General features: G+C 38.8%; 3 protein-coding genes and 3 long non-coding RNA genes across 6 annotated transcripts in view; all 6 read left to right on the top strand.

Annotated features, from left to right (window-relative positions):
* Positions 1-32,637: 32,637 nt before the first annotated feature.
* Positions 32,638-33,410, top strand: LOC119797153. Its single transcript, XR_005282556.1, has 3 exons — positions 32,638-32,785; positions 32,875-32,910; positions 33,273-33,410. It is a non-coding gene; the product is annotated as an uncharacterized LOC119797153 (long non-coding RNA).
* Positions 33,411-33,509: 99 nt separating this feature from the next.
* On the top strand, positions 33,510-34,586 carry LOC119797161 (adhesion G protein-coupled receptor F5-like). Its single transcript, XM_038306119.1, has 5 exons — positions 33,510-33,657; positions 33,747-33,782; positions 34,145-34,282; positions 34,365-34,529; positions 34,582-34,586. The coding sequence occupies exons 1-5, from the start codon at positions 33,558-33,560 to the stop codon at positions 34,584-34,586; spliced, it is 444 nt and encodes a 147-aa protein (XP_038162047.1). The 5' UTR covers positions 33,510-33,557.
* Positions 34,587-38,793: 4,207 nt separating this feature from the next.
* LOC119797160 (adhesion G protein-coupled receptor F5-like) lies at positions 38,794-41,185 on the top strand. The gene is made up of 7 exons (XM_038306117.1): positions 38,794-38,918; positions 39,010-39,045; positions 39,408-39,545; positions 39,628-39,792; positions 39,890-39,925; positions 40,987-41,124; positions 41,172-41,185. The coding sequence occupies exons 1-7, from the start codon at positions 38,819-38,821 to the stop codon at positions 41,183-41,185; spliced, it is 627 nt and encodes a 208-aa protein (XP_038162045.1). The 5' UTR covers positions 38,794-38,818.
* A 55-nt stretch (positions 41,186-41,240) lies between these two features.
* LOC119797152 lies at positions 41,241-43,275 on the top strand. The gene is made up of 3 exons (XR_005282555.1): positions 41,241-41,371; positions 41,464-41,499; positions 43,210-43,275. It is a non-coding gene; the product is annotated as an uncharacterized LOC119797152 (long non-coding RNA).
* Positions 43,276-43,463: 188 nt separating this feature from the next.
* LOC119797151 lies at positions 43,464-45,503 on the top strand. The gene is made up of 3 exons (XR_005282554.1): positions 43,464-43,594; positions 43,691-43,726; positions 45,438-45,503. It is a non-coding gene; the product is annotated as an uncharacterized LOC119797151 (long non-coding RNA).
* A 24,555-nt stretch (positions 45,504-70,058) lies between these two features.
* Positions 70,059-70,861, top strand: part of LOC119797150 (adhesion G protein-coupled receptor F5-like) — a 6,777-nt gene continuing 5,974 nt past the window's right edge. Inside the window, exons 1-2 of the mRNA XM_038306107.1 lie at positions 70,059-70,166; positions 70,850-70,861. The exon at positions 70,850-70,861 is cut by the window's right edge and continues 198 nt beyond it. The gene's annotated coding sequence lies outside the window, so the exon portion shown is untranslated. The remainder of the gene's footprint in view (positions 70,167-70,849) is intronic.

Raw genomic sequence — 70,861 nt, 5'->3', positions numbered from 1 at the left:
TTTCACTGGAACTAAGGGGCCAAGCCCAGCTCCTGAAAAACAACCCCACACCATAATCCCCCCTCCACCAAACTTTACACTTGGCACAATGCAGTCAGACAAGTACCGTTCTCCTGGCAACCGCCAAACCCAGACCCGTCCATCAGATTGCCAGATGGAGAAGCGCGATTCGTCACTCCAGAGAACGCGTCTCCACTGCTCTAGAGTCCAGTGGCGGCGTGCTTTACACCACCGCATCCGACGCTTTGCATTGCACTTGGTGATGTATGGCTTGGATGCAGCTGCTCGACCATGGAAACCCATTCCATGAAGCTCTCTGCGCACTGTTCTTGAGCTAATCTGAAGGCCACATGAAGTTTGGAGGTCTGTAGTGATTGACTCTGCAGAAAGTTGGCGACCTCTTCGCACTATGCGCGTCAGCATCCGCTGACCCCGCTCCGTCAGTTTACGTGGCCTACCACTTCGTGGCTGAGTTGCTGTCGTTCCCAAACACTTCCATTTTCTTATAATACAGCTGACAGTTGACTGTGGAATATTTAGGAGCGAGGAAATTTTACGACTGGATTTGTTGCACAGGTGGCATCCTATCACAGTTCCACGCTGGAATTCACTGAGCTCCTGAGAGCGACCCATTCTTTCACAAATGTTTGTAAAAACAGTCTGCATGCCTAGGTGCTTGAATTTATACACCTGTGGCCATGGAAGTGATTGGAACACCTGATTCCAATAATTTGGATGGGTGAGCAAATACTTTTGGCAATATAGTGTATGTCTTTACGCAGAACCATAAAGAAGCAACAGGGAAACAATCAAATGGTTTCACCCTTGCATCCATAAAATCTACAAATGTTACCCACAATAGGAACAAATATAAAGATATCTGCTTTTAACAGAACCTCTTTTACTTTGTCCACAATTATATTTTAATTAGGGAAGGAGGAATATGGTTTCTAATAAAAGCATTGCAACATAACCTATATGTAATTGGGACGCATGCAATAGTAGTATAACCAAGTGTTACAGTTAGAGAAGTAACTGTTACTATGCTATGTGCTAAAGAGACAGCTTAGATATAGATTTGTTCACCATGTCAAACTCCTCTAGAGGAGAACCAGCACTACATTAGATTTTCTATAACTCCTGCTACAGTGTTCAGTTGGATGGAGGTTTGACAGTGCCCAAAAGCAGACGCTGAACCTGAAGGTGGTTACTTGCAGATTTAATAACAAAAAGTGTAACAGAAGCAAAAATCCAAAAACATAAATCCACAAAATACTGAACACCAGGAATACTCACAACGAGGGGGAAAGGAAATGACAACAAACCAGCAACAGTGACTAAGCAGCAGGTGCAAATATGTGAGACGGACACAAAGACCAGGGTAATCAGCAGATTGGGAGCAGGCGTGAACAGAGGAGTCTAGAAAGGAGCTAGGGAAGAGGAGAGTGACACAAGAGGGCAACAGTGGGCAAACAAAAAATACCTAAGAACTCAAAGACAGTCAAAAATAACTAGAATAACACAAAATTGAAATAAAATAAAACAGAACCACAACCATGACATACAGAGTCATGTGATATTGTGAAATAATCCCATATATTTTCATACATATTTCTCGAAGGTAAACCTTAATTTATTATACTTTTTGTTTGCTTAAATATTTTCTGAATGACTGCCATGATAGTGAAACCTTTCTTTGACAACACATTCAACACCAAAGACTGTAAACTGCTGTCTTTCACTTTTCCCACATAGGTATGCTTATTTAAAAAATAAATAAATAAAAGAAAATATGAAAGGTTTGAGTTTGCAGCCACAAGTCAAGACCAGTAAACTAAAAACCAGCCAAGTTTGATAACCAAAAAAATATCAGTAAATCTTGGGAAAGACGGGGACTGCAAAGATATAGCAAAACAGCATTACTTAACAAATGCATATTCTGATGATCTACAGGTTGTGCATGCATTAAATACATTGGTGCATGCTTTCATCTAACCTTTATCAAAATTTTCTTTATCCACTTTTTTTTAGGTTTCCAATCTGACATCAGAAACATGATATTTTCTAAAACAATACCCTACTCAGCAAAACTGGATTTACTGGAAAAGCAACCACTGCTGTGTAGAAGTTTGCTAAATTAATTTTTGAGGACAATTCACTGAAGGTTTGTATATTTCATAAACACTATGAGGCAGACATATTATTGACATCTAAATATGTTATTTGTTTACAATTGTATTTCTTTTTTGATATGTGTTGTTTTTTCCCCTTTACTTCATTATGTCTTTTCTTTCTTCAAATTTTTGATTTGTGTTTACTGCTGACATACTTGAATACTCCCACTGTTGAAAAATAAAAGCTAATTCTATTCTCTTCTATTCCATTCTATGTGGTAAATGCCTTTGGGATTTTCACAATACACTTGAAGCTGCTCTTTTACATCAATACAGAGGAAATGTAGTTTGAAAACAAATTTAAAAAATCATAAATTGAAACCTTGTGATTGCTCAGTTTTAATATTTGTTTTTCAGTATGCTATCCTGATGTTTAAATACAGGTGTTAATTCATACGGAAACTTCCCAATATTCTCTTGGGGCCCTTTCATCCCTTGCAGATTTAGCCAGCGTATGTCTGACGTCACATAGTCTTCTAAAAGGCTTGCATACGCTGAACTTTCTATGTGTTTTTTCAATACATAGTGAATTCATTCAAGTCCAGAACTTATGTCCAACAACAGCCTAACTTATTCATAATGCACAGCAGCATAATGCCCAAGCATCATTTCATTGGCATTACAAGGCATTATTTAAAGCTGTTCCCCTCAGGGGGCCCCTGGTCCTCATAAAAAGATGTTTTTGATAACGTTAGTAACCTACCTGCTGATTACTGCCAACCCTCCAAAAAAAAGGATAACTAAAAAGAGAAAGAAAGAAGATTTGCAGTTGGTCGTTGTTGGTCGTGGCCAAGCTCACCCTTTGGTGGGGATGAACTCTGGAGGAGAACTGACAGTTTCCTCCTGTGAACCCACTTTTATACCAAAACGCTGCCAATACACAATTATACAGTAGCTGTAAATTAGGAACACGTTCAGTGGTTGTCTGGAACACGTCGAATATGTTGATATGCATTTACGATAAGTTCTTGATAACTTCTGCACAACTTACTCATAGGTTTTAGATAAGCTAGATACCACGACTTATGAGTAACTTTCACTTAACGTATGTCACCCATCAGATGTCTTACCTGTAACTTATGCCCTATGTATGGCATACACTGGCATAGGTCTGGAAATTTTAAGCATGCTCAGAATTTCTCGACGTACTTGCCATATATTGACCTGTGCCAGTGGGTTTCAGCGTGCTCAAAACTTATACAAATCATACCCTTAACTTATCCAACATTTTTGACAGATCTTTTATATGTCGAGTATACATTAGTCTAAATCATCAAGGTGGTGCTTTAAAGGCCTGTTCTAACTTTCCAAATATATCTTTGAAATGAAACATCCTATTTAAAGTAGGCAGCATACTTCAAGAGTCAATATATTGCATGTTCTCTGTCACCACACTTCCAAATAAAGTGCTGTTATGTCTTCATTCCACCTCTATATTTTGCAAGAACCCGTAAGAATTAGACTTTTAGACTTAGACCTTTGTTGTCATTTCATATACACAGTGTATACAAAATGAAACTTAATTTTGTACAGCTTTCAGACAGTAAATGAGCGGCAGCTTAGCAGTGAAGTGAATATTTCCATTTCATAAAGTGCAGCAGTGATCGAATGTAAACTGCATGGTAGAAAAACATGGTACAAAATGCCTTGATATGTATATTCCAAGCATTGTAAAGAAAAAAAATATGTATGGTGCAAAAATGCAGTAGAAAAAAATGTTTTGAGTTGCAATCTGATGGCATTGGGGAAAAAAGCTGTTGCAGAATCTGCTCGCCCTGCAGCGGATGCTTAGAAGCTCTTTTCTGAGGGCAGCAGGGAGAACAGTCCATGGTGGGGGTGTGAGGGGTCATTGATGATGTTACCGGCTGTGGACATGCACCGCTGGGATAAAATGTCTTTAATGGAGGGAAAAGGAGCCCCGATAATCCCCACTGCTGGTCTTACCACTCTTCTCATGTGCTTCCAGTCTGATGCGCTGAAGCCTTTACAACACACAGTGAGACAGCTGGTCAGAATGCTCTATATCAAGCTTCTGTAAAAGGTTGTGAGCATTTGACCAGTGAAGTGGTGTGCATAGTCCAGGTGAGGTTGTCTGCGAGGTGCACCCCGAAGAATTTGGTGCAAGTGACCACCTCTACAGTAGAACTGTTGATGAGCAGTGGGCCGTGGTTAGGCCATCTTTTCGTGAAGTCGACGATGATCTCCTTCATCTTCTCCACATTCAGGGTCAGGCTGTTATCTCTGCACCAGCCCACCAGCTGCTCCACCTCCTCTCTGTAGTCGTGGTCGTTGTTGTCTCTGATGATGCTGAAAACCATGGTGTCGTCTGCAAACTTGACAATGTGATTGGTGGAGAACCTAGGCATGCAGGCATGTGGCATTAGAGAGAACAGCAGGGGGGTTAGAATGCAGCCCTGAGAGGAGCCTGTGCTTAGGGTGATGATATCAGAGGTGTCCGACCCGGACTGGCTGAGGTCTGTCTGTGACGAAGTCTAGCATCAAGTTACTGTGTGTTGAAGCCCAGCTGTTCCAGTTTACCTATCAGATGTTGTGGGATGATGGTGTTGAAAGCTGAACTAAAGTCCAGGAGGTGTTGTAGTCTGCGGGGGTTTGCTCTGAATGCATCTTTAATTTTAGACTAGGCCAAGTCCAGATTTTTCTGTCCTCAAGTAGCAAAGTACTCATGTTGGTAAAATAAGGGAGCACATTCTATAATTTAGCCTGGTTAAAATCCCCATCAATGATGAAAATGCCCCGTGTGTGTGCAGATTGAAGCTCAGAGCTAGGCTGGTATAGAATCTTAATGGCCTCTTTTGTATCTGTAACCCACTTATTGAAATCAGTTGAATATCAGCATGAAACATCATGAACATGCTAGATAGTGGCCATCATAGCTTAGGTCTGTCCACTCCTGAAATAAAGACAGCTCTCAAAAAGTATGCATTCTCATTTCCATACAGTTTTTTCTTTTTTTGATAACTGTTAACTTTGATGCATTTTAATCGGACCTTTACGCAAAAAAAATCAACAAGAAACAGAGTATGTTAATAAAATGTGTGGGGTAAGTTACTTTCAGGATTCCTTACAAATAAAAAAAACTTAAAAAATATTGTTTACTTTTGGATTCAAACCCTCTTGAACACCTATACCTCTTTAACACTTAATAGAAAAGTGTGTAATTTTGATATTAATACAGCTGTCAGTTTGCTAGAGAGCATTGGTGAACAAGCGTAATGAAGACCAAAAAGCACAGCAGAAAGGTTAGGATAAAGTTAAGGGGAATCTGTGATGGCTGCAGAGTTACTCTGGAGGAGCAGGATGGATTGCAATTTAGGTGTTCATGAAACATAGTAAAAAGTCTTGAAAGGTGTGATAGCATCCTTCCTTTTTGTCCTAAATGATCACGTAAATTCACACACAATCCTAATGAATTGAAGGAAAGTATGTTCAATTCATCGCACAAATTAGTATCCTGGATTGCAATGGATCACATTAGTTTACAGTTGTAAAATGTATTCAAACAATCTAAACAGTAATACTTTTTTCCCCATAGTCCTTCCCTAATTTCCTCAAAGGAATGGCATCATCTATGAACACCTTGGTCATCTTTGTCCTTCTAGTGACAGTCCTTATTTTGAAAACTAAGAACATCAACTTTAAGTTTCACTTCCCTGCCCTGGATTATGGTCCGGTAAGGCCATTTTATCTAATTTCTTCACTAAGCATAAAATATGCTATTTGAATCTTATCACATACAGTATACTTCCTATTTCTGTTTATAATTATTCATGCTCTTTTTTTGTCTTAGTTACAGCTTGAAGAAAACATTCCTCACATACGGGAGAAGAGAAATGGTTGGTTTACAGTTGAGAAATGACTGAAATAAATTTTTTCATGTTTTAGGTATTGGGTATGCTGATTCTACATTGCAATTTTTCCCATATATCTCTTTTTCAAATTACAAAATGACAGCATTTCTATTTTTAACTCCATCTTTGCAGTGGTATTAGATACTTGGATTTACAGTGCAGACATTTTCTTGACTGTATCAAATGAGGAAACCTATGAGCAAGTTCTGTCGACCCTGAATGATACTGGTTATCCTTTCCAACTTGATAACAACACAGAGATCGAAGATTTTGTGTTCACGACAGGTGAGGAACATCTTCACCACAGATGCCAGTCACATTAATATACTAACCCTATTAATGTATTTTCTACAACAGTTTGTGTCTCTACTGACACTGGCTTCCAGTGTGAGTGTGAAGAGGAGTTTGCTTGGCCATACAGCACCTGTATCACACATGGAGCTTGTGACTCCATATCAGGTGGCATCTGTACATGCATCACAGGAATCCCAGCCGATGGCTCCTCCTGTCAGCTTATATCAGGTAAAACTGGCTCAAATCTGCACAAAAAAAAAATGCATTGGCACACCGATTATATCTGCAGCATGCAAAAAAAAAAGTAACAGGCAAGTTTGAATTAATTTATTGTAACCTTATTGCAATTATTATTATATATATATATTTTTATCACTAAGCTTTATAAAGCTTATTGGATTTTAGTTTAGCAGGTAATGGATGAGCCTGTTTACAATCATTACTGATTTAACTGACTTTGAAAAGTCAGTTAAATCAAAACCTGTTCAGGAGTCTTTGTCAATTCTGTCTACTCGCATCAGAACAATTTATAGTTGAAGCCTTGATGTATTTCAGCAGAATGGAGATCCATCCACCTAATCGCATTCCAAGTTAGATGCAAATCAAATAGCAACCACTCGTTCTTTTGGATTACGCAAGTCTTTAATTGTGTATGGCCTGTGTTTTAGCCATTTGAATCATGATGTGTCTGCTTTTATAATTATATAATTTATAATTTTTTTGGAATGCTCAGAAGCCGAAACTACAATTGTCCCACTTAGCTAAGTGATGGTTGTTCTCTTTTCACAAAGCCTTTTCTGTACCCATCTTTCAAACCGTCAATCCTCTCAGTCCAAAATCTGCACATTTTTGTCTTCAAAGGTGTGTCCTTTGTTCTTGAGTGTAAAGCTGAATTGTGCAAAGAGATACTTGCTCTTGCACACTAGTAAATTTGGACAATGGCTTTGCCACATGTTTGTGTAGTTGTTGCTTTGTTTCTCCATTATAGGTCCGCACTGCACTCGATCGTATCAACTTTGATTTAGGTATTCTGTCTTGTAGAGCGGCTGGGATTAGAATGAGCTCTTCAAACTCAATGGTCATGGTTCTTCACCAGAAAAGGTGGTCTGTTCCCTTTAGGTTGGAGGAGAGTTCCTGCCTCAAGTGGAAGAGTTCAAGTATCTTGAGGTCCTGGTTCAAGAATGTGGGGGAGAATAGAGCGGGAGATTGGGAGATGGATGGATACAACTGCTGCTATAATGCGGACACTGGACCTGTCTATTATGGTGTAGAGAGAGCTGAGCAAAAAGGCAAAACTCTTGATTTACCGGTTGATCTAGGTTCCTACCCTCTCTTATGGTTTTGAAATTCAATCAAGATGGGGAAAAAAAAGATCTCAGATACAAGAGGCTGAAATAAGCTTTCTCTGCAGGGTGTCTGGCTTCTCCCTTAGTGATAGGGTAATGAGGGATGTCATAAGGGGGACGGTTGGAGTAGAGCTGCCTGTCTTCCACATTGAGAGAGGTCACCTGAGGTGGCTCAAACATCTTTTTATGACCCCCCCCCTGGACGCCTTCTTTAGAAGGTGTTCCAGGCATATCCCACCACCAGAAGGCCCAGGGGATAAACCCAGAAATGCATGAGGAAATATGTCTCTCAGCTGGCCTGGGAGTCTCTACTGAGACTGCTGTCCCTATGATCCAGTCCCAGATGAAGCGAGAGACGATGAGTAACGGCATAAGTTAACTCATATTTGAACATCATTTAGGGGTTGCTGCACTTTAAAATATTTGATACAATTTTTTCCATTAGCATACCTTATTCAGGATTTTTATCTTGATCAAAAAAAAAATGTAATATGGGCAGGCCTGTGGTCCTATTGGCCAGTCTCAGCCAATTTGGCAGCTGTGTCATAATATTAAGTGTGTTCCAGATGAGCAGCGCATCACCTGGAATGTGGACGAGAGCTTACGGCTCTAAGAACATTTACGGCTGTTTCTACGTGTCTTAATGTGTATTTTCCACCAGTGAGTAAACATAAGAAAAAGGCGATACCAGCCAACTCATTCAGCTGCAGACACCTCTGTTGAGCTTTATAACAGAATTTAATCCCGCCCATGAACATAGCTGTAAGCTCTTCTTCAAATTCCACGCTCCATAGTCTAGCAGGGTTAATAAGGAATGTAAAAAAAAAAAAAAAATGAAAAAAACAAAAAGGCCAGAAAAAAAAAGCTCAGGTTGACATTCATTGTACAGATAAGCCTCATGCAGATAACACAAGCATGGGGAAGTTTTAATCAAGAGATATTGGACATATTCACTAACACCCTGCAACACAACACTAAACCCTGTAATTTATTGTGTTTTATTACATTTATAATTTTTACAATTTAAAAAAAAGCAAATGATCATTAAAAAGTTTACTGAATGCTACTGATTATAGTGTATAAGAAATACAAGCTATACACAAGTCTTCATAGGGGGTTTGTTTATGCATGAATGCAATGATTGTGAACAAAGATTTGAAATTTTTCTGGATAACATCATGTTTTCATCATCAGGAGTTAATGGCTTTGCTAATTGTAGGTTAACATCCTATTTTGGACTTGCAGATACCTTTGATTTAGTCAGATCAAATGTCTATTATAATTTGATGCTGCATACATAAAACCTAAAACCCCAAACCAAGCAACTACCCTGCTTTCAACATCTTACTTACAGAGCTTCTGGCTGAGATTGAATATGAAGTCGAAATTGAGCTGAATCTAACAGACATCACAAAACTGGACTTCCTTAGAAGCCTCCTAAATGATGATGAGTATATTTTAGCCTGGAATCCCCCAGTGAACGTCACACAGATCAACCTCACTACAGGTAAGAAAGGAGCATAACTGGAAGCCCAGCTTTTAGCATCTTTATCATAAAGTCTTTTTTCCCTCCAGTTTGCTCTCCAAACAGTGGTGATTACCAGTGCCGATGTGAGGAAGAGTACCGTTGGTCATGTGACCAGTGTCTAACCTATGAATTGTGTGATAATATTACCGATGACCCATGTGGATGCATCAATGGCATTCCTCCTAATGGACAGTATTGCCAGTCTCTGGATCAATATAGTGAGTTTGTAAAATACTTCCCAAATGTCCCAAAACCAATTTCCAGCTTAGTTTGACTGATTGTTATATAATTTGGCAAACCTTAAAAGTTCCTTTCATGCTTTATTTAGAATATCTCTAAGCAATTCAGCTATTCTTTTATTCACAGACTTTCCATCATGTCTGGCTCCACCCACACCAAGTAAGACCTCAATGCATATAACCAAAAAACAAACAAACATGAATAGTGTTTTTTGAATCATGTTTCTCTCTCAGCAGGTGGTCCAGTTCTTTATGAATATCTGGTATCTATTGAGCTGAAAGTGGAAGATGCTACAGCTATTAAGGAGCTAAGAGATGTCAGCTATCCTGTCAACATAAATAGCAAAGCACAAATATCTGGAATTAACATCTCTACAGGTAGGAACGTTTTTGTTTTTTTTAATTATTATTTCACATGCTAGCCATATAAAAAAAAAAAAAACAAATATATATATATATATATATATATATATATATATATATATATATATATATATATATATATATATATATATATATATATATATATATATATATATATACATATATATAATAATTAAACAAAAATAAAAAATTAGAGCATTGATATTGATACATTTAAGCGTGAAAGTATGTGGTTAAATAGCAAAAATGTAAAAAGTTATCATTAAGACATTAAACATCTCTATTTTTTCTGGAAAGAGCCACCTTTGGATAGAGTTAACTATTACATTTCCTAAAATAGAAATAATTTATAAATTAGTGTTTCAATGTTCTTTTAGTTTGTCTGCTTGTGTCTCCTTGAAAACTCAAACTGGGTCTCACTTAGCTGGAAGTTTCTTCTTGTTATAAGGGAGTTTTTCTCCCTACGCTCACTGCAAACATCCTTTATATTAGGCATTGCTGTAGAGTCAACGACACAATGCAAAACTAATATCTTGTGTCTCAAAAGGTTTATCCAGGAGAACAGAATCCTACAAAGTCAATGAGTGATTGTAATCATCTAGCTTTACTTGATAGAAAACTTTTAACCAATCTGACTGAATGATCTGATTGCAATGTCTGAGATGACATATGTAGTGAATTAAGACTTTTTAAATAAACTGAATGCAATCTATTGAAATTTCTGGGTTAAATGAGAGCAGGGACTGTTTCATCAGAAATAATATCCTAAAGGTTATTCATAAATACTTGAATAGCAAATGACTTTAGGGATTTTGTAAACCTATGTCAGTTCTACATAAGGTTTTGATATGTCTCCAGTTTGCTCTCCAATCAGCGGTGGTTACCAGTGCAGATGTGAGGATCAGTATCGTTGGTCATGTGACCAGTGTCAAACATATGGATCATGTGACAACATAACTGGAGACACTTGTGGATGCATCAGTGGCATTCCTGCTGATGGACAGTACTGCCAGTCTCTGCATCAACACAGTGAGTTTGTAATATTTGTACACACTTCGAAAACTGATTTATACGGTTTTGTTATTAACTCTGTAAACCTTAAAAATAGAAAATTCCCTTCTTTATTACCATTTACTCCATCAATGCTTTCTTTCATGCTCTATTTGGAATAGTTTTTAATACAGCAATTCTTTTCTATGCAGATTTTACATCATGTCCGGTTCCACCCACCACAAGTAAGACCTCAATATAGATTTACCATAAACACAACAGGAATATATCATAGAGAGGAAATGTTCAGTGTGGATCTTTTCTTTCTCAGCAGGTCTTCTGTTTCTTTATGAATATCTGGTATCTGTTGAGCTGAAAACTGAAGATGCTACAACTGTTAAAGAGCTAACAGATGTCAGCTATCCTGTCACCATAAATGGAAATGCACAAATCACTGGGATTAACATTTCTACTGGTAGGAGTTTATTTTGCATATATTAATTCACATGCTAGCAAACATCATAAGCACTGCTTTAGCATAGGTTAATCGTGCACAACATATTTAACAGCTCCAGAAATTCTCATTTCAGCGTAAATATCTTTCCTAAACAGAGCCACCGGTTGAGTAACTTTACCATTAGCTTTTCCAACATAGAAAGTGTTAATTGTCCAGTGCTTCTAGGCTCCTTTTGTTTGTTTGCTTCTGTCTCATTAAATCCCCAGTCAGCGTCGGCAGAAGGTCGCACACACTAAACCTGGTTCTGCTGGAGGTTTCTTCCTGTTAACAGGGACTTTTTCCTTGCTACTGTGTCTGTATGCATGCTTGATGGGAGGGATTGCTGTAGAGTGAATAAAATATTGCAAGCGAACATCTTCTATAGCCATATGATCATCCCAGAGGATGGAACCCTGCAAATTCTATAGCTGGTTGCAATTAGTTGGTCTTCTTTGGATAGAAAATTTTGAACCAATACGAATGAATGATCAGTTTAATTATCTCAGTAGAATATCTTGTGATTCTATCCATGTCAAGGGGGGATATATGAATAAATAATGTTTTATGCAATTTACATTTCTGAGCTTGAAAAAAGCAGTGACTGTTTTACCTGAAACTACTACATACGGTACATCAATGAATAGGTCGAATAGCAAATTACTAAAAAGATTTTGTGAACCTATGTCAGTTCTACATAAGGTCTTGATATGTCTCCAGTTTGCTCTCCAATCAGCGGTGGTTACCAGTGCAGATGTGAGGATCAGTATCGTTGGTCATGTGACCAGTGTCAAACATATGGATCATGTGACAACATCACTGGACACACATGTGGATGCATCAGTGGCATTCCTGCTGATGGACAGTACTGCCAGTCTCTGCATCAATACAGTGAGTTTATTTGGATACTTTATGTTAAAAAAATTCAGTTAAAAATATAATCTTATTAAAAGGCTAATTAGTCATTTCAATTTCATGATGATTTACTAAAAACTACCAAAATCAGTGTCGGTTAATGTATGCCATCTACTTGCCTTTGAATCAGCATGGCACATCTGATAGAAATAGGACCTTAAAATGGGAAAGAAAACGTAACAGTAGATGTAATGGTTAATTTGTTACTCTTTCCTAAGACCACATACAGTAACATTTTTGTTTTTTTTTAGAAATAATTCTTGTATAATCGTATCAGGGAATAGTCTGACTAGAATGAGAGCTTACGCCAGAATTGATGAAGGATAACTCAGAGCTTTAAATAGGCTGTGTGAGCGATCTATTACATTTTTGTTCTATTAGTATACATGTAATCGATTCAAGGGATTCCTTCTGTCCTCATGTTTTCAGATTTTACATCTTGTCAAATTACCTCAACTCCTTCAACACCAACATGTAAGACTAATAGCATGGTCCACTTCCATGTATAAGGATAAGTTATTTTATAAGTATTAATCATAATTGTCTCATATTCCAACATCTACAGCTCCATCAGTCATCATTATATTCCTGCTGTCTGTTGAGCTAAACTTCACAGATGTTACGGCTATAGAAGAGCTAAGGAGCATCAGCTACCCTGTCAGCATCAACAGCAACGCACATGTCTCTGATGTCAACATCTCTACAGGTAAAGCAGGGAAAAATGGTTTTAAAATTAGAGTCTAATTTCCGTTGATATTCAGGTTTTAAACTCAAATATGTTAAATATTCAAAATCATGTGAATGACTTGCTGAAATACGCTAGATTTTAAAAAAAAAAGTATCTGGTTTGTTATCTGAAATACTTTTAAATGGCTTTTGATGGTTAACAGATTTAAAGAATCTTAGAACAAGGTTCTGTGATTTTTGAATAAAATTTTAAATTATTATGAGGCTTTAGCAAAAACATAATTTAGATAAAATAGTGAGGTATGTCCCACAAATTGTACAGATGTATTTTTTTGTTTTGTTTGTGAAAATATTTTAACTCATATGTAAAAAGGTGGGTGGCTTATGTTCTGAAACTTTGTCAGTAATCTTCATTTTTTGACCAAGGTTAAGATTCTTTGAACAGTTCAAATGTATATTTAAGATTTAAATACTTATTTTTGTAATTTATTATTTTTTTTCCCAACAGTTTGCTCTAAAATCAGTGGTGGTTACCAGTGCAGATGTCAGGATCAGTATCGTTGGTCATGTGACCAGTGTCAAACATATGGATCATGTGACAACATAACTGGAGACACTTGTGGATGCATCAGTGGCATTCCTGCTGATGGACAGTACTGCCAGTCTCTGGATCAATACAGTGAGTTTTTTTTTTAATTTATACTAAGCTTTTCATTCAAAGTTAACAAAAAGTACACATTATAATACCAAATACCTTTAGTTTATATCAACATTATGTTAATTCTTCTATTCAATCCCATTTATAATTTATGATTGTGTATAGCAAAGAGAGAGATACTTAATGTTTGGTGTTGATAAAATCTGCTTTTTTTGTTTAATTAGTATCCGGTTCACCAGCTTTTACAGTTTCTGTGGATAGCTGAAATTATCAAATATGAAAACAAAGAGTTAACCCTGATTAAACTTTGTTTTCTAGAATGCTAACCTGATAACTAGACTAGGTTGTTTTTTCTGACCTTTAGACATGATAAATCTACACTCACCAGCCACTTTATTAGGTACACCTGTCCAACTGCTTGTTAACACTTAATTTCTAAGCAGCCAATCACATGGCGGCAACTCAGTGCATTTAGGCATGTAGACATGGTCAAGACAATCTCCTGCAGTTCAAACCAAGCATCAGTATGGGGAAATAAGGTGATTTGAGTGACTTTGAACGTGGCATAATTGTTGGTGCCAGAAGGGCTGGTCTGAGTATTTCAGAAACTGCTGATCTACTGGGATTTTCACGCACAACCATCTCTAGGGTTTACAGAGAATGGTCCGAAAAAGAAAAAACATCCAGTGAGCGGCAGTTCTGTGGGCGGAAATGCCTTGTTGATGCCAGAGGTCAGAGGAGAATGGCCAGACTGGTTCGAGCTGATAGAAGGGCAACAGTGATTCAAATAACCACCCGTTACAACCAAGGTGGGCAGAAGAGCATCTCTGAATGCACAGTACATCGAACTTTGAGGCTGATGGGCTACAGCAGCAGAAGACCACACCGGGTGCCACTCCTTTCAGCTAAGAACAGAAAACTGAGGCTACAATTTGCACAAGCTCATTGAAATTGGACAATAGAAGATTGGAAAAATGTTGCCTGGTCTGATGAGTCTCGATTTCTGCAGCGACATTCGGATGGTAGGGTCAGAATTTGGCATCTACAACATGAAAGCATGGATCCATCCTGCCTTGTATCAACGGTTCAGGCTGGTGGTGGTGGTGTCATGGTGTGGGGAATATTTTCTTGGCACTCTTTGGGCCCCTTGGTACCAATTGAGCATCGTTGTAATGCCACAGCCTACCTGAGTATTGTTGCTGACCATGTCCATCCCTTTATGACCACAATGTACCCAACTTCTGATGGCTACTTTCAGCAGGATAATGCGCCATGTCATAAAGCTGGAATCATCTCAGACTGGTTTCTTGAACATGACAATGAGTTCACTGTACTCAAATGGCCTCCACAGTCACCAGATCTCAATCCAATAGAGCATCTTTGGAATGTGGTGGAACGGGAGATTCGCATCATGGATGTGCAGCCGACAAATCTGCGGCAACTGTGTGATGCCATCATGTCAATATGGACCAAACTCCCTGAGGAATGCTTCCAGCACCTTGTTGAATCTATGCCACGAAGAATTGAGGCAGTTCTGAAGGCAAAAGCATGGGGTACCTAACAAAGTTGCCGGTGGGTGTAAATAGAAGCCCCTGGAACCTGAAACATCTCAGAAAGTAACACATCCTACAAAATAATTCAAGAATAGAAGAAAAGAAATACCTGAAAAAGATTAATCTAGAAAGAGTATTACAACATCATTTTTAGAATCCGAGACACAATTAAATCTAAGTGAGAGTCATGATTCATACCTGGTGAAAATGTGTGTCATAACAAACCTTCCCATTAAAGGCCAATTAAGACATTGACTCCAATAGCTTAAAAGCGATTCAACTCAAAGGTCACAAAATAACATGGAACAACATATAAAACACTGAAGATGCTTTTCTCCTCAGTTAAGGCCAGAGTCCAATATCATAAAAGAAAGAGACTAGGCAAACACAACCTCTTAGGGAGATTTAAAGCCAAAGTAATTGGAAGTCATAAGTAGAGCAAAAGCTCATCTCACAATTGCCAAAATACACTCTGATGAACTCCAAGACTTTGGTAAAATATGATGCTAACTTGCATAATGACTGCTAAGCCTCATTAACGCTGATTCGGTCATCTGTGTATTTTGCTTTTGGGCTTAAATATAAGCCTTTCTAGTCAATGTGTTAATTTTCACTAGTTTTATGGCACTATGGCACAACATAACCCTCTTCTTTGTCTGTCAGATAGACTGATCATGTGTGTTTTCGGGAGATGATGATGGAAACCACAGGAACACAGGAAGAGTAAATCGGATGAGATACATTTCAAAATAAACAGGAGGCTGACTGGATATATGTCTATTGATTATTCACTTAGCCAGTGTGGATGGCTGCAACACACACTTTGCAATTGATGCCTCAAATATAGTGAGGGTGGAGGACTGTGTATGTCGTTCCTTAAAATATGGATTATTTGCCACAAATATGAAGCGGTTTCCATCAGAAAGTCCTGCTGGATATTACCCAATCATACTCAGGAGTCCCACAAGCCAACAATACTTGATAGGACTCTTTATTCAGCTTGACAGCATTCCTTACTGCTGGTGTCCACCACCAAATTTGGGGAGTGCTGCCTTGACAGACAACGCGGACCCGACACCCACAGCTAAGGGCAGCCGCATCAACAATAAAGGCAGAAAACCTGGCCAACTCCTTGTCTCTAGGCTCCCCCCTAATCTGGGATAAGTTCTGCTGGAGGTGGGACTTGAACATGTCCCTGACCAAGGGCTCTACCAGACGTTCCTAGCAGACTCTCACTACTTATTTGGGCCTGCCGAGTCTGTCTGGCTTCCTCCTCTTCCAGTGCATGCAGCTACCCACCAGGTGGTGGTCGGTGGACAGCTCCACCCCTCTCTTCACCTGAGTTTCTAAGTCATGCGGCCCAAAGTCAGAAGTTACAGCTACAAAGTAGATCATTCAACTCCAGCCAGGTGGACATCATTATGCTTGAAAATGGTGTTCATTGTGGACAATCTGTGATTTGCACAGAAGTCCAGCAATGAAACACCACTCAGGTTCAGAGCTGGGGTCTGTTCCTCCCGATCTCACCCCTCCAGTTGTCACTGTCATTTCCCGCATGAGCGTTGAAGTCCTCAAGCAGAATAATGGAATCCCCTACCGTACTCGGCAGAAGAGAGTACCCCAAGCCCAGACAGAAGGGATGCAACCCTCTAGTTTATCAGAGTAAACTTCCACATGAGACAGTTATGCTGGCAGGTAAAAACAGTAAGTCAAATCCCACCCTTCGCCTCTCCCGCTGGGCTACTCCACAACAGATGAGAGTCCAGCCTTTCATAAGGAGCTGGGTTCCAGAGCCCACACTATGCTTGGAGGAGAGCCCGCCTATTTCTAGGTGGTATCGTTCAACCTCCCACACAAGCTCAGGCTCCTTCCTGCCCAGCGAGGTGATATTCCATGCCCCAAGAGCAAAGTCAAAGCACCCGTGGATTGGATTGCCTCTGCCTCTGACAGCCGCACAATCCTCTTTGCACTGGCCCCTCATTGCTCCCCCAGCAGGGGGCGAGACCACTGGGGATGGCCTTGTGTCAGTCTTTTTGGTCAGACATGGCTGGGTCTAAGAAGAACCTGGCAACCAGCTTCTGGTCTATGAACCCTAATCCCAGACGGGCCTAAATGTTTTGGTCATCATGGCGGTTTTGTGAAACACTTTTTTCTGATCTGTCACCCAGAAGCTGTTTGCCTTGGAAGACCCTAGGTGGGTTACTTGTGCCCAAAAACATAGCCTCTGGGATCATCCAGGAACTGAAGCCTATCCACCACATTAAGGTGGTGGTTCAAGGAGGGGCCCCAAGGTGTACTCACTTACTGTATGATGGAGCCCAGAGGGTACTCGGTTATTAAGAAAGCTACCCATTCCTTATGCCAGGGATATACTGTACTTATGCTGATTTTGAAGGATAGCAAGGCAAGTCCACCATCAATTTCCAGGGCTTTTCCAGCATTATCCCTCCGGTTGGGATCCACTGAAGTATCCTACATAGCGAGGCCCCTAACAGATGGCTGATCAGATGCCTAATATTCTTCTTCTGACTACTGTTAAAGGGAAATGTAGGGATATATCAAATAGCTTTTCAATCCCAATGAGAGCTTTTTTGACTGAAAATGTGTTGATTTTCTTTTTTAGTCATGACTGTTTCCCTCCATTGCTGGTACATTGTAACGCAAGTGCTAAAAAAATATAAAAATCTTTGTTCTGGAGAATAACCCTTTATGACTTTAAAACCTGGAGTCTGAATGATTTGCCATTGATTTATTTTAAAATATGAATGAAAAAAGAGACTTTATTCATATTGAAATATCACAGCACTGAGATCAAAACGACTAGAAATCAAAAGACAACTAGAAATATATCCTCAAAAACCACAAATAAAAAACAAAGGGAATAATTAATCATTATCATAAGTATAAATAATGCTCTAATAAATAACAAGATCAAAACTGTTTGATAAAATAGTTACGTTTCCTTAAAGTCATTTACGAGCAACCAGGGAATTGTTCTGAAATAGTTTTCTTCCTTGTCAACGCTTGCACTTCTTCAAAAACCAAAACAGGGGCTAGTGCTGCTAAGTAAATATGATTCTTATTTTCCTTCATATTAAACTACTTCTCTTAAAGTAGAAACAAAGAGTCCAATGTTTACCTTATGAAAAAATAAACACCTTTTTATTATTTAATGATTTGCTTTATAGGCTGTTGTGTTAAGATTTTATTTCTTAAATATAGGTAACTCATATATAAGAATATGCTGCAGTATTGAAAGTGAGCAAGCTAACACCAAAATAATGGTCTGCTGATCTGCTGATGTCACTTAGTCACAAAACATTCAACAAAATGATCGAAATTCTTATCTGTCTATTTATTCAGATTTTACAGCATGTTCTCAACTATCAACCACAGGACCCAAAGGTGAGGTTTCAAAGCATATTTATAAGGTTAAAATATAGGACTATGTCTATTTGAGTCAGAGAATAAACCTATTGTATGCTAATTTATGTATCTTTTTGTTTACATCCTCTACTTCTCCTCCAGTCTTCTATCAGCACTTTCTTTCTATAGAGTTGAAAACCACAGATGTTGCAGTTGTGGCAAAGCTGAGAAACATCAGCTACCCCATCAGCAGCAGCAATCTACAGATCTATGATGTTAACATCTCTACAGGTAAGAACAATAGATGTAAACATTTCCCATTTAACTTTGAAGTTTTTAGTCAATCAGGAATTAATTTAAGCATAAAAACAAAGAAATATATGTACAAAAACCTTTGTGATTTATGTAATTTCTCCTGAAGCTCTATGGAAGATCTCAGTTTGAAATTGAACTTTCCTACTATCTAATCAGACCTGCTGTAACTCTGAACTGTTTTTCCTCCAGTTTGCTCTCCAATCAGCGGTGATTACCAGTGCAGATGTGAGGATCAGTATCGTTGGTCATGTGACCAGTGTCAAACATATGGATCATGTGACAACATAACTGGAGACACTTGTGGATGCATTAATGGCATTCCTGCTGATGGACAGTACTGCCAGTCTCTGGATCAATATAGTGAGTTTATTTAGATACTTTATGTAAAACAAAAGTATGTTTTCTCCTAAAAATATAACTTCACAATGACTTACATTAAACTAAAAGAATGTTTTTTTTTACCTCAGTGTTGGTTAGTGTATGCCCTCTGCCTTTGAATCAGCATGACACATCTGATAGAAATAGGACCATATAATAAGAAAGAATATTGTAAAAGTGGATGTTTTATGGATAATCGTTACTCTTCGTTAAGACAACATAACAGTTTTGTTTTTTTATAAGGAAAGCCATTATAACATGCTAGTTGTTGTATAATGGCAGAGGCTGGCTAGAATAAAAGCTTAAGCCAGAATTGATGAAGAAAAACGCAAAGCTTTAAATAGGCTGTGTGAGCGATCTATTACATTTTTGTTCTATTAGTATACATGTAATTGATTTAAGGGATTCCTTCTGAATACACACTACTGCCGTTTCGACTGTCCCAGAGCCGTTAGCACCTCTCTGGACTCTCCAGCCACCCCCCCTCCCCCAACACAATTCAGGCCACTCCATCAAAGGCCCCCTCAATCCCCCCCTTGTCCCCCCCTGCCCTCTGCATCCTGGAGCAGGATGTGCACAGACAGTTTCTGAAGCTGAACACCCGTAAAGCTGCTGGCCCTGACGGCGTTTCTCCCTCCACCCTGAAACACTGTGCCAGCGAACTGTCTCCTGTCTTCACAGACATTTATAACATCTCCTTGGAGTCATGCCATGTGCCGGGCTGCTTCAAATCCTCCACCATTGTTCCTGTCCCGAAGAAACCAAGGATCATAGGACTAAATGACTACAGGCCGGTGGCGCTGACGTCTGTGGTCATGAAGTCCTTTGAGCGATTGGTTCTGCAACACCTAAAAACCATCACCAGCCCCCTCCTGGACCCGCTGCAGTTCGCCTACAGAGCCAACAGGTCCGTAGACGACATAGTCAACCTGGCCCTCTACTTCATCCTGCAGCATCTGGACTCCCCAGGAACCTACATCAGGATCCTGTTCGTGGACTTCAGGTCTGCTTTCAACTCCATCCTCCCAGGTCTGCTCCAGGGAAAGCTGTACCAGCTCAACGTGCCCAGCTCCCTCCTCAGGTGGATCACTGACTTCCTGACGGACCGAGACAGCACGTGCGGCTGGGAACAACTGTCTCGGACACACGGACCATCAACACCGGATCCTCCCAGGGCTGTTTCCTTTCCCCCTGGCTTTTCTCCCTATACACCAACAGCTGCACCTCCAGCCATCAGTCAGTTGAACTAATCAAGTTTGCGGATGACACCACCCTCGTCGGGCTCATCTCGGACGGTGATGAGTCTGCCTACAGGAGGGAGGTGGACCGGCTGGTGTCCTGGTGCAGCAGCAACAACCTAAGTCTGAACGGCCAAAAGACAGTGGAGATGATCGTGGACTTCAGAAAGGTCACAGCCCAACCGTCCCCCCTTGCCCTCACAGACAGCCCTACACCCATCTCCAACGTGGAGTCCTTCCGCTTCCTGGGCACCACCATCACCCAGGACCTCAAGTGGGAGCCGACCTTCAGCTCCCTCATCAAGAAGGCCCAGCAGAGGATGTTCTTTCTGCGGCAGTTGAGGAAACCTAAGCTGCCAACCCGGATGTTGGTGCAGTTTTACACCTCCATCATTGAGTCCATCCTCACCTCCTCCATCACCGTGTGGTACGCTGGCTCCACTGCCAGGGACAGATACCAACTGCAGCGCATTGTGCGCTCTGCAGAGAAGGTGATCGGCTGTAAGCTGCCATCTCTCCAGGACCTGTATGTCTCCAGGACGAGGAGGCATGCAGGTCGCATCACAGCCGACTCTTCTCACCCTGGACACAGACTGTTTGAACCTCTCCCCTCAGGGAGGAGGCTACGGTCCATACGGACCAGAACCTCCCGCCATAAAAACAGCTTCTTCCCGTCTGCCATAAGACTCATGAACATCTAACTATATGTCAGACTCTATAACCTGCCCATGCCATTTACACTGCTCTATTTGCACACTGCTCTATTTGCACTCCTTGTAAGATGCTTTTTACTTTTTATATTTTTATCCATGTTTTTATCCTAAGTGTATATATTAGTCTATGTTATTGCATGCCTTATACCCACAGTTTTTAGAGATTTTTATAATTTTATTTACCTATTCCATATTATATGTTTCATGTTGCACGATTGTACCATAAAAAATTCCTAGTTTGCGAACTCCTTCACTAACAAAGGCAATAAACCTGATTCTGATTTTGATTCTGTCCTCATGTTTACAGATTTTACATCTTGTCGAATTACCTCAACACCTTCAACACCAACATGTAAGACAAATAGTATGGTCCACTTTCATTTATATGGATTAATTATTTTATAAATATTAATCATGATTGTCTCATATTCCAACATCTACAGCTCCATCAGTCATTATTATATTCCTGCTGTCTGTTGAGCTAAACTTCACAGATGTTACGGCTATAGAAGAGCTTAAGGGCATCAGCTACCCTGTCAGCATCAACAGCAAAGCACATGTCTCTGATGTCAACATCTCTACAGGTAAAGCAGGGAAGAATGGTTTTAAAATTAAAGTCTAATTTTCATTTGCATTGAGCTTTTAAACTCAAATATATTAAATATTCAAAAACATGTGAATGACTTGCTGAAAAACATTCAATTTAAAAATATATATATCTGGTTTGTTGAAATACTTTTAAAAGGCTTTTGATTGTTAACAGATTTAAAGAATCTTAGAACAAAGTTCTGTGATTTTTGCATAAAATGACAAATTATCATGAGGCTTTAGCAAAAACATATTTTAGATGAAATAGTGAGGTATGTCCCACAACTTGTACAGATACATTTCTTTTTGTTTATGAAAAGATTTTAACACATATGTAAAAAGGTGTCTATTTTATGCTCTGAAACTTTGTCAGTAATCTTCATTTTTTGACCAAGGTTAAGATTCTTTGAACAGTTAAGATGTAAATTTAGGATTTGAATACTTAGTTCTGTAATTTATTAAACGTTTTTCCACCAGTTTGCTCTCCAATCGGTGGTGGTTACCAGTGCAGATGTGAGGATCAGTATCGTTGGTCATGTGACCAGTGTCAAACATATGGATCATGTGACAACATAACTGGAGACACTTGTGGATGCATTAATGGCATTCCTGCTGATGGACAGTACTGCCAGTCTCTGGATCAATATAGTGAGTTTATTTAGATACTTTATGTAAAACAAAAGTATGTTTTCTCCTAAAAATATAACTTCACAATGACTTACATTAAACTAAAAGAATGTTTTTTTTTTTACCTCAGTGTTGGTTAGTGTATGCCCTCTGCCTTTGAATCAGCATGACACATCTGATAGAAATAGGACCATAAAATAAGAAAGAATATTGTAAAAGTGGATTTTTTATGGATAATCGTTACTCTTCGTTAAGACAACATAACAGTTTTTTTTTTTTTTTTTTATAAGGAAAGCCAGTATAACATGCTAGTTATACTGGCTTTTCTTTTAAGAAGGTTTGTCTACTGTAAGTCTAAAAGTAACAGGAGATTTTTTATAGATAATTGTTACTCTTTCTAACAATGACATAACAATATTCTTTTTTTTAGACAGAATGCCTGCGTAACATGCTAATAGTTGTATCAGGGTAGAGGCTGACTAGAATGAGAGCTTTAGCCAGAATTGATGAAGGATAACTGTCAGGTTTATTCAGTGATGATTATAAAATTAATGTGTGCTTATGAATCATTTGTGCAAGGGGGATGCTGCACTGTGTCTTGTGATGCAGTCAGGAGACCATCCTGCCTTGTCATTCTGATGGAGCATCTTGTCTCTATGAACTGATCAATTGTTCTGTCAGAACAAATACTGTTTTGTAACCATGTATTATGATCTGTTAATAAAAGACGGCTGCAAGAGGGGATTCGGGGAAGGAAAGCTTGAAGTTGGGTTAGGCTTTTTCTTTCCACTAATGCAGAAGCTGCTTGAATCTCTTTCCTGTGTAGACTCAATTTCTATTTATTTGCAAATCTACATTTTCTGAATCCAACAATAACTCAGAGCTTTAAATAGGCTGTGCGAGCGATCTATTACATATTTGTTCTTTTAGTGTAAATTTATTTGATTTAAAGGATTCCATCTGTCCTCATGTTTACAGATTTTACATCTTGTCGAATTACCTCAACACCTTCACCACCAACATGTAAGACTAAAAGCATGATCAACTTTCATTTATAAGGAGTAGTTATTTTATAAATATTAATCATGATTGTCTCATATTCCAACATCTACAGCTCCATCAGTCATCATTATATTCCTGCTGTCTGTTGAGCTAAACTTCACAGATGTTACGGCTATAGAAGAGCTTAGGAGCATCAGCTACCCTGTCAGCATCAACAGCAACGCACATGTCTCTGATGTCAACATCTCTACAGGTAAAGCGAGAAAGAATGGTTTTAAAATTAAAGACTAATTTTCATTTACATTGAGGTTTTAAACTAAAATATATTAAATATTCAAAAGCATGTACATGACTTGCTGAAATACATTCAATAAAAAAAACGTATCTGGTTTGTTGAAATACTTTTACATGCCTTTTGATGGTTAACAGATTTAAAGAATCTTAGAACAAAGTTCTTTGATTTTTGAATAAAATGCCAAATTATTATGAGGCTTTAGCAAAAACATATTTTAGATAAAATAGTGAGGTATGTCCCACAAATTGTACAGATACATTTCTTTTTGTTTATGAAAAGATTTTTAACACATATGTGAAAAGGTGGGTGGCTTATATTCTGAAACTTTGTCAGTAATCTTAATTTTTTGACCAAGGTTAAGATTCTTTGAACAGTTAAGATGTAAATTTAAGATTTGAATACTTATTTCTGTAATTTATTAAACGTTTTTCCTCCAGTTTGCTCTCCAATCGGCGGGGGTTACCAGTGCAGATGTGAGGATCAGTATCGTTGGTCATGTGACCAGTGTCAAAAATATGGATCATGTGACAACATAACTGGAGACACTTGTGGATGCATCAGTGACATTCCTGCTGATGGACAGTACTGCCAGTCTCTGGATCAATACAGTGAGTCTTTGTATTTATAGTAACTGTTTTATTCAATTAAACCAGATGCCTATAACTGATATCAACGTTATGTTCATTCTTATAGTTCAGTTCTACATTTATAATTTATGATTTGTATGACAAAGAGAGAGACACTTAATGTTTGGTGTTGAGAAAATCTGCTGTTTTTGTTAGTAGTCTCCGGTTCACCAGCTTTTAGAGTTTCTGTGGATAGCTGAAATGATCAAATATGAAAACAATGAGATAACTCTAATTAAACATTTTTTTCTTGAATGCTAACCTGATAACCAAACTAGTTTGTTTGTCTGACCTTTAGATATGATAAATCTAAATAGAAGCCCCTTAACTTAAAAAATCTCAGAAAGTAACACATCCTACAAAAGAATTCAAGAACAGAAGAAAACAAATAATTACAATGATTAATTGATAAAGAGTATAATATCACCATTCTAAGACTCTGAGGCACCATTAAATCAAAGTGAGAGTTATCGTTGATAGCTGGATAAAATGTGTAGTGATGACAAACATTACCAAGAAAGGCCAATTAAGACAATGACTCCAATAGCTCACCAGCGATTCAACTCAAAGGTCACAAAATAACATGGAACAACATATAAAGCACTGAAGATGCTTTTCTCCTCAGTTAAGGCCAAAGTCCAATATCATAAAAGAAAGAGACTGGGCAAACACAACCTGTTTGGGAGATTTAAAGCAAAAGTCATAGCCAGTAATAAAGAAAGCAAAAGCTCATCTCGCATTTGACAAAATACACTCTGATGAACTCCAAGACTTTGGTGAAATATGATGCTGACTTGCATAATGACTGCTAAGCCTCATTGAAGCTGATTCGGTTATCTGTGCATTTTGCTTTTAGGCTTAAATATAAGCCTTTCTATTAAATGTGTTAATTTTCACTAGTTTTATGGCACTGTGGCACAACAGTCACTAGAAGCATGTTTGGTGTGAGGGATTGCCTTCGAGTCAATGAGTTAATCCAATGAACTTGTTCTCATTAGAATGAAAACTTTGAAACAATTTGACTGTGTGATCTGGTTGAATTGTCTCTGTACAGTGCCTTGAGATGACATGTTTTGTCAATTGGCACCATATAAATAAGGTGAATGGAATTGAATTGAACACAACATTCGCACTTCTTCAAAAAAAAAAAAATTAAACAGGGGCTATTGCTCTTAAGAAAATGTGTCTATAATTTTTCTTCATATGGACCATTTTGTCTGAAAATAGGGACAAATAGTTCGATATTTACCTTATGAAAAAAAATCAACAATTTGCCACTTATTACTTTTTTCACGATTTGCTTATTAGGCTGTTGCATTTAGATTTTATTTTTTAAATATAGGTAACTTATTAATAAGAATATGCTGCAGTATGCAATGTGAGCAATCTAACACCAAAATAATGGTCTGCTGATGTGCTAATGTCACTTAAAGCAAAATTGATCACAAAACATTCAACAAAATATGTGAGATGCGCATCTCTTCTTCACTTTCCTCTTCTTTGACTATTTGAGCTGATGTAACAAGTAAACTCCTCTACTGTGAGATCAATAAAGTCAATCAATCACTATCTCCCTCTATTTATTCAGATTTTACAGCATGTTCTCAACTATCAACCATAGCACCAAAAGGTAAGAATTAAAGGACCTTCATAAGGTTAAAATATATAACTTTATCTGATTGAGTCATACAGTAAACCTACAGTATGCTAATTTGTAAACTTTTTTGTTTACTTCTTCCTCTCCTCCTCCAGTCTTCCGTCAGTACCTTCTTTCTATAGAACTGAAAACAACAACAGTTGCAGCTGTAGAAAAACTGAGAAACATCAGCTACCCCATCATCAGCAGCAATCTACACATCTCTGATGTTAACATCTCTACAGGTAATAATCATACCTTTAATAACATTGATAGATTTGATGGGATGCAGTTTCTAACTGTTGAAACAATCTGTCTTGCTTTCAGTGTGCTCCCCCTATAATACAAGCCACCAGTGCAGATGTGAGGATCAGTATGGCTGGCCTTGTGACATGTGCTCCACTTTTGGTGAATGCAGCAACCTTCTAGGCAATACCTGTGGATGCATCAATGCACTTCCTCCAAACAATACTTACTGCCAGCCACTGTCAGGTAGGTTTGACTATTTTGTTTTTTTTACTTCAACATTTGATTCAATTTGCTCAGTGTAATTAAATAAAAAAAACTGTCTTTGTGAAACAGATCTAAATCCCTGCCCAACGACAGCACCAACAACTAGTAAGAAATGTTATACTTTTGTTCTTACTGGAATCCAAACATAGAACTGATTTGTACTTTTTAACTAGTAAGATAGATTTTGATTTAAATATGCCATGAAACATTTCTTCATCTATTATCAGTATATTAGTTTATATAAAAATGTATAAACTACACAAATCCTGTTAACCCAGACCCATTATCAATGTAAAAACTTAAATGCTAATTTGCCTGACACACTCTACAGCTGTCATGAATCTACTTCAGACAACATGGACTCATTTTAGTGATACTATTAATGACTTTAGTTAAAAAAATGTATAATGGGATATGCCTAAAAAATGCTGTGCCTTCCTTTGAATTTGATCTTTTTTAAATGATATTTCTTGCAGATCCTCCAGTCTTCCATCCTTACTTTTTTTCTATAGAGTTGAAAAGCAAAGATTTTGCAGCCGTAGCGAAGCTAAGAAACATCAGCTACCCCATCAACAGCAGGAATCTACAGATCTATGATGTCAACATCTCTACAGGTAAGACCAATAGATGCAAATATTTCCCATTTAACTTTTTAGTCAATCATGACCTAATTTAAGGATGAACAACTGAAAAAATATATGAGCAAAATCTTTGTGATTTATGTAATTTCTTCAGAAAATGTATAAAAGATCTCAGTTTGAAAGTTAACTTTCCTCCTATTTAATTCCTCCAGTTTGCTCTCCAATCGGCGGTGGTTACCAGTGCAGATGTGAGGATCAGTATCGTTGGTCATGTGACCAGTGTCAAACATATGGATCATGTGACAACATAACTGGAGACACTTGTGGATGCATTAATGGCATTCCTGCTGATGGACAGTACTGCCAGTCTCTGGATCAATACAGTGAGTTTATTTAGATACTTTATGTAAAACAAAAATATGTTTTTTCCTACAACTGTTATCTTAATAAAAGACTAATTTGTCATTTGGATTTCAAGATGATTTACTAAAAAAACTACCAAAATCAGTGTCAGGGTTAATGTATGCCATCTACTTGCCTTTGAATCAGCATGACACATCTGATAGAAATAGGACCTTAAAATTTGACCACTGCTGCACTTTTTGTATTTTTCTATAACTCGTGCCATTTGAAATATCAATGCAACGTTCATAAGCTGTATGTAACGCAATTTCGTTCTGTATGCACCCTGTGCATACAAAATGACAAATAAAGAAGTCTAAGTCTAAGTCTAAGTCTAAATGGGAAAGAAAACATAACAGTAGATGTATTAAGGATAATTGTTACTCTTCCTTACGACAACATAACACTTTTTGGTTTTTTTTATAAGGAAAGCCAGTATAACATGCTAGTTGTTGCATAATGGCAGAGGCTGGCTAGAATGAGAGCTTAAGCCAGAATTGATGAAGGATAACTCAGAGCTTTAAATAGGCTGTGTGAGCGATCTATTCCTTTTTTGTTCTATTAATGTACATGTATTTGATTCAAGGGATTCCTTCTGTCCTCATGTTTACAGATTTTACATCTTGTCAAATGACCTCAACACCTTCACCACCAACATGTAAGACTAAAAGCATTAGCCACTTTCATGCATAGGCAGCATTATTTTATAAATATTAATCATGATTGTCTCATATTCCAACATCTACAGCTCCATCAGTCATCATTATATTCCTGCTGTCTGTTGAGCTAAACTTCACAGATGTTACGGCTATAGAAGAGCTAAGGAGCATCAGCTACCCGGTCAGCATCAACAGCAAAGCACATGTCTCTGATGTCAACATCTCTACAGGTAAAGCAGGGAAGAATGGTTTTAAAATTAAAGTCTAATTTCCATTTAAAATTAGGTTTAAAACCAAGTAGTTTTCTAAATATTAAAAAACATGTGAATAACTTACTGAAATAATTTCGATTTTTAAAAAGTATCTGCTTTGTCATCTGAAATATTTTTAAATGATTTTAAGTCTGGTTAACAGATTTAAAGAACCTTTGTGATATTTTTGCATTAAATGCCAGAAGCTTTAGAAAAAAAAAAGATTAGAGAAAATAGTGAGGTATGTTTTAAATTTTACAGAAACTTTTATTGTTTGTGAAAAGTTTTTTATACATATCAAAAAAAGTGTCTGGCTTATTTCCTGAAACTTTGTCAGTAGATTCATTTTTTGACCAAGTTTAAGATTCTTTGAATAGTTTAACTATAAATTGAAGTTAAAAGTCTGAATACTTATTTCTGTAATTTATTAAACGTTTTTCCTCCAGTTTGCTCTCCAATCAGCGGTGATTACCAGTGCAGATGTGAGGATCAGTATCGTTGGTCATGTGACCAGTGTCAAACATATGGATCATGTGACAACATAACTGGAGACACTTGTGGATGCATTAATGGCATTCCTGCTGATGGACAGTACTGCCAGTCTCTGGATCAATACAGTGAGTTTTATTTATTATATATAATAACTGTTTCATTCATAGTTAACAGACTTTACACATTATTAAACCAAATGCCTATAATTGATATCACCATTATTGAAGAAGTAAACAGGGGAAGAAGTGTTGCTCTGAACACTGCTCAACCGGAACTGCAAAGTGAGGGGAAGACACAGTGGTTAGTTCAGGCTCAGTGGGGAATTAGACTTGTGAAACTTGGAGAAGAGGTCTTGGTTGCCGACTCACGTTTCCAGGGAAGTTGTTGAATCCTTGAATCCAGTCTGTGTGTCGTGGTTCCAGTGTTTGTCTGATTCGGTGGAGGGCGGAACAGGGTTTACCCAGAATGCGGTTGATAGTTGGAGAACGGAGATACTGACTGCCACCCAGATTTCCTGCGGTACTTGAACGGGTCCTTGTGGAGAATAATCCCTTTCTCAGTGAGAGCTCAAACGATCTCTTGGGAAAAGTGAGTCAAAACCTCCTGTTTAAATCTCAGCTCAGTTTGAAGCTCAGTTGATCCTTCCAGGGTGTGAAGGTCCGAGAGATCCCGTTAGCAGGACAACCTCCTGCCAAGAGGCAAAGACAGTTAAACTCAGGTTGAAAAACACTCAGTTTGACTCAGCAAACTCAGCTTGGCTAGAGTACCCTAAACTGGCAAACACTCTGACGTCGAAGTAGTGACAGTCAGCAGCTTAAGAGCTCTCCAATTAACGAGGAAACCATCCGCAGGTGTGTGAGGAGGTGGACCAGAACCAGGCGCCTCCTGGTGGAGGAAGGGAGACAAACACGGAAAACACAGACACAAAACAGGAGTCCTGACACACTTACTGTTTGATGTTAAAAAAAATCTATTTAGTTTTATATATTGTTTTTGTTTAATTATTATTCTTTCCACCAGCTTTTAAAGTTTCTGATGATAGCTGAAAGGATCAAATATGGAAAAAAGAGTTAACTCTGATTAAACATTCTTTTCTAGAATGCTAACCTGAAAACCAGACTAGGTTTTTTGTCTGACCTTTAGATATGATAAATCTAAACAGAATCCCCCAGGAACCTGAAATATCTCAGAAAGTAACACATTCTACAAAAGAATTCAAGAACAGAAGAAATAAAAATCATGGTTAATCCAGAGTGTACAGTATAACAAAGCCATTCTAAGACTAAGGCACCATTAAATCAAAGTGAGAGTCATCATTGATACCTGGAGAAAATGTTTACATTACCATGAGAGGCCAGTGAACACAATGACTCCAATAGCTTACCAGTGATTCAACTCGAAGGACACAAATCAACATGAAACGTCTAAAGCACTGAAGATGTTTTTCTCTTCATGTAAGGTCAGAGTCCGAAATAATAAAAGAAAGAGAGTGGGCAAACAAATCCTCTTTGGGAGATTTGAAACCAAAGTAATAGCCAGTCTTAAAAAAAAAACAAAATCTAATCAGAGGTTTGCCAAAATACACTCTGAAGACTTTGGGAAAATATGATGCTGACATGCAAAACAAAATGGAAATATTTTTAGAAGGTGCTTTTCTAGTTACATATAATCTAAAACTAACTCAGCACTTTATAAACAGACAGTCATAATGACTGTTAAGCCATATTGAGACAGACTCAGTCATCTGTTCATTTTGGTTTTGGTCGTTATTAAAAAAGAGACTTTATTCATATTGATTATCGCAGCACAAAGATCAAAACAACTAGAAATCAAACAAACAACTAGAAATAAATTCTCAAACACTAGAAATATAAAAGAAATGAAACAATTAATAATAATCAAAAGTCCAAATACTGCTTGAATAAATAACAACATTAAAACGGTTGTGTAAAGTAGACATAGTACAGGTATTATGTAATGGAAAACAAAGTTTTTTGAAATGCCAGTGTAATTTTGACAGGGTTAAGTTTCTTTTAAGTCAGTTACAAGCAACCAGGGAATTGTTCTGAAATAGTTTTCTCCCTTGTTGAACCCCAGTCGGCCTCAGCAGATGGCCGCTCACACTCAGCCTGGTTCTGTTGGAGGATTCTTCTCGTTTAAAGGGAGTTTTTCCTCACTACTGTCTCTAAAAGCATGTTTGGTGTGAGAGATTGCCTTTGAGTCAATGAGTCGATCCAATCAACTTCTTTTCCTTAGATACAAAACTTGAAAACTTGCTCAGTGTAATTACATTTTAAAAAACTGTCTTCGTGAAACAGATCTAAATCCCTGCCCAACGACAGCACCAACAACTGGTAAGAAATGTTACACTTTTGTTCTAACTGAAATCCAAACATAGAACTGATTTGTACTTTCAACTATTAAGTTAGATTTAATTTTAAAGATGCCATAATATATTTCTGCATCTATTATCACTACATTAGTTTACATCGATAAACCACAAGGTTCCTGTTAACCCAGTCCAATTATCAGTATAAAAACTGTAATGATGATTTGTCTGACAGACTACAGCTGTTAGAAAATCATTCAGAGAAAATGAACTTATTTCAGCAATACTCTTACTGCATTAGCTAAAGGTTTAGCATATGACATATTTTAAAGAGATTGCTGGACCCTACTATCAATTTCATCTTTTGGATGATTTTTCCTTTTCCAGCTCTTTCAGTCTTCCGTCAGTACCTTCTTTCTATAGAGCTGAAAAGCAGATCTGTTTCAGTCATAGCAGAGCTGAGAAACACCAGCTACCCCATCATCAGCAGCAATCTACACATCTCTGATGTTAACATCTCTACAGGTAATAATCATACCTTTAATAACATTGATAGATTTGATGGGATGCAGTTTCTAACTGTTGAAACAATCTGTCTTGCTTTCAGTGTGCTCCCCCAATAATACAAGCCACCAGTGCAGATGTGAGGATCAGTATGGCTGGCCTTGTGACATGTGCTCCACTTTTGGTGAATGCAGCAACCTTCTAGGCAATACCTGTGGATGCATCAATGCACTTCCTCCAAACAATACTTACTGCCAGCCACTGTCAGGTAGGTTTTGCTATTTTGTTTTTTACTTCAACATTTGATTCAATTTGCTCAGTGTAATTACATTTTAAAAAACTGTCTTTGTGAAACAGATCTACATCCCTGCCCAACTGCAGCACCAACAACTAGTAAGAAATGTTACACTTTTTCTCTGACAACTATCCAAACATATAAATTATTTGTGCTTTCAACTATTAAGTTAGATTTTGATTTAAAGATGCCATAATATATTTGTGCATCTATTATCACTACATTAGTTTACATCGATAAACCACAAGGTTCCTGTTAACCCAGTCCAATTATCAGTATAAAAACTGTAATTCTGATTTGTCTGACAGACTACAGCTGCTAGAAAGTCATTCAGAGAAAATGAACTTATTTCAGCAATATTCTTACTGAATTAGCTGAAATGTTTAGCATATGACATATTTTAAAGAGATTGCTGGACCCTACTATTAATTTAATCTTTTGGATGATTTCTGCATTTCAGCTCCTCCAGTCTTCCATCAGTACCTTCTTTCTATAGAGCTGAAAACAACAACAGTTGCAGCAGTAGAAAAACTGAGAAACATCAGCTACCCCATCATCAGCAGCAATCTACACATCTCTGATGTTAACATCTCTACAGGCAATAATCATACCTTTAATAACATTGATAGATTTGATGGGATGCAGTTTCTAACTGTTGAAACAATCTGTCTTGCTTTCAGTGTGCTCCCGCTATAATACAAGCCACCAGTGCAGATGTGAGGATCAGTATGGCTGGCCTTGTGACATGTGCTCCACTTTTGGTGAATGCAGCAACCTTCTAGGCAATACCTGTGGATGCATCAATGCACTTCCTCCAAACAATACTTACTGCCAGCCACTGTCAGGTAGGTTTTGCTATTTTGTTTTTTACTTCAACATTTGATTCAATTTGCTCAGTGTAATTACATTTTAAAAAACTGTCTTTGTGAAACAGATCTAAATCCCTGCCCAACGACAGCACCAACAACTAGTAAGAAATGTTACACTTTTTCTCTGACAACTATCCAAACATATAAATTATTTGTGCTTTCAACTATTAAGTTAGATTTTGATTTAAAGATGCCATAATATATTTGTGCATCTATTATCACTACATTAGTTTACATCGATAAACCACAAGGTTCCTGTTAACCCAGTCCAATTATCAGTATAAAAACTGTAATTCTGATTTGTCTGACAGACTACAGCTGCTAGAAAGTCATTCAGAGAAAATGAACTTATTTCAGCAATATTCTTACTGAATTAGCTGAAATGTTTAGCATATGACATATTTTAAAGAGATTGCTGGACCCTACTATTAATTTAATCTTTTGGATGATTTCTGCATTTCAGCTCCTCCAGTCTTCCATCAGTACCTTCTTTCTATAGAGCTGAAAACAACAACAGTTGCAGCAGTAGAAAAACTGAGAAACATCAGCTACCCCATCATCAGCAGCAATCTACACATCTCTGATGTTAACATCTCTACAGGCAATAATCATACCTTTAATAACATTGATAGATTTGATGGGATGCAGTTTCTAACTGTTGAAACAATCTGTCTTGCTTTCAGTGTGCTCCCGCTATAATACAAGCCACCAGTGCAGATGTGAGGATCAGTATGGCTGGCCTTGTGACATGTGCTCCACTTTTGGTGAATGCAGCAACCTTCTAGGCAATACCTGTGGATGCATCAATGCACTTCCTCCAAACAATACTTACTGCCAGCCACTGTCAGGTAGGTTTTGCTATTTTGTTTTTTACTTCAACATTTGATTCAATTTGCTCAGTGTAATTACATTTTAAAAAACTGTCTTTGTGAAACAGATCTAAATCCCTGCCCAACGACAGCACCAACAACTAGTAAGAAATATTACACTCTTTCTCTGACAACTATCCAAACATATAAATTATTTGAGACTTTGACTATAAGTTAGATTTAATTTTAAAGATGCCATAATATATTTCTGCATCTATTATCGCTACATTAGTTTACATCGATAAACCACAAGGTTCCTGTTAACCCAGTCCAATTATCAGTATAAAAACTGTAATTCTGATTTGTCTGACAGACTACAGCTGCTAGAAAGTCATTCAGAGAAAATTAAATTATTTCAGCAATATTCTTACTGCATTAGTTGAAAGGTTTAGCATATGACATATTTTAAAGAGATTGCTGGACCCTACTATCAATTTAATCTTTTGGATGATTTTTTCTTTTTCAGCTCCTCCAGTCTTCCGTCAGTACCTTCTTTCTATAGAGCTGAAAACAACAACAGTTGCAGCTGTAGAAAGACTGAGAAACATCAGCTACCCCATCATCAGCAGCAATCTACACATCTCTGATGTAAACATCTCTACAGGTAATAATCACACCTTTAATAACATTGATAGATTTGATGGGATGCAGTTTCTAACTGTTGAAACAATCTGTCTTGCTTTCAGTGTGCTCCCCCTATAATACAAGCCACCAGTGCAGATGTGAGGATCAGTATGGCTGGCCTTGTGACATGTGCTCCACTTTTGGTGAATGCAGCAACCTTCTAGGCAATACCTGTGGATGCATCAATGCACTTCCTCCAAATAATACTTACTGCCAGTCATTGTCAGGTAGGTTTTGCTCTTTTGTTTTTTACTTCAACATTTGATTCAATTTGCTCAGTGTAATTACATTTTAAAAAACTGTCTTTGTGAAACAGATCTAAATCCCTGCCCAACGACAGCACCAACAACTAGTAAGAAATGTTACACTCTTTCTCTGACAACATCCAAACATATAAATTATTTGTGCTTTCAACTATTAAGTTAGATTTAATTTTAAAGATGCCATAATATATTTCTGCATCTATTATCACTACATTAGTTTACATCGATAAACCACAAGGTTCCTGTTAACCCAGTCCAATTATCAGTATAAAAACTGTAATGCTGATTTGTCTGACAGACTACAGCTGTTAGAAAATCATTCAGAGAAAATTAACTTATTTCAGTAATACTCTTACTGCATTAGCTGAAAGGTTTAGCATATGACATATTTTAAAGGCAAGGCAAGGCAAATTTATTTGTATAGCACAATTCAGTACAAAGACAATGCAAAGTGCTTTACATGATTAAAATACAGGAAGATAAAACAGAATCAAAGCAAGTAGGAAAAAATAAAAAACAAATAAAATAAAATAAAAAATGCAGAAACAAAAAAAGAATATTAAAAGTAGTTGGATTAAAGAAAACATGTTTTTGTTGAATTGTTTAACTAGAACAGTCGAAGGCAATCCTAAACAAATGTGTTTTTAGTCTTGATTTAAAGGAACTCAGGCTTTCCGCACTTTTACAGTTTTCTGGAAGTTTGTTCCAGATAAGTGGAGCATAGGAACTAAATGCTGCTTCTCCATGTTTAGTTCTGGTTCTAGGTATGCAGAGCAGGCTGGAGCCAGAAGACCTGAGTTGTCTGGAGGGTTGATAAACTGATAGCAAGTCTGTGATGTATTTAGGTGCTAAGCCATTCAGAGATTTATAGACTAACAGAAGTATTTTAAAGTCTATTCTCTGAGAGACAGGGAGCCAGTGTAAGGACTTTAGAACTGGGGTGATGTGCTCTACTTTCTTAGTCTTAGTGAGGACACGGGCAGCAGCGTTTTGGATCAGCTGCAGCTGTCTGATCCACTTTTTAGGCAGACCTGTGAAAACACTGTTGCAGTAATCAATTTGACTAAAAATAAACGCATGGATTAGTTTTTCCAGATCATGCTGAGACATTAGTCCTTTAATCCTGGAAATGTTCTTCAGGTGATAGAAAGCCGACCTTGTAATTGTCTTTAAATGCTTTTGGAGGTTCAAGTCTGAATCCAGCACTACACCTAGACTTCGGGCCTGATCAGTGGTTACTAGCTGAAGCGACTGAAGCTGTGTGCTAACTTTAGATCTCTCCTCTATTGGTCCAAAGATTATTACTTCAGTTTTGTTTTTATTCAGTTGAAGAAAATTATGGCACATCCAGGCATTGATTTCTTCTAAGCATTTCCTCAGTGCTTGAATTGGTTCATAGTCACCTGGTGACATGGTGATGTAAAGCTGTGTGTCGTCTGCATAGTTATGGTAGTTGATGTTGTTGTTTTTTATTAACTGAGCAAGAGGGAGCATGTAGATATTGAATAGGAGGGGACCCAGAATGGACCCTTGGGGAACCCCACATGTGATTTTTGTCATCTCTGATGTAAAGTTGCCTACTGACACAAAAAAGTCCCTGTCCTTTAAGTAGGATTTAAACCAGTTGAGAGCTGTACCAGAGAGGCCGACCCAGTTTTCCAGGCGCTCTAACAGGATGGAGTGATCGACAGTATCGAATGCTGCACTGAGGTCCAATAGTACCAGCACTGTGGTTCTTCCGCAGTCTGTATTTATACGGATGTCATTAAACACCTTGATAAGGGCGGTCTCTGTACTGTGGTGAGCACGGAAACCTGACTGGAACACGTCAAAGCGGCTGGTCATATCTAAGAAAGTGTTTAACTGTTGAAACACTGCTTTTTCAATAATCTTACTGATAAAGGGGAGGTTTGATATGGGCCTGTAGTTCTGGAGTAGTAGTTTGTCTAAACTTTTCTTTTTCAGCAGTGGTTTGATATTTGCTGTTTTTAGGGACTGCGGGAAAACACCTGACAGAAGGGACGTGTTTATTATCTGAGTCAAATCAGATGCTATGACAGGCAAAACTTTCTTAAAGAAAGCTGTGGGTAGAACATCAAGGCAGCAGGAGGAGGAACTTAGCTGCTGAATGATTTCCTCTAAGCTTTTATAGTTTATTTGGCTGAATTGGGACATTTGGCCAAGATCAATTCCAGTTGGAGACAACTTTGGTACTGAACTTGATATGGATGTATAAACTGATACTCTGATCTTTAGGATTTTCTCAGTAAAGAAATTAGCAAATTCATTGCAGGCCCAGGTGGAGTGAAGTTCAGGAGCCACGGACACAGGAGGATTTGTTAGCGTGTCGACTGTGGCAAATAACGCACGAGTATTATTAATGTTCTTGTTAATGATTTCAGAGAAGAAAGATTCTCTTGCATTTTTCAGTTGCAAGCTATATCTGTAAAGTCTCTCTTTATAGATGTCATAGTGAACCTGGAGTTTCGTCTTTCTCCACCTGCGTTCAGCTTTACGACACTCCCTTTTTTCACTTCTAACTGCTGGAGCACTTCTCCAAGTAGATTTTTTCTTTCCGGAAAAGACTTTCACTTTAATTGGAGCAATGCAGCTAATGATGTCTGAGACTTTAGACTGAAAGTTATCTACTAGCTCTTCTACTGAGTTGCAGCCCAAGGTTGAAGTAGCAGAGTAAGCTTGAATAAAAGTTTCTGTGGCATTTTCCTTAAAGGTGCGTTTTCTTATGATGTCCCTTTGGCTAAATGAGTCACTGGAAATGATGCCCTCAAAGGTAACAGAAAAGTGATCGGATAGGGCAACATCAGTAACACTGACTTTAGAAATCTTCAGACCTTTAGTGATGATCAAGTCTAAAATATGTCCCTGTTTGTGTGTTGGTTGTTTAACATGTTGAGTTAAACCAAAGTTTCTAAGTGTGTCACACAGTTCTTTTGCACTTCTGTCTTTAGGGTTGTCAACGTGAAAATTAAAGTCTCCCACAATAATTAAACAGTCATAATCAACGCATATCACAGACAGGAGGTCACTAAAATCATTAAAAAAGTTTGACGTGGACTTAGGAGGCCTGTAAACATTTAGAAACATAGTTCGTACCGGGCTCTTTACCTGCAGAGCCAAATGTTCAAAAGAGTCAAATTTTCCCAAAAACACCTTTTTACACTTCAGTGAGTCATTAAACAATGTTGCCACTCCTCCACCTTTCCTTTGCTGTCTGCTCTCGCAAAGAAAATTGTAGTTTGGAGGAGACGACTCCAACAGAATATGTGCTTCATTAAGTCCATGTAACCACGTTTCTGTTAAAAACATAACATCAACATTGTTGTCAATAATAAAGTCATTAATTAAAAGGGATTTTCCTGACAGAGATCTAATGTTTAATAAAGCCAGTTTATATGAATTAGTGGTTGATGTTGTCTCTGTAGCAGGCTGCATCTGACAGTTTATGACTCTTAAGTGTCTGTTCCTGTTTGTTCCCATTTTGTTTTTCTTATTTCTGCCACGTATCATCACAGATATTCCATAATCTCCAGTAGAAGGCCCAAGCTGATGCTGGAAACTGTTATGTCTGATAAGCTTGTTGCCAGGGCCCGGTGTGTATCACGGAGAAGTTATCTGAAGGTCCTAACGTTCGGTGATGTGTAGAGGAGGATCTGGGGCTCTGCTGCTTTTAGAAGATGCTGGTTTTTTCACAAAGCTGCGGCTTTCGGAATGGCTATGTGGAGAGGATGTCAACTGTAGGCCAATCTTGAAAACTTTGTTCATGTTATGAGAAAATTCCAGAAAAGGAACATCTGGGCTTTGTGGGGGAGAGGGGGAATTGGGTGCAGTCTGGACTGGTGTCTGTGGGGATGGAGGTTTTTGGTAATTTAAAGGGGAGTCCTCTGATGATAAAGAGATTGCTGGACCCTCCTATCAGTTTAATCTTTTGGATGATTTCTGCATTTCAGCTCCTCCAGTCTTCCGTCAGTACCTTCTTTCTATAGAACTGAAAACAACAACAGTTGCAGCTGTAGACAAACTGATAAACATCAGCTACCCCATCATCGGCAGCAATCTACACATCTCTGATGTTAACATCTCTACAGGTAATAATCATACCTTTAATAACATTGATAGATTTGATGGGATGCAGTTTCTAACTGTTGAAACAATCTGTCTTGCTTTCAGTGTGCTCCCGCTATAATACAAGCCACCAGTGCAGATGTGAGGATCAGTATGGCTGGCCTTGTGACATGTGCTCCACTTTTGGTGACTGCAGCAACCTTCTAGGCAATACCTGTGGATGCATCAATGCACTTCCTCCAAATAATACTTACTGCCAGCCACTGTCAGGTAGGTTTTGCTATTTTGTTTTTTACTTCAACATTTGATTCAATTTGCTCAGTGTAATAATAATAAAAAAAAAACTGTCTTTGTGAAACAGATCTAAATCCCTGCCCAACGACAGCACCAACAACTAGTAAGAAATGTTACACTCTTTCTCTGACAACATCCAAACATAGAACTGATTTGTACTTTCAGCTAGTAAGATAGATTTAATTTTAAAGATGCCATAATATATTTCTGCATCTATTATCACTACATTAGTTTACATCGATAAACCACAAGGTTCCTGTTAACCCAGTCCAATTATCAGTATAAAAACTGTAATTCTGATTTGTCTGACAGACTACAGCTGCTAGAAAGTCATTCAGAGAAAATGAACTCATTTCAGCAATATTCTTACTGAATTAGCTGAAAGGTTTAGCATATGACATATTTTAAAGAGATTGCTGGACCCTACTATTAATTTAATAATTTGGATGATTTTTCCTTTTTCAGCTCCTCCACTCTTCCGTCAGTACCTTCTTTCTATAAAGCTGAAAACAACAACAGTTGCAGCTGTAGAAAGACTGAGAAACATCAGCTACCCCATCATCAGCAGCAATCTACACATCTCTGATGTTAACATCTCTACAGGTAACAATCACACCTTTAATAACATTGATAGATTTGATGGGATGCAGTTTCTAACTGTTGAAACAATCTGTCTTGCTTTCAGTGTGCTCCCCCTATAATACAAGCCACCAGTGCAGATGTGAGGATCAGTATGGCTGGCCTTGTGACATGTGCTCCACTTTTGGTGAATGCAGCAACCTTCGAGGCAATACCTGTGGATGCATCAATGCACTTCCTCCAAATAATACTTACTGCCAGCCACTGTCAGGTAGGTGTTGCTATTTTGTTTTTTGTTTTTACCTCACATTTGATTCAATTTGCTCAGTTTAATAATAATTAAAAAAAAAACTGTCTTCGTGAAACAGATCTAAATCCCTGCCCAACGACAGCACCAACAACTGGTAAGAAATGTTACACTCTTTCTCAAAAAAAAACCCCCCCCCCCCCCCCCCCCCCCCCCCCCCCCCCCCCCCCCCCCCCCCCCCCCCCCCCCCCCCCCCCCCCCCCCCCCCCCCCCCCCCCCCCCCCCCCCCCCCCCCCCCCCCCCCCCCCCCCCCCCCCCCCCCCCCCCCCCCCCCCCCCCCCCCCCCCCCCCCCCCCCCCCCCCCCCCCCCCCCCCCCCCCCCCCCCCCCCCCCCCCCCCCCCCCCCCCCCCCCCCCCTTTTTTTTTTTTTTTTTTTTTTTTTTTTTTTTTTTTTTTTTTTTTTTTTTTTTTTTTTTTTTTTTTTTTTTTTTTTTTTTTTTTTTTTTTTTTTTTTTTTTTTTTTTTTTTTTTTTTTTTTTTTTTTTTTTTTTTTTTTTTTTTTTTTTTTTTTTTTTTTTTTTTTTTTTTTTTTTTTTTTTTTTTTTTTTTTTTTTTTTTTTTTTTTTTTTTTTTTTTTTTTTTTTTTTTTTTTTTTTTTTTTTTTTTTTTTTTTTTTTTTTTTTTTTTTTTTTTTTTTTTTTTTTTTTTTTTTTTTTTTTTTTTTTTTTTTTTTTTTTTTTTTTTTTTTTTTTTTTTTTTTTTTTTTTTTTTTTTTTTTTTTTTTTTTTTTTTTTTTTTTTTTTTTTTTTTTTTTTTTTTTTTTTTTTTTTTTTTTTTTTTTTTTTTTTTTTTTTTATTTAATGCTTTCTTAGGTGTACAACTAACTAGGTAAGAAAATGTCATCTCTACAATCAAAGATAGACTGTTTGATTCAGAGAAGATAGTTTAATTCTTAAAACGATGCATTGAATTTTCATGTTTCACTCATAGTTTAAATCGATAAAACCAAAGTTCCGTTAATCCAGTTCAATTATGCAGATAAAAACTGTAACTCTGATTTGCTGACGACTCATAGCTGCTAGAAAGTCATTCAGAGAAAATGGAACTCATTTCAGAATATTCTTCGGGATTAGCTGAAAGTATAGACATGACATATTTTAAAGAGATTGCTGGACCCTACTATCAATTTAATCTTTTGGATGATTTTTTCTTTTTCAGCTCCTCCAGTCTTCCGTCAGTACCTTCTTTCTATAGAACTGAAAACAACAACAGTTGCAGCTGTAGAAAGACTAAGAAACATCAGCTACCCCATCATCAGCAGCAATCTACACATCTCTGATGTTAACATCTCTACAGGTAATAATCATCCCTTTAATAACATTGATAGATTTGACGGGATGCAGTTTCTAACTGTTGAAACAATCTGTCTTGCTTTCAGTGTGCTCCCCCAATAATACAAGCCACCAGTGCAGATGTGAGGATCAGTATGGCTGGCCTTGTGACATGTGCTCCACTTTTGGTGAATGCAGCAACCTTCTAGGCAATACCTGTGGATGCATCAATGCACTTCCTCCAAATAATACTTACTGCCAACCACTGTCAGGTAGGTTTTGCTATTTTGTTTTTTACTTCAACATTTGATTCAATTTGCTCAGCGTAATTAACAAAAAAAAAAAAACTGTCTTTGTGAAACAGATCTAAATCCCTGCCCAACGACAGCACCAACAACTAGTAAGAAATGTTACACTCTTTCTCTAAAAAAACAAACATATCAATTATTTGTGCTTCTTAACTATTTAGTTAGATTTAATTTTAAAGATGCCATAATATATTTCTGCATCTATTATTGCTACTTTAGTAGCGATAATTCCAATAAATAATTATTTCCAAGAAATAATCATAATTAACCATAATTGTATTGAAAGTATACATAACAACAATTTAAAACACAACTCAACTATTCACTGTGGGATGTTTGATAAAATGACAGGTGACCATTAAACAAAACAACTTATAATAAATGCTAGACTTACCTATAATGCACTATTATGATTCAACCAACATAAGTATGTTTATAAAAGGTTACATTTTTTAACATTTTTATTGATATTATTTTTTCAAATACTATTGCAACACATTATTGTCATGTTTGGCTTAAGGTTCCTGACCCACATGCAGAACACACTGAAGCTGGAGAAAAGTTCAAAGGTTTATTAAAATAATTCAGTACAAGGAATAAACAGATCCTGGGGTTAATCAGATCCAGGACTTTTCATGAGTGGGTTCGCTGTTCTGGAGTTTGAGCTGAGCGGCTGAGGGGGGGGGACCTTGAGGGTCCAGAGGCTGTCGGCAGGCTGAGGGCTTAGCAGAGGCAGAGCTTGGTTTGAGTGTTTGCAGATGACAGATTTGAGTTTCCATTCCAGATTCTTCAGAGAGCGGGCAGGCAGGTCTTTGACAGGAATGATTCTCCAGGGTTCTTCAGAGGTCAGACAGACAGATTTCCAACAGAGAAACTCTTCAGGGTTTCTGGTTTTCAGGCAGGTTTAACCGTAACTGGCAAACACTCTGGCACTGGAGAGACGTCCTCTGCCTCCTTAAATACAGATCTCCTGATGAGCAGATGAGCGACAGGTGGTAGCAATCAGAAAATCTAGTACGCCCTCTGGTGGAGAAAGTGGACAGACCTCCAGATCCCAAGAATTATTTTCTAAATGTGACTGCAGAGCCAACATCTCTAATTATTACAACACAAAGTACCACAAATGCAACTACAGATACAAATAAGTAGATCAAATGTAGATAATTTCTTCATATTTATGCTTCTTTTGTACTGTTTATTGTTAATTGAATAAATTAACCTGACAAATTGACGTAAATTTACTTTTTATTGATTCAGCAACAGATTTCCCAATAACGACAAGAAGAACTACTGTAACAACAGTGACAACAAGTAAGTGACTCTGTGTAACCATAGTATAATCATTTTGAATTATCTTATCACCCATTGTTATTTTAAAATGTTGACAAGACATACTTTTGTTCAGAAAGGATTAACGTCATATTTGCGTTTTCTTAGTTAATGCTATTGCTTATGGTGTCAACTACTAGAGTAAGCTAAAATTCATTCAGATAAAGATAATTTTCACAAAAGCATCAGTTGAAATCTTAAAACGTATTGATTTTCTGTTTGGTCAAAGTTTTAAAGAATGGTTCAAAAGAAAATTCATTAATTTCTTACATATGTGCAGAAAAATGCTATACTGCTGATTTCCCTGTTAGACTTGATAGTTGTCCAGAAAATAATTCAGAGAACAGGATCTCATTCCAGTGATACTCTTCGTGGATTTAGCTAAAAAAGTATAGAGCAGGGCATATATAAAAGGGATTGCTGGGCCTGCTTTTGAGTTTTATTTATTTAAAAAAAAAAAATTTCTTTTTCAGCTCCTCCAGTCTTCCGTCAGTACCTTCTTTCTATAGAACTGAAAACAACAACAGTTGCAGCTGTAGAAAGACTAAGAAACATCAGCTACCCCAACATCAGCAGCAATCTACACATCTCTGATGTTAACATCTCTACAGGTAATAATCATCCCTTTAATAACATTGATAGATTTGACGGGATGCAGTTTCTAACTGTTGAAACAATCTGTCTTGCTTTCAGTGTGCTCCCCCAATAATACAAGCCACCAGTGCAGATGTGAGGATCAGTATGGCTGGCCTTGTGACATGTGCTCCACTTTTGGTGAATGCAGCAACCTTCTAGGCAATACCTGTGGATGCATCAATGCACTTCCTCCAAATAATACTTACTGCCAACCACTGTCAGGTAGGTTTTGCTATTTTGTTTTTTACTTCAACATTTGATTCAATTTGCTCAGCGTAATTAACAAAAAAAAAAAAAAAAACTGTCTTTGTGAAACAGATCTAAATCCCTGCCCAACGACAGCACCAACAACTAGTAAGAAATGTTACACTCTTTCTCTAAAAAAACAAACATATCAATTATTTGTGCTTCTTAACTATTTAGTTAGATTTAATTTTAAAGATGCCATAATATATTTCTGCATCTATTATTGCTACTTTAGTAGCGATAATTCCAATAAATAATTATTTCCAAGAAATAATCATAATTAACCATAATTGTATTGAAAGTATACATAACAACAATTTAAAACACAACTCAACTATTTACTGTGGGATGTTTGATAAAATGACAGGTGACCATTAAACAAAACAACTTATAATAAATGCTAGACTTACCTATAATGCACTATTATGATTCAACCAACATAAGTATGTTTATAAAAGGTTACATTTTTTAACATTTTTATTGATATTATTTTTTCAAATACTATTGCAACACATTATTGTCATGTTTGGCTTAAGGTTCCTGACCCACATGCAGAACACACTGAAGCTGGAGAAAAGTTCAAAGGTTTATTAAAATAATTCAGTACAAGGAATAAACAGATCCTGGGGTTAATCAGATCCAGGACTTTTCATGAGTGGGTTCGCTGTTCTGGAGTTTGAGCTGAGCGGCTGAGGGGGGGGGACCTTGAGGGTCCAGAGGCTGTCGGCAGGCTGAGGGCTTAGCAGAGGCAGAGCTTGGTTTGAGTGTTTGCAGATGACAGATTTGAGTTTCCATTCCAGATTCTTCAGAGAGCGGGCAGGCAGGTCTTTGACAGGAATGATTCTCCAGGGTTCTTCAGAGGTCAGACAGACAGATTTCCAACAGAGAAACTCTTCAGGGTTTCTGGTTTTCAGGCAGGTTTAACCGTAACTGGCAAACACTCTGGCACTGGAGAGACGTCCTCTGCCTCCTTAAATACAGATCTCCTGATGAGCAGATGAGCGACAGGTGGTAGCAATCAGAAAATCTAGTACGCCCTCTGGTGGAGAAAGTGGACAGACCTCCAGATCCCAAGAATTATTTTCTAAATGTGACTGCAGAGCCAACATCTCTAATTATTACAACACAAAGTACCACAAATGCAACTACAGATACAAATAAGTAGATCAAATGTAGACAATTTCTTCATATTTATGCTTCTTTTGTACTGTTTATTGTTAATTGAATAAATTAACCTGACAAATTGACGTAAATTTACTTTTTATTGATTCAGCAACAGATTTCCCAATAACGACAAGAAGAACTACTGTAACAACAGTGACAACAAGTAAGTGACTCTGTGTAACCATAGTATAATCATTTTGAATTATCTTATCACCCATTGTTATTTTAAAATGTTGACAAGACATACTTTTGTTCAGAAAGGATTAACGTCATATTTGCGTTTTCTTAGTTAATGCTATTGCTTATGGTGTCAACTACTAGAGTAAGCTAAAATTCATTCAGATAAAGATAATTTTCACAAAAGCATCAGTTGAAATCTTAAAACGTATTGATTTTCTGTTTGGTCAAAGTTTTAAAAAATGGTTCAAAAGAAAATTCATTAATTTCTTACATATGTGCAGAAAAATGCTGTACTGCTGATTTCCCTGTTAGACTTGATAGTTGTCCAGAAAATAATTCAGAGAACAGGATCTCATTCCAGTGATACTCTTCGTGGATTTAGCTAAAAAAGTATAGAGCAGGGCATATATAAAAGGGATTGCTGGGCCTGCTTTTGAGTTTTATTTATTTAAAAAAAAAAAAAATTATTTTTCAGCTCCTCCAGTCTTCCGTCAGTACCTTCTTTCTATAGAACTGAAAACAACAACAGTTGCAGCTGTAGAAAGACTAAGAAACATCAGCTACCCCATCATCAGCAGCAATCTACACATCTCTGATGTTAACATCTCTACAGGTAATAATCATCCCTTTAATAACATTGATAGATTTGACGGGATGCAGTTTCTAACTGTTGAAACAATCTGTCTTGCTTTCAGTGTGCTCCCCCAATAATACAAGCCACCAGTGCAGATGTGAGGATCAGTATGGCTGGCCTTGTGACATGTGCTCCACTTTTGGTGAATGCAGCAACCTTCTAGGCAATACCTGTGGATGCATCAATGCACTTCCTCCAAATAATACTTACTGCCAACCACTGTCAGGTAGGTTTTGCTATTTTGTTTTTTACTTCAACATTTGATTCAATTTGCTCAGCGTAATTAACAAAAAAAAAAAAACTGTCTTTGTGAAACAGATCTAAATCCCTGCCCAACGACAGCACCAACAACTAGTAAGAAATGTTACACTCTTTCTCTAAAAAAACAAACATATCAATTATTTGTGCTTCTTAACTATTTAGTTAGATTTAATTTTAAAGATGCCATAATATATTTCTGCATCTATTATTGCTACTTTAGTAGCGATAATTCCAATAAATAATTATTTCCAAGAAATAATCATAATTAACCATAATTGTATTGAAAGTATACATAACAACAATTTAAAACACAACTCAACTATTCACTGTGGGATGTTTGATAAAATGACAGGTGACCATTAAACAAAACAACTTATAATAAATGCTAGACTTACCTATAATGCACTATTATGATTCAACCAACATAAGTATGTTTATAAAAGGTTACATTTTTTAACATTTTTATTGATATTATTTTTTCAAATACTATTGCAACACATTATTGTCATGTTTGGCTTAAGGTTCCTGACCCACATGCAGAACACACTGAAGCTGGAGAAAAGTTCAAAGGTTTATTAAAATAATTCAGTACAAGGAATAAACAGATCCTGGGGTTAATCAGATCCAGGACTTTTCATGAGTGGGTTCGCTGTTCTGGAGTTTGAGCTGAGCGGCTGAGGGGGGGGACCTTGAGGGTCCAGAGGCTGTCGGCAGGCTGAGGGCTTAGCAGAGGCAGAGCTTGGTTTGAGTGTTTGCAGATGACAGATTTGAGTTTCCATTCCAGATTCTTCAGAGAGCGGGCAGGCAGGTCTTTGACAGGAATGATTCTCCAGGGTTCTTCAGAGGTCAGACAGACAGATTTCCAACAGAGAAACTCTTCAGGGTTTCTGGTTTTCAGGCAGGTTTAACCGTAACTGGCAAACACTCTGGCACTGGAGAGACGTCCTCTGCCTCCTTAAATACAGATCTCCTGATGAGCAGATGAGCGACAGGTGGTAGCAATCAGAAAATCTAGTACGCCCTCTGGTGGAGAAAGTGGACAGACCTCCAGATCCCAAGAATTATTTTCTAAATGTGACTGCAGAGCCAACATCTCTAATTATTACAACACAAAGTACCACAAATGCAACTACAGATACAAATAAGTAGATCAAATGTAGATAATTTCTTCATATTTATGCTTCTTTTGTACTGTTTATTGTTAATTGAATAAATTAACCTGACAAATTGACGTAAATTTACTTTTTATTGATTCAGCAACAGATTTCCCAATAACGACAAGAAGAACTACTGTAACAACAGTGACAACAAGTAAGTGACTCTGTGTAACCATAGTATAATCATTTTGAATTATCTTATCACCCATTGTTATTTTAAAATGTTGACAAGACATACTTTTGTTCAGAAAGGATTAACGTCATATTTGCGTTTTCTTAGTTAATGCTATTGCTTATGGTGTCAACTACTAGAGTAAGCTAAAATTCATTCAGATAAAGATAATTTTCACAAAAGCATCAGTTGAAATCTTAAAACGTATTGATTTTCTGTTTGGTCAAAGTTTTAAAGAATGGTTCAAAAGAAAATTCATTAATTTCTTACATATGTGCAGAAAAATGCTATACTGCTGATTTCCCTGTTAGACTTGATAGTTGTCCAGAAAATAATTCAGAGAACAGGATCTCATTCCAGTGATACTCTTCGTGGATTTAGCTAAAAAAGTATAGAGCAGGGCATATATAAAAGGGATTGCTGGGCCTGCTTTTGAGTTTTATTTATTTAAAAAAAAAAAAATTTCTTTTTCAGCTCCTCCAGTCTTCCGTCAGTACCTTCTTTCTATAGAACTGAAAACAACAACAGTTGCAGCTGTAGAAAAACTAAGAAACATCAGCTACCCCATCATCAGCAGCAATCTACACATCTCTGATGTTAACATCTCTACAGGTAATAATCATAGCTTTAATAACATTGATAGATTTGATGGGATGCAGTTTCTAACTGTTGAAACAATCTGTCTTGCTTTCAGTGTGCTCCCCCTATAATACAAGCCACCAGTGCAGATGTGAGGATCAGTATGGCTGGCCTTGTGACATGTGCTCCACTTTTGGTGAATGCAGCAACCTTCTAGGCAATACCTGTGGATGCATCAATGCACTTCCTCCAAATAATACTTACTGCCAGCCACTGTCAGGTAAGTTTTGCAAATTTCTTTGACATCTTCTTTAAATAACAACAATTTCAGTGTCATTCAGTTGAAAGGTCTGTCTTTGTAAACAGATCTAAATCCCTGCCCATCAACTGCACCAACAACTAGTAAGAAATGTTACACTCTTTCTCTGACAACCATCCAAACATAGAAGCTATATGTGGTTTCAACCAGTGAGTTAGGTCTTATTTTAAATATAAAAAAAGTATTTCTAATGTATTATCTCTAAATTATTTTACATTGATACAGGTCATTTTAAGGCAGTCCTAATATCAGTATAAGAACTGTAATTATTATTTGCCTGGCAGACTACAGCTATTCAGAAAGTACTTGAACTTGAAGAGAAGTTGAACTCAGTATAGAACTGAACATTAAAGGGATTATTGAACCCTCTTATCAATAGAAGCCACTCTAATCCCTTCCAGATTGGAAATTATCTTAATCAACTTAATTTGTCTAATTCATTTAGCAATGTTTAAATCTCATACTATTAGTATATAAAGCATTTATAACATTTAATTAATATCATGTGTCAATACATTTTTATTTGTTTAAATGTATTTGCAGTGCCAATGCCTCCAACAATTGCAACACAAAAATATTCAAGTACAACTGTTGTTACAAGTAAGTAAGACTGAGCTATTTGTTAAATTTTCCTGTATATTTGGTTAGTTGATTTTATAAAAAAGTAATATAGCTAAGTAACTTGATCCTACAATCCTCTACTCAATTTAACACCAGCTGAAACAACGTTATTCATAATACAAACCTTGAGCTTTTTGCAGGTCAGAGGAAATGATTGGCAAACTCACATTGCCAAAAGCATTTGCTTTTCTTTCTGCTGCTGCCTGATTATTGTGAGGCAAAGTTTGTTTTTTGGTTCACACCTAATTCAATTACTCAAGCTATCAATCAGTAATTATTTAATGTCAACTACACTGCTCAAAAAAAATTAAAGGAACACTTTCAAAACACATCAGATCTCAATGGGGAAAAACCATGCTGTTTATTTATACTGATATGGACTGGGTGATGTGTTAGGAACAAAAGGATGCCACATCATTTGATGGAAATGAAAATTATCAACCTACAGAGGACTGAATTCAAAGACACCCCGAAAATTACAGTGAAAAAATTATGTGGCAGGCTAGTCTATTTTGCTGAAATTTCATTGCAGAAACTCAAAATGGTATTCAGTAATTTGTATGGCCCTCACGTGTGTGTATGCATGCCTGACAATTTCGCGGCACTCTCCTAATGAGACGGCAGATGGCGTCCTGGGGTATCTCCTCCCAGATCTGGACCAGGGCATCACTGAGCTCCTGGACAGACTAAGGTGCAACCTGGCGGCATCAGATGGATCAAAACATAATGTCCCAGAGGTATTCTTTTTTTTTTTTTTTTTTTTTTACCAGAGGTATTCTATTGGATTTAGGTCAGGCGAGCGTGGGGGCCAATCAATGGTATCAATTCCTTCATCCTGTTATGTTTCTTGCCTGTCAACTAGTATTTTCATTCCCCTCCCCCTTCTGCTCTGTGCTGCCTCTGCTCAGCCTAATTGCCACTGATTCCTCTCACCTGTTTGCCAGCCTTCTTAAGCAGGCCTCTCTCTAGTTGACAGTGCCAGATTGCCTGAAAGCCTTGGCTAGTAAGCATCCAGCATTTTTCTGTCTGTCTACCTGATCCTGACCTTTTTCTGCCTCCTGATTTTTTGAGCCTGCCTAGCCCTTGTTGGATCTGTTTTTTGTGCCGCCTGGATCCCTGACCTGTTTCTGTGCCCTGACCTTGTCCCTGGATTCTGTTTTGGATTCTCTGAAAATCTGATCACCTGGCTCTGATCCTGGACCTCCTTTGACCAAGATACTCTGCCAAGCCTCAGTGAGAATTCTGTCAAGCAACCAAAGTTCTCTGGAACCAAGACACCCCACCTGGATATTAAGAAAGGTTAGTGGCTTATCAGTCTGAACCTAAAATCATCAATTTCAGCCACTAACCTGTTCTCTCCCCTCCAGAGGCTTTGGCTCCTCTGATCCCGAAAAACCTGCATTATTCCCTCAATAAATCTTTTAAAGTTATTTCCTGTTGTGTTCTGGTTGTTTCTGGGTCCTCAGTCTGAATCTTAACAGTGCAATCTGGCCAACAATGGACCCAACACCAGCACAACAGTGGCGAGCCGGTGTTGATAACTCTATCGCTCGGCTTGATGCAGGTATGACTGAAATCATTTCCATGTTGCGCAACTTGTCTGTTCCCAGCCATACCCAGACTCCTCCACAGCCTGTTGGTCCTCCTGCAGTTCCAGAAGCCACCACAAGAGAGCCAAATCTGTGTCCTCCTGAGGTTTTCAAGGGTGATGCTGATCAGTGCAGAGCTTTTCTTACTCAATGTGAAATTCACTTTGAACTGCAACCCTCATCATTTCCCACAGATCGGTCTAAGGTGGCTTATGTTATTTCTCTCCTCTCAGGTAAAGCCAAGCAGTGGGGCACAGCAGAGTGGCAGAATAAATCTCCTTGCACATTTTCCTATTCTGTTTTTGCCAAGGAACTCATCAGAGTTTTTGATCCTGTTCTCCCAGCCAGAGAAGCGGCCAGAGGCTTACTCTCACTCAAACAGGGGTCCAGGTCAGTCACGGCATACATAATAGATTTTCATCTTCTGGCAGCTGATAGTTCTTGGAACAATGAAGCACTTATGGATGTATTTTTGCAAGGTTTAAATGAGGACATTAAGGATGAGCTAGCTACTCGTGATTTCCCAAGTTCTTTGAAAGAGTTGGAGGATTTGGCTGCTCGTATAGACTTGCGGCTTTCAGAAAGACGAAGAGAGAGAAGCTATAAGGGGAAACAAGCTGTTTTTTCCACACAAGCCAAAGCAGACACCCAGTTAACAGCTGTTTCATCTCCTCCTACCAGTGAACCCGAACCCATGCAGTTGGGTAGACTCAGGATATCTGCTGAAGAACGCTTTCGTAGAAAGCAGCAGAATCTGTGTTTCTACTGTGGAGGAAGGGGTCACAGAGCCATTGGGTGCCCGTTAAAAGAACAAGCTCAGTAGAGGGAGAGGAGTTTCTACTGAGTCAAAGCCGGTCCTCAAGCTCCTCAAACACTCTTATGTTCCCTGCTAACCTTTTGGTGTCCTCTGCCTCTCATCAGGTCTCTGTGTTCATTGACTCTGGAGCCGACACAGAGTTTATGGATGAGTCTTTTGCCAAAAGACATAACATCAGACTCTTTCCTGCCTCTGCATCCCAGAACATTCTGGCCCTGGATGGGCACCACCTCAATCAGTCGCATCTGATGACAGAGAAGGTTGGCCTGGCTCTTGGAGGTAACCACAAGGAAGAGATTTCCTTCCTAGTCATCAAGTCTCCTTCCATTCCTGTCATTTTGGGAGCTTCATGGCTATGGAAGCATAACCCCCATATTGACTGGAGGGCTAAGGAGATTTTAGGCTGGTCAAGTTCTTGTTCTGCCTCATGTTTGTCTTCTGCTTTTACCCTCTCCACTCCCATTAACAAGATTGACGAGACCTATCCTGACCTTTCCAAGGTTCCCCAAGTCTATCATGATTTAAAGGAGGTTTTCAATAAATCTCGAGCCACTGCTCTCCCTCCTCACAGGCCCTATGATTGTGCCATTGATTTGTTACCTGGAACATCCCCCCCTAGGGGGCGCCTTTATTCTTTGTCTGCCCCTGAGCACCAGGCCATGAAGAATTATGTAGAGGAGTCACTTAAGGCAGGTGTTATCCGTCCCTCCTCCTCCCCAGCCGGAGCTGGTTTTTTCTTTGTGGGCAAGAAGGACGGATCTTTACGACCATGCATAGACTATCGGGGTCTTAATGATATTACTGTCAAGAGCCGGTACCCTCTTCCCTTAATGGACTCTGCATTTGATCAGATTCAAGGTGCTAAGATCTTTACAAAACTAGATCTGAGAAATGCTTACCATCTTGTCCGTGTCCGAGAAGGAGATGAGTGGAAGACGGCGTTTAACACCCCCACTGGTCATTATGAATACCTTGTCATGCCTTTTGGCTTAACTAATGCTCCTGCAGTCTTCCAGGCCTTGGTTAACGATGTTCTTCGCGACATGGTGGGACAATTTGTTTTTGTATACCTGGATGATATTCTCATTTATTCACCAGACTTGGAGTCACACCATCGCCACGTCAGAGCTGTTCTCCTTCGCCTCCTCCAGAATCATCTGTTTGTGAAGGCTGAGAAATGTGAGTTTCACACTACCCACACCTCTTTTCTTGGTTTCATTATCTCTCCAAATAAAGTGATAATGGACCCTTCCAAGGTTTCTGCTGTTTCTGAATGGCCTACTCCCTCAGATCGTAAACAGTTGCAAAGGTTCCTTGGTTTTGCCAATTTTTACCGCAGTTTTATTCGTGATTACAGCAAGATTGCTGCTCCTCTTCATGCCCTGACGTCTGTGAAGATCAAGTTCTCCTGGAATGAGCAGGCTGAGAAGGCCTTCTCTCGTCTCAAGACTCTGTTTTCTACAGCCCCCGTTCTCCGGTCCCCTGATCCTCAAAGGCAGTTCATTGTTGAAGTTGATGCTTCAAGCACTGGGGTAGGTGCAATTCTCAGCCAACGTGCTTCCGACAATCGGCTTCACCCCTGTGCTTATTTCTCCAGATCTTTGTCCTGCGCTGAACGAAACTATGATGTTGGGGATCGAGAACTGCTAGCCATAAAACTGGCCCTTGAGGAGTGGCGACACTGGTTGGAGGGGGCAAAGGACCCGTTCATTGTCTGGACTGATCATAAAAACCTGGAGTACCTGAAATCTGCTAAACGGCTAAATCCTAGACAAGCTAGGTGGGCTCTATTTTTTGGCCGTTTCCATTTTTCCTTATCTTACAGGCCCGGGACAAAGAACGTAAAACCAGATGCCCTTTCCAGGATTGAGGAGAGTTCCAAATCTGAGGTCAGTGGTCCCACAGATTTTATTCTTCCTGAGTCAGTTCGACTAGCAGCCACCAGATTGGAGTTGGAGAGAGAAGTTAGAGAAGCCAACCGAAGTCTTCCTACCCCTAAGTCGTGTCCCAGGGATCGACTCTTTGTTCCCGAGAACCTGGTGGACAAGGTGATCAAGTTCTGTCACAACTCCCGCCTATATTGCCATCCTGGTATCGTCAAGACTCTGAAATTGGTTCAAACGCAGTTCTGGTGGCCATCTCTGATCAAAGATGTCAAGGACTTTGTCTCATCCTGCTCTCTGTGTTGCCAGGTCAAGCCGTCTCGGCGTCCCCCTTCTGGACTGTTGCGCCCACTCCCTATCCCACCACGTCCTTGGTCCCATCTCTCAATGGACTTTGTTACTGGGTTGCCTCCCTCTAATGGGTTTACTGTCATTCTTACTGTTGTTGACAGGTTTTCTAAGATGGTCCATCTCATCCCCCTGAAGAAACTCCCCTCAGCCAAGGAGATGGGAGAGATCTTGGCCAGGGAGGTGTTCCGCTTACATGGGCTCCCCTCCAATATTGTGTCGGATCGAGGTCCCCAATTTGTCTCTCGTTTCTGGAGAGAGTTCTGCTCTCTGTTGGGCATCTCCATCAGCCTGTCCTCCGGCTTCCACCCACAAACAGATGGTCAAACTGAGAGGGCAAACCAAGAGATGGAAACCAAGCTCCGTGTCCTGTGTGGGTTGGATCCGTCAAAGTGGTCCCAGAGTCTGTCATGGGTTGAACACTCTATGAATTCTCTTCCCTCAAGTACCACTGGCCTCTCACCATTCTATGTTGTCTATGGTTTCCAGCCACCAGTTTTCTCGATCCAGGAGAGGGAGGCGATGGTCCCTTCTGCCCACACTGCTGCCTTGAGGTGCCAACGGATCTGGAGGAGAGCTAGACGGACCTTAATCAGGATGTCAGAGGTCCAGTCCAGAACAGCCAACCGTCATCGTGTCCCAGCCCCTGTCTATCAAGTTGGTCAAAGGGTCTGGCTGTCCACCAAGGACCTCCCACTCCGAATGGAATGTTGTAAGTTGGCACCCCGCTTTGTCGGCCCCTTTCCCATTTCTAAGGTGGTGAACCCAGTGGCCCTCCGGTTACAGTTGCCTCACTCCATGAAGATCCATCCCACCTTCCATGTGTCCCGGGTCAAGCCTTATGTTGGGTCTCGTTTTGAGCCCTCCTCCAGGCCCCCTCCACCCACCCGGTTCCTTGATGGGGATCCCATCTACACCGTACGACGTATCCTCCGTTCCAGGAGGAGGGGTCGTGGGGTCCATTACCTGGTGGATTGGGAGGGATACGGACCAGAAGAACGATCATGGATTCCAGCAAGATTCATCATTGACAAGTCCCTCATCCGGGAGTTCCATCGTCTGCACCCGGATCAACCTCGAGGTCCGTCGGGAGCCGGACCTTGAGGGAGGGGTACTGTTATGTTTCTGGCCTGTCAACTAGTATTTTCATTCCCCTCCCCCTTCTGCTCTGTGCTGCCTCTGCTCAGCCTAATTGCCACTGATTCCTCTCACCTGTTTGCCAGCCTTCTTAAGCAGGCCTGTCTCTAGTTGACAGTGCCAGATTGCCTGAAAGCCTTGGCTAGTAAGCATCCAGCATTTTTCTGTCTGTCTACCTGATCCTGACCTTTTTCTGCCTCCTGATTTTTTTGAGCCTGCCTAGCCCTTGTTGGATCTGTTTTTTGTGCCGCCTGGATCCCTGACCTGTTTCTGTGCCCTGACCTTGTCCCTGGATTCTGTTTTGGATTCTCTGAAAATCTGATCACCTGGCTCTGATCCTGGACCTCCTTTGACCAAGATACTCTGCCAAGCCTCAGTGAGAATTCTGTCAAGCAACCAAAGTTCTCTGGAACCAAGACACCCCACCTGGATATTAAGAAAGGTTAGTGGCTTATCAGTCTGAACCTAAAATCATCAATTTCAGCCACTAACCTGTTCTCTCCCCTCCAGAGGCTTTGGCTCCTCTGATCCTGAAAAACCTGCATTATTCCCTCAATAAATCTTTTAAAGTTATTTCCTGTTGTGTTCTGGTTGTTTCTGGGTCCTCAGTCTGAATCTTAACACATCCTCCAGGAACTGCCTGCATATTCTCGCCACATGAGGCCGGGCATTATCGTGCACCAGGAGGAACCCAGGACCCACTGCAACAGCATACGGTCTGCCAATGGCTGCAAGGATTTCATCCCGATACCTGTCAGGGTAGTCAGGGTGCCGTTGTCTCTTCTGTATAGGTCTGTGCGTCCCTCCATGGATATGCCTCCCCAAACCATCACTGACCCACCACCAAACCGGTCACGATGAACGATGTTACAGGCAGCATAACATTCTCCATGGCTTCTCCAGACCCTTTCACGTCTGTCACATGTGCTCAGGGTGAACCTGCTCTCATCTGTGAAAAGCACAGGGCACCAGTGGCGGACTTGCCAATTCCGGTGTTCTGTGGCAAATGCCAACCGAGCTCCACGGTGCTGGGCAGTGAGCACAGGGCTCACTAGAGGATGTCAGGCCCTCAGGCCACCCTCGTGAAGTCTGTTTCTGATTGTTTGGTCAGAGACATTCACACCAGTGGCCTGCTGGAGGTCATTTTGTAGGGCTCTCGCAGTGCTCCTCCTGCTCCTCCTTGCACAAAGGAGCAGATACCGGTCCTGCTGATGGGTTGTAGACCTTCTATGGACCTGTCCAGCTCTCCTGGAGTAACTGCCTGTCTCCTGGAATCCCCCCCCCCATGCTCTTGAGACTGTGCTGGGAGACACAGCAAACCTTCTGGCAATGGCATGCATTGATGTGCCATCCTGGTGGAGTTGGACTGCCTGTGCAACCTCTGTAGGGTCCAGCTAGTGCCTCATGCTAACAGTATTGACAGTGACCCTAGCCAAAGCCAAAATTGGAGAAAAAGAGTCAGAAAAGATGAGGAGGTGAAAAAATGTCAGTGGCCCCCACCTGTAAAACCATTCTTGTTTTGATGGTCGTCTCGTTGTTGCCCCTCTAGTGTTGTTAATTTCATTAACACCAAAGCAGTTGAAACTTATTAACAACCCCCTCTGCTACTTACCTGACCAAATTAATATCCCAGAAGTTTAGTTAGCTTGATGCTGATGCTGATTACAAAGTTTTCCTTAATTTTTTTGAGTAGTGTACAATTTCCTTTGTAAATGAGATTGCAGTTTCACTACAAACCGTTCATCACATACATCACATACATTGGGGTGGGGATTTAGGTTGACAGGGAAACGATTGACTGAGGCCATGGTGCCAAAGAACACTGCCATTAGGCACGTTCTTTTTGCTGCAAACGACCCCACTGTGAGGCGGTTTCCTTAGGGCACTGCCTCTTATCTCCATGGAAAGATAGGAGCCACATTTGGGGAGGGAGAGGGAAAAATAAACATATTTCTCCCTTATCCTTGACAGGGTACAGTTAGATATATATATATAAAAAAACTCAGCACAAAAAGCACATATAACACTAGACAAACATTACAGCAGATGGTTAGATTGGTGGCTTAGGTGTTACATGTAAGTCTCTGTGGTATTAGAGCATCGGTTGTGTGAGAATGAGTGCATTCAATTTGGGAGTTTTGATAAAAGGGATGCTGAAATCCAAAATACTATCATCTAACATCTGTCTTACCTATCTTTTGAAACAACGACAAACTTTGCTTTAAAAAAAACTTCATAAATAGAATTTTATTAGGTTTTGTGGGATGTAGATTATATATAGGCCTTACTTACCACAGTCACATTCAAGCGTAATGCCAATCTCTACAGTCACAAGTTTGTCAGCTCTGTGCTGCCATACCGCAAAGCTTCTGCTTCTTTGAATGCGAGACCCTCTCATATGAAATTATAAATAACAGTCTCTAAGGCAACATTAACATAAATGTTGAAAATCTTTGTTTGTATATGACGATAAGTAACATAGTATGTATAATATATTATATTGTCAGTAAACCACTGTTGTTATTACACACTGTAGCTTTAACTAGCAACAAAATTGATTAGTAACTTAAAATAAATATACATCAATATTTATATTTATGTATTTGATACAGTATCAATATTTCACATTATTGTATTGAGGAATATTTAATGACTATTCATACCTAATATACAGATTCTATATTAAATTTCTTACATTTTTAATCTCTACTGCCTCGCTTTTGGTTTGTACTTGAACTTGTCTCCCTCTGCTGTTTCCCTGACTGGGTCTCGGGTGGAGCAGTCCCACCACGGACCCCCAGACTTTCCTTTCCTCAGAGACCTTCTCCAACTCTGCTGGTGGAAGCCTGAAGTGCACCCAGGCTAATCAAGAGACATAGTCTGCTCTGCAAGTGTAAAAGTACTGTAACAGCGATACAACATTGTTCTCCACAGGGACAGCCTTTCTTAAGTGACATCTGTCACAAACGGACAAATGAGCAAATTCTGTGCTAAGGCAGTGCTAATGGGAGATAACCTGGTGTCACAAGATGGTTTTCCAGAATCGCTCTGAGGGCCACCAATAGTCTTTTTCCATGATGTCTTCAAAGTCCTCCAAGGCTTGAGTTTTTGCCTCCGTGACAGCCTAGGCAGCAGCATGCTTGGCATCTTAATACTCTCCGTGTTGCCTCAGGAGTCCCACAACTTCCAAAACCAGGATTGATCAGACTCGTTTTTCTTCTTAACACCATCCCTTACTACCGGCGTCCAAATGCTTACTACTCAGTTGGGCATGCCAAGTCTGTCTTACTTCCTCCTCTTCCAGTGGATCCAGCTTACCACTAGGTGGTGATCAGTGGACGGTTCTGTGCCTCTCTCCACCTGAGTGTCAAAAACAAATGGCTGAGGGTCTAAGGATTCTTCTAAAAACTTCGATCATTGACCTGCTGTATTATGAAATTTAGGCAGGATCTGGATGAGTCGGTAATAAAGAGGACACACAGAACACACACACTGTGTCTACTAGATTAAAATATGTAATTTTATTCCGCCACAGAACACAGCAAAGCAAGCATATCAATCAAGGCATGGTGCTGAATACAAATTATATTGTTCCAATACAAATTATATTGTCCCCCTTACCGTGACACAAAGGATCAGAGAGCCAGTCGACCCCGGCAGAGCAGCAACCCACGCAGCTAGGCGTTCGTAGGCAACCCTAGCAAACTCTGCCAGTGCCAACCGCCATCCGTCATTTGTGCCAAACTTCAAAGGAAAATCTTTTACCCAATCAGGAAAACTGATCGCTCCCTCTTACACCTGGAGCGCATGATTACAGAAACAAAAATATGTTTCGGTCACCCCCCGAACCCACCCAGGCCTCGTAGACAGCCGAAACCAAAAACAAATTACATCATGGTCAGAGCATGGCACAGAGAGCTCGTAAGTACAAAAACAAATTATATCATGCTCTCAAGGAAACAGAAACTTAGATAATGAGAGTGCTTAGGTAATTAGAGTGCTTCATTTGTGATACAAAACTTGTATGATTGTCAAAGAACATAAAATATAAAAACCATATAAATCACCTGTGGCCTAGGGTCTCCTGGTTTTAAGCGCACTGATGGACATCCTCATGCTTGAACAGCGTTTTCCTTATCAACACTCTGATTTGCACTAGAGCACACATAATGAGAAACAACTCGGATGGTCTCTTGGAGCTGTTGGTCTGTTCCTCCCAATCAAACCCCTGTAGGTGTCACTGTCATTTCCCACGTGGGGGTTGAAGTCCCCCAGCAGAGTGATGGAATCCCAGGGTGGGGCAATATCTAAATCCCTTCCCCAGTGATGCTAGGAAGAAGTGGTATTTAGCCCATAGGGCAAATAAACTGAGGTCTTCCCCTTACCTTAAGGTGAAGGAAGACTCTCCTCACAAACCATGCCAATGTGAAGGAGAATTCAGTCTCTCTCAAAGAGATGGGTAATTAGAATTTATACATATCTGAACTCACTGGCAACATTTTGTAATTAATACCTTTTTACTACAAGTGGTTGTCTATGGCTTGAAGATGGATTTCCATTAAATTAAAAAACATACGAGCAGTTGTTCCTGCAAAGAAATGGAAACTGATTTGTTTTTCAGACTCAAAACCAGCTGCTCCACCAATTAAGAACAATACAACAGGCACCCCAAGTAAGGGCCTCAAAATATTTGTTTTGGTAATTTCTTAACTACCTATCAAAGGTTCAGATTATTACCACTGTGTGTTTGGCATTTTATATGTATTATACCTTGTTCAATAAATACCTCTGTAGAACTGAAGGTCATTATTAAAATGAGCTATTTGGTAGTTACACTTTATCTTATAGTTTCAACAACATGGGCCACAACTATGAGAACTGAAGTGTACTAAATTCACACTTTTGCTGCTTTGTGATAGTTGTTCCTAAATACAGGTGCTGGTCATAAAATTAGAATATCATGAAAAAGTAGATTGATTTCAGTAATTCCATTTAAAAAGTGAAACTTGTATATTATATCCATACATTACATACAAACTCATATATTTCAGATGTTTATTTTGTTTAATTTTGATGATTACAAATGACAACAAATGAAAATCTCAAATTCATCATATCAGAAAATTAGAATATTGTGAAAAGGTTCAAAATTGATGGCCCCTGGTGCCACACTCTAATCAGCTAATTAACTCAAACCACCTGCAAAAGCCTTTAAATGGTCTTTCAGTCTAGTTCTATAGGCTACACAATCATGGGGAAGACTGCTGACTTGACAGTTGTCCAAAAGACGACCATCGACACCTTGCACAAGGAGGGCAAGACACAAAAGGTCATCGCTAAAGAGGCTGGCTGTTCACAGAGCTCAGTGTCCAAGCACATTAATAGAGAGGCGAAGGGAAGGAAAAGATGTGGTCGAAAAAAGTGTACAAGCAAGAGAGATAACCGCACCCTGGAGAGGATTGTGAAACAAAACCCATTCAAAAATGTGGGGGAGATTCACAAAGAGTGGACTGCAGCTGGAGTGAGTGCTTCAAGAACCACCACACACAGACGTATGAAAGACATGGCTTTCTGCTGTCGCATTCCTTGTGTCAAGCCACTCTTGAACCACAGACAGCGTCAGAAGCGTCTTGCCTGGGCTAAAGAGAAACAGGACTGGACTGCTGGTGAGTGGTCCAAAGTCATGTTCTCTGATGAAAGTAAATTTTGCATTTCCTTTGGAAATCAAGGTCCCAGAGTCTGGAGGAAAAGAAGAGAGGCACTTCATCCACGTTGCTTGAAGTCCAGTGTAAAGTTTCCACAGTCAGTGATGGTTTGGGGTGCCATGTCATCTGCTGGTGTTGGTCCATTGTGTTTTCTGAGGTCCAGGGTCAACGCAGCCACATACCAGGAAGTTTTAGAGCACTTCATGCTTCCTGCAGCTGACCAACTTTTTGGAGATGCAGATTTCATTTTCCAACAGGACTTGGCACCTGCACACAGTGCCAAAGCTACCAGTACCTGGTTGAAGGACCATGGTATCCCTGTTCTTAATTGGCCAGCAAACTCTCCTGACCTTAACCCCATAGAAAATCTATGGGGTATTGTGAAGAAGAAGATGTAATACACCAGACCCAACAATTCAGAAGAGCTAAAAGCCACTATTAGAGCAACCTGGGCTATCATAACACCTGAGCAGTGCCACAGACTGATCGACTCCATGCCACGCCGCATTGCTGCAGTAATACAGGCCAAAGGAGGCCCAACTAAATACTGAGTGCTGTACATGCTCATACTTTTCATGTTCATACTTTTCAGTTGGCCAACATTTCTATAAATCCTTTGTTTTTATTGGTCTTCAGTAATATTCTAATTTTCTGATATGATGAATTTGAGATTTTCATTTGTTGTCATTTGTAATCATCAAAATTAAACAAAATAAACATCTGAAATATATGAGTTTGTATGTAATGTATGAATATAATATACAAGTTTCACTTTTTAAATGGAATTACTGAAATCAATCTACTTTTTCATGATATTCTAATTTTATGACCAGCACCTGTATAAGAAACACCAAACTAAAAGAAATGTTGGTCTAATGTTCTGTTCAGCAAAGACTAAAGGGAATTAAGCGCTTCTGTAAAAATTCAAACTTTTTTCAGTTCTTACCTTCAAGATGAAGAAGAAACTGTGTCATTAGGTTGTTAAAAACCTTTAAGCAAATAATATAGTATTATTTGGGTGTTTCACCTTAAATAAAAAAAAAAAAGATTGTCAGGTTACATTAGGGAATTTTTTTTTTTACAAAAATACAAAATACTGAGAACCAAAAAAATCCAGTGACATCATGGTGAACACACTTGGGGAGCAAGGAGACAACTGAGCAACGAAAAAAATAACAACAAGGAACCAGCAAACAGTGACTGAACATGAGGTGTATAAATGGGAGACTGAACAAAGACCAGGCTAATCAGCAGATTGGGAGCAGGTATGGACAGAGGACTCTAGATAAGAGTTAGGGAAAAAGACTGACACAAGAGGGCAGCAGAGGGCCAACAATACCTAAGAACTCAATTATAATAAAAAATAAGTAGAATAATCCAAAATAAGAATGAAAGCAATAAACTAGAAAACACAGAGATGCATGAATCAAAGGAATCAAACTGAAAACTCAAAAATGTAAACTGAACCAAAAAGGGCAGAGTCATGACAAAGATAAAGTGAAAAAAAGCGTTCATTACAGTTTACTCGCATTTTAATGCCTTTTTTATTCATAGATTCAACACCTGAGGATACAACTTTTACCACTGCCAGCAACACAACAGCCAATATGACAGCTACTGTCACCACCACGACAGCCAATATGACCCCTACAATCACCACCACGACAACCAATATGACCCCTACTGTCACCACCACGACAACCAATGTGACCCCTACTGTCACCAACACGACAACCAATGTGACCCCTACTGTCACCACAACGACAGCCAATGTGACCCCTACTGTCACCACAACGACAGCCAATGTGACCCCTACTGTCACCAACACGACAGCCAATGTGACCCCTACTGTCACCACAACGACAGCCAATGTGACCCCTACTGTCACCAACACGACAGCCAATGTGACCCCTACTGTCACCACAACGACAGCCAATGTGACCCCTACTGTCACCAACACGACAGCCAATGTGACCCCTACTGTCACCACAACGACAACCAATATGACCCCTACTGTCACCACCACGACAATCAATATGACCCCTACTGTCACCACCACGACAGCCAATGTGACCCCTACTGTCACCTCAACGACAGCCAATGTGACCCCTACTGTCACCAACACGACAACCAATGTGACCCCTACTGTCACAACGACAGCCAATGTGACCCCTGCTGTCACCACCACGACAACCAATATGACCCCTACTGTCACCACCACGACAGCCAATGTGACCCCTACTGTCACCAACACGACAGCCAATGTTACCCCTACTGTCACCACCACGACAGCCAATGTGACCACTACTGTCACCACCACGACAACCAATGTGACCCCTACTGTCACCACAACGACAGCCAATGTGACCCCTACTGTCACCAACACGACAGCCAATGTGACCCCTACTGTCACCACCACGACAACCAATATGACCCCTACTGTCACCACCACGACAGCCAATGTGACCCCTACTGTCACCACAACGACCGCCAATGTGACCCCTACTGTCACCAACACGACAACCAATGTGACCCCTACTGTCACCACAACGACAGCTAATGTGACCCCTACTGTCACCAACCCGACAGCCAATGTGACCCCTACTGTCACCACAACGACAGCCAATGTGACCCCTACTGTCACCAACACGACAGCCAATATGACCCCTACTGTCACCAACACCACAGCCAATGTGACCCCTACTGTCACCAACACGACAGCCAATATGACCACTACTGTCACCAACACGTCAGCCAATATGACCCCTACTGTCACCACCACGACAGCCAATGTGACCCCTACTGTCACCACAACGACAGCCAATGTGACCCCTACTGTGACCAACACGACAACCAATATGACCCCTACTGTCACCACCACGACAGCCAGTGTGACCCCTACTGTCACCACGACAGCCAATGTGACCCCTACTGTCACCAACACGACAGCCAATGTGACCCCTACTGTCACCACAACGACAGCCAATGTGACCCCTACTGTCACCAACATGACAGCCAATATGACCCCTACTGTCACCACCACGACAGCCAATATGACCCCTACTGTCACCACCACGACAGCCAATGTGACCCCTACTGTCACCAACACTACAGCCAATGTGACCCCTACTGTCACCAACACGACAGCCAATATGACCACTACTGTCACCAACACGACAGCCAATGTGACCCCTACTGTCACCACAACGACAGCCAATGTGACCCCTACTGTCACCAACACGACAGCCAATATGACCCCTACTGTCACCACCACGACAGCCAATGTGACCCCTACTGTCACCAACACGACAGCCAATGTGACCCCTACTGTCACCACAACGACAGCCAATATGACCCCTACTGTCACCAACACGACAGCCAATATGACCCCTTCTGTCACCAACACGACAGCCAATATGACCCCTACTGTGACCAACACTACAGCCAATATGACCGCAACTGTCACCACCATGACAACCCCTGTCACCAGCAATACAACAATTCCTAATACAGGTAAGGTATTTCATTAAGCTGCTGCTTTGTATTCCCAGATTCCTGGTAGATATGGTGTGAAACTTGTTTGTAGAGTTGACTGGAAATGTTTGCAACACGTTTCTTACAGATGCCTCAAAATTCTAATTAAAAAAATTCAATTGTTGAAACCAACCAGATCCTTGTGAAATTTGTAAAATGTTCTAAATCCAATTATTTCAAAAATCAGCTTTTTTTTTTTTTGTCTCGATTCTGTCTGTTTTCAGTGTATTCTTAGAATTTAGCATTAACAATAAAACTTAACAAACAGCAACACTGAGCTTTCTGAAAAATGACAAACATGGACATCCCAAAATGAAAAGAGGATATTTTGACACTTTTTCAAATAAGACTTCCCAATTTAATATGGCAAACCCAACTTATTGATAATTATGACATCCCTACAGCCCGTTTTGAAACCGAAGAAACTCTTTAAAACAGATGTTTAGGAGCACAGACATTTTATATTTATTTGAATAGTTCTTTTAAAATATCTTTAAATTAATTTTGAAATGATGATCATCTAACATCCCCCTCCCTCTCCCATCAGTGGGATTCACAGCTGTGGTAAAAATCACTGTCAGCTGTATAAGGTTTATATGTCCAGGACTTACACATCCAGCACTGCAGATCACTTTCCTGTAGCTTGAGTAGCTTTCCAAATTTTACACATCTCTATTTTAACTAAAAAAAAAAAAAAAAAAAAAAAAAGATTTTAGAACATGCTAACCATGTAAATTTGAAGTAATAAAGACAAAGACTTAATCTAACGAATGCATACATTTTCATCAATTTATTCGGTCAGGCTAGCACGAAAAAGATAAATCACATGAAGAAATGACTTTCAAATCTCAAAAACAGGTTTTAATGTGTATTCTGTCCTGCAAGATAAGAGGAAGGTCAGTAATACACTAAGGCAACTGTTTTTATCATGTACTAATGACATGAAGATCCTATAACACAACAAAATTGTTTTATGTTAGCCGGATATGACTTTAAATAATTATGTTAAAGTAACTTAATATGGTTAAGCAAAGTAGATGCCAAAAACAGTAGCATTATTTTTTTCAGTGGTGTCTCTGATGGGAGAGAAAATACTTGTTGCAGCTGTCCCTTGTTGAATGAGCAGTGTCCCCTTCTCTCAGTTGCAAACTTCTATAGGCATTTTTTATTTTAATGTAATACAGCAGAAATAAATAATATAAATTAGATTGATTCTATTAAAAATAAGATAAATGGCATCCCTAAACACGATTGCTTTATCTCCAGAAGGTCAGACAGCACCTGAAGTAACTATAGAATCTGATCAGGGTTTAGACTGCTAGAACTTTTAGGGTTAGCAAAACTATTATCTTCATCTAAGACTTCAACTGGAAGGTTAGATCCAGTTCCAATCAAGTAATTAAAGAGAGTATTGCCTCTGATTTCCAACTCATTAGATATGATTAACCTATCCCTGTGATAGGGACGTCCGGCTTTTAAGGTTGCTGTAATTAAACCTTTACTTAAGAAACTGTCTCTTCACCCAGATGACTTGGTCTTGCCTGCAGGTTTACTAGTGGTTCCTAGAATCCCTAAAAGTAGAATGGGAGGCAGATCTTTTAGTTATCAGGCTCCTCTCCTGTTGGAATAACTATAACAAACTTATAGTTAGAGTTGCTCATGTTACCCTGAGCTATCTCTATAGTTATGCTGCTATAGGCTTAGACTGCTGGAGGAAATTGTGACCACTTTTCTTGTTATAGTAGCTTCATATAGTCTAATGCCTTTTGGCTGTGACACCATCTCAGAGAGAAATACCAGCTGTGCTGCCATAATCAACACCTTTGTGTATAGATATTGGAGCTTGGCCTGTTTTTCAGTGTAGTCCTGTTGCTCACTGTCACTACATCCTTGCTTCGTATATAATATATGATATAATCAGCTGTTTTTTTCATTGGAGGAAAAATTAACCAATCTATGTTTATGATCTGGTTGAATTGTCTCTGTGCTGTAGAAATAAACTGAATTGAAATTGAATTGATCTTAAACATGGGTGTTAAATGTTAATAACTTAAATTGGATGTAACTTTTAATTTAAACCATTAGATGGTGGCAAAGTGCTTCCAATATTATCTGTGTGCTTCAATATGATAACACCTACAGCAACAAGTGTTATTGGAGAATATTAAGGTCCTAGATTTATTGAACATGCAAGCAACCTTTATTAATCCTGGAAGGGAGAACTACACTCTGCCGATTTCTGTCTGTTCTGATCAGGCAAAGGATATCCCTAATGACCTAAAACATATAAAATAAAAATTGTAATTTACTTGTATGATAAAACTGTCAAATTAGGAAACAGAAAAAAAAATGTCTATTTAATCAGACAAAATTAGCTTAAAATAGCTTCCAAGTTTTTGAGGTATTTGAGTAATGTAGTTTTAGTATGTTCACCTTGTAATGTGATCATACATTTAATTAACAAGCACCTTTCAAGATCAGAGTATAATTAAACATGATACTAAATAAACAATAACAAGATAAATAACATAGCAAATAAATACAGAAAAAGAATTAAACATAAAACCACATCTCAACTGTTAAGATAGTGTCCATGCTTGCCATCTTATACATATGACCTAAAGTAAAGAAATGTACTTACATTCATTAGGTTGGATATGAAAGACGGAAACTAAAGAAAAAAATTTGATTGATATCAATGTGAGAGGTTTGCAGTGGATTTAATGTAGTGAAGGCATAAAGTACACATGAACAAAGTTTTTGGTAACACCGATCCCTATTTATTTACTGGATTGCTGATAGGCCATTGGAAGTACATGGTGCTGTGAATTCACCAGCCACCACATTGGTACTCCCTGGAATGTAAGCAGTGTGCTACAGCATCAAACAAAGATTATGTTTCATTTACTTTTGAAACAGAGATAAAGTCATTACTTTGACATTTGCTCTTTCATAGCATCAGTAGATTACTCTAATTTATAATAAAAAAATAGGCACATAACATTACATATTCAGTATGAAGTCCATACAGTCAATAAATCATGTAATATGATATTATACAAATACATCACAACATAATTAGTGTGTTAAAGGAGTATAATAATAACCAGACACTAAGAATATTACACACGCACAAACATACACTAGCTTGTGATGTGCCAAAAGTACTAAATTGAGGATGTACTGTAATGTAAGATACATGTATTGATGATATTTCTATGTGATTACATATTACATTGTAGTCATTTTTATGGCGCTACTCCGTGAAAGTGGGGAGCACCAAGATGGTGGCAGGTGATTTCATTTTTTTTTGGTCTATCAGCAATCCACTGTATAAATAGAGATCAGTGGTTGGTACCCCTGGTTTCATGACTGAAAAACCTACAATGATTACAAACAATGTTGAACATGAGCCCGATTGGTAAGCAGGTGCCTTCTGTAACTCAAAGCAACTTCTCTGATCTGAGTAGATTACAATTTCTATCAAAATCTGTTGCCATGTCTCAGTGTTATTTAAAGAATTTACATCATGAAGTGTTATTCAAAGAGTTTGTACCGAGTGACCTCTTTTCAGGAAAAAGAACCGGAGAGAGAAAGCTTCAATGTGTAAAACTTTCCTTTATGAATGTTTGTTTGTTGTATCAAGTATAAATAAAAAACATAAATTCACATACTGTTTTTTGATAAAAAAAAATAGCAATATCTTACCAGCATATGTTACAATGCAAGAAATGAAAAAAATCTTTTTTTATTTAACCTTCTTTTCTTTCATTGGTAATGATTCTTCCTTGACTGCTGCAAGCTGGACAGAACAAACCTGAAGTCAATAATGACAGGTTGTCTGGAGATGTAGAGTTGTCATCTAATTGCTCAACTGTCCTTTTTTTCTACAGCTGCAACTCCCACTGTCACAGCTTCAACAACTGCAGTAACTACACTTGTAACAAGTAAGGACTTCTATGTTAATGTTAATGCTCTGTATGTAGAATACCAAAAAAATACACACATATCAACAAATGGTTTGATCCAGTCTACATTATGTCCTGTATAATAAGAAGGAAATTGAAGAGGGCATGTTTTAGATTAATGGCCATAACTGCGCTAGAATTGCCCAAAGTCCAGACCTAAGGGCAAAGCTGGTAGAGCTGGTGACTCGGAGGGCTAATAGAAATGTAGACAACACTGGTCAATGTCTCATTTTCTTTTCATTTTAAAATTATGAAATGCTATATTGAATTGATGTGCTTTTTAACTACAGCAGTGAATATTGCTGCCTAAAATTATTCAAAATATTCAGAAAATCAGATTAAAAAGATTATTCAATGAATAATGTATTACAGTAAAATAATTTTTGGTTGAAGCTATAATTTCCCTTATTATTGAAGGCCACTCCTACCCTTCTTGCACAAGTTTATTTAAAGTTAAAATCTTTTTAAATTTAAGTCTGATTAAAATTATTTACTCAGGTCTTAATAAATTATGAGGCCATTTTGAATCAGATCATAATTAATCAATTAAAGAAAATTGAACACATTGCAAAAACCCTTGACCTACAATGACCCTTATCTAATGATTTTGACACAGACTTAGACAATAACTTTCAATATATGCACACTTTTCATGATTTAAATCCAAAAGATATAACTCAAGATTTGTGAAACACTTAAGTACAACTTTAAAGCTGTTAGTTGATAAAGAAGGAAACATCTGAGATTGTGATATACTCATATCTAAACCTTGAAATATTTTAGGTACAATGCTCCAAAATACAACAATGAACACGACGACCCCAGTTCCTTCAACTCTGCTTGAAACAACAAACAGTACTACCATTACCTCCACCGCTACTAACACAACAACTATGATCATTCCTACAATGTCCTCTAACACAACCGCTACTGCAACCCCAATTGTAAAGGATACTACACTTTCCACCATATTTAACACCACAACTAACCCCGGTGTTGACACCACAACCCAACATTTTACAAGCAGTACAGTTGCCACCCTCCTACTCAGTACTAATTCCACGACTACCACCTCTATTTCCCTGACAACTAATCTCAGTACATCAACATCTATCCCCTCAACAACGACTAAAACAACCAATCCAACTCAGCCCACAACCACAACCCAGCCAGCAACTACCACTTTTTTACCCACAACTAATACAACTAGCACTAATCCCACAACAAACTCGACGTCTGCCACCACAAAACGATCAACTCCAACCAGTACTACAACCACAACTACTTCTAATATCCCAACAACTACAACCACAACTACCACAACAACTACCAGTACAGCCACAAGTGCAACTACAAGTTCAACTGGGAGTGCAACTACTACATTCACTACTGTGACCATTATTGGCACCTCACCTCCTACCACCACTCCTATCACCACTACAACTGTGCTTGTAACAGGTAATGTTGATCTCTTTATATACAACAAAAAGAACCATGTACACCTTTTTAACTGTTTCTCAAAGTTCTCAAATGATTAATGACATGAAATCCTTAAAATTCCACTGTTTACTTTGAATATTTCCAGAAAGTAGTCTTTATTGGGACATGAGTTTTGAAAGGATTCCCTGTGTATCTCAGTTAAAAAAAAACAGCATCAAAAAAACATTAATGATTGCTCTATTTTACAACAGGGATTGATACTCCAATCTCAATTGAATTAGATAAGGAGTTTATACAAGCATATAAAAATAACAGAAGCCAACCATACATTGACCTTAAATCAGATATTGATACAGTGGTAAGTATGTTTTGAGTTTAATATTGATTCAATTTTCTATGTGTTTGTGCCTTAGTACTTGTTAAATCAACCACATCTATTTCCATAGCTGGTGGACCAGTATAAAGACATACCGGGATTTATTGATGCGTTTGTGACCGGTTTCAGGTACCTGGCTTTTTACGGTTATCAAAAAAAACAACAACGCAGTCTTAATCCTCACATGCTTCTGCTCATGATTTTTGGTTTGATTTGTTTCACAGAGAAGGAAGTGTTATTGTAGACTTTATTGTCAGGACATCTGAATTTGATGACAGTCAAATTGCTGCGGCAAATGAAAAACTATTTACAGCCATGATCCCCATAGCCCCTGTTTTTAAAGACTCACTTGTTGTTCCAGAGAAAACAAGTAAGTTTACAGCTGTTGGTTTGTTTCAATTTGTATTTGTTTTTTGGAAATTGAAATCCTAGTAAATTTATTGGACTTTATTTGCAGGTGAAACACAAATGAACCTAGATCGGACACCCATTTTCACTGGAGACAGCATGACATTGACATGTGATCCTCCTGGTTACAATCTGGGAAATGATGTTAAATTTGAATGGAAATTTAATGGATTGGCAATTTCATCACGAAGGCATGAAATTTCTCCAACCCGACCATTCAAACTGAAAGTTACCAAAGTGATTCTTGCTGATGCTGGTACGTAAGTTAGTCAACTTTATTTGAAAAACTGATAGATAAGTGGTTCTCATATGATTTAAATATTAAAACTAATCTTTATATTAGTTTAAAACCTAATCTTCCATATGCTACCCCAACTCTATGTATGTATTGGTTTGCTTAATACAATATAAACATTCTTGGTCATGTACATTTCTTCTTATTATTATTTTTCTTATTAAACACTATAGACATTAGACCCCAAAAGGATGTCCTGTCTCCATATTTGTAGGTGTGTAAAACTTAATAGGTTGATAAATAAAACTTTTAACTTAAGTACACTTTTAAACAGTTAGGTATCACCGTCAGCTGAATGTAAAAATTTGACCACATTAAACATCTATCCAATAAATTAAGGTATTACAGTTCTGCAAGGTGGCTTTAATCTACTGTTTCTTTATTTTCTACCATCCAACAAATTGGATCATTGCTGTTTGTACAATTAATATTAATGTAATGACAGCTACAAGTATATAAGTATTTTGGTTCACCTACTAGCATTAAGACAACGCTTATATCATATTTTGGTGACAAGGATTTGGCTTCCATGCACTGCTTACACATTTACTGTAAATATATATATATATATGTGTGTTTGCATATAGATATATGTGTGTATAATTGAATGCTAAAACTCGAAATTATACCTCTTCTTATTTTAGGAGAATATCAAT

This window comes from Cyprinodon tularosa, unplaced genomic scaffold, assembly GCF_016077235.1.
Source record: "Cyprinodon tularosa strain WSP-4 unplaced genomic scaffold, ASM1607723v1 ctg572, whole genome shotgun sequence".
Lineage (NCBI taxonomy): Eukaryota > Metazoa > Chordata > Actinopteri > Cyprinodontiformes > Cyprinodontidae > Cyprinodon > Cyprinodon tularosa.
Note: the sequence above shows the minus strand (reverse complement) of the source record. Positions and strands in the feature narration are given on the sequence as shown.

Bases quoted from the DNA above. Each gene is read 5' to 3' on its own strand.
- LOC119797161 (XM_038306119.1), top strand. From the start codon at position 33,558: ATGTGCTCCACTTTTGGTGAATGCAGCAACCTTCTAGGCAATACCTGT. The intron at 33,658-33,746 runs GTAGGTTTTGCT...TTTGTGAAACAG, and splicing joins TTACTGCCAGCCACTGTCAG to ATCTAAATCCCTGCCCAACG. The intron at 34,283-34,364 runs GTAATAATCACA...TCTTGCTTTCAG, and splicing joins TGATGTAAACATCTCTACAG to TGTGCTCCCCCTATAATACA.
- LOC119797160 (XM_038306117.1), top strand. From the start codon at position 38,819: ATGTGCTCCACTTTTGGTGACTGCAGCAACCTTCTAGGCAATACCTGT. The intron at 38,919-39,009 runs GTAGGTTTTGCT...TTTGTGAAACAG, and splicing joins TTACTGCCAGCCACTGTCAG to ATCTAAATCCCTGCCCAACG. The intron at 39,926-40,986 runs GTAAGAAATGTT...TTTCTTTTTCAG, and splicing joins AACGACAGCACCAACAACTG to CTCCTCCAGTCTTCCGTCAG.